At 36.3% G+C, this 72089-nt stretch overlaps 2 protein-coding genes across 4 annotated transcripts; one reads left to right on the top strand and one right to left on the bottom strand.

The window, feature by feature from the left end:
• Positions 1-5032: 5032 nt before the first annotated feature.
• On the top strand, positions 5033-20714 carry TRMT10A (tRNA methyltransferase 10A). 3 transcript variants are annotated; one of them, XM_025385791.1, is made up of 8 exons: positions 5033-5177; positions 9622-9829; positions 10768-10930; positions 11558-11629; positions 12757-12831; positions 14981-15130; positions 17885-17990; positions 19521-20714. In XM_025385791.1, the coding sequence occupies exons 2-8, from the start codon at positions 9645-9647 to the stop codon at positions 19787-19789; spliced, it is 1020 nt and encodes a 339-aa protein (XP_025241576.1). In that variant the 5' UTR covers positions 5033-5177; positions 9622-9644; the 3' UTR covers positions 19790-20714. The 3 variants fall into 3 exon arrangements, with proteins under 3 accessions (XP_025241576.1, XP_025241577.1, XP_025241578.1); XM_025385792.1 differs by having other exon boundaries at positions 5069-5177; positions 9633-9829; XM_025385793.1 differs by lacking the exon at positions 5033-5177 and adding an exon at positions 5366-5532.
• A 5611-nt stretch (positions 20715-26325) lies between these two features.
• Positions 26326-65819, bottom strand: C5H4orf17 (chromosome 5 C4orf17 homolog). The gene is made up of 9 exons (XM_025386153.1): positions 65554-65819; positions 63613-63832; positions 53862-54071; positions 52247-52311; positions 43472-43615; positions 30903-30984; positions 29296-29503; positions 28207-28250; positions 26326-26719 (listed from the first exon to the last, which is right to left on the bottom strand). The coding sequence occupies exons 2-9, from the start codon at positions 63743-63745 to the stop codon at positions 26520-26522; spliced, it is 1086 nt and encodes a 361-aa protein (XP_025241938.1). The 5' UTR covers positions 63746-63832; positions 65554-65819; the 3' UTR covers positions 26326-26519.
• Positions 65820-72089: the final 6270 nt, after the last annotated feature.

Raw genomic sequence — 72089 nt, 5'->3', positions numbered from 1 at the left:
TTTACCTAATTCTTTTTTTCTGTTCCATCCAGGGTACATCACATTTAGTTCTCATGTATCTTTAGGCTCCTCTTGGCTGTAATAGCTCTGAGGAGAACTGGGCAGATATTTTGTAAGATACTCCTCTAGTGAATTTTTGTGATATTTTTCTCATGATTTGACTGAAGTTGTAAGTTTGGAGGAGGAAGACCACAGAGGTAAAGTGCCGTTTTCTTGATACCACATTACATCAGAGGTACATAATATCAACATGATTTATCTCTATTTACATTGACTTTGATCATCTGGCTGAGCAGTGTTGTCAGATTTCTCCATTGTAAAGTTAATTTGTTTTTTCTCCCTTTTTTTCACACTGAGCTCTTTGGAAGGAAGTGCTATGTACATCCCACACTTATGGGGTTGGGAGTTATGTTCCTCCTCCTTGAGGGTGGAGTAGCTACATAAATTATTTGAATTCCTCCGCATGGGAAATTTGTCTTTAATTTCCCATTGATTTATTTAATCACTATATCAATAAGGACTTGTGGATATTTAATTTATATTTTAGGTTATAGTCAAATCCTTCTCTGTTGCTACAATTGTTCTATCTTTAGCCACTGGGAGTTCCTTCAGTTGGCCCCGTGTTCCTTTGACATGCCCATAAATGTGTTTTGTTTGGGTTCTGATTCTGGTTTTGGTTTTTAGCATCTCCTTATTATCTGGCACTGCAAGATGCTCCCAGCTCATCTTGTACATTTTTACTCCAATCTTAGAATCAGTCACTTCTCCAAGAATCCCTGGTTTCCTTTATTGAAGAACTGTACTAGAAACCAAGATCTGGACACCAAGATTGGCTCATTTTTACAGCATCAAGTCTTTCAATCTATGAATACATATCTCTCCATTTATTTAGATCTTCTTTGACTTTTTCATCGGTTTCGCAACTTCTTCATGTAGATTCTGTTCAAATTTTGTTAGATTTATACCTATTTCATTTTGGAGGGGTTGTTGCTTTTTAATTTCAAGTTCCAGTTCTGCCCTGCTGCTGTATAGGAAGGCAATTGATTTCTGCATGTTAACCTTATATCACAAGGCCTTACTATAATTGTTTATTAGTGTAGTGAGGGTCTTTTTTGGTACATTTTTGGGGATTTTCTAGATAGATATTCATGTCATCTATAAATGGTTTTATTTCTTCCTTTTATTTGATTTTTAAATCTTATTGCACTGGTTAGAACTTCCAGTATAATGGTGAATACATGGGTGTGCTTTGTATATTTCTTATTTTCTGAGTTCTGTTATTCATCCTCAAATATTCATTTTTGAATCATTTTCATGTTGTTCTTCAATATTTTCTATTATTTAAAATTTGCTGTTTTGAAATACTGCATTATAGTTTTCATCCACTTTTTTTTTTTTTTGGCTTCATATTCTTTTTTCTATTATAGCAACTTTAAATGAAATTCGACCACGATCCTTTTCTGTGGTGCATTTTTAGGCTAATTAAGTTATGCTGTATTTTTAAGAGGGAGGATTGGGTAGAATAGCTTTTCCAGTTTCATGGCTCTAGAGGTTCCTTTTCTAGTATTTCATAAAATGACACACATGTGTCTTTATATTTTCTGAGATCTGTCTCCTCTCTATTCTCCACTTTTATCTGCATCTGCTTTTTTCTTGGCCGCATTGTCTCTGTTTTGTTCAATTTGGATTCAACTTTCAGCAGTTTCTCCTTAGTGTTGGGCTACGTTCAAGAATGGAGATCCAGTTTGTTGGTTTTGAGACTTCACAGGCCTCACGTCCCTCCAGCAGCTTCAGACCCTCCTGCTCATTCCTTCACACTTAGCTGAGCTTAGAGTCAGATGAACAACCTGCCAGTTTTGCCGCCAACCTCACATTGGTTTCCTCTGTTTTTTAGTGATTATTTGTTTGGCAGTTTTGGGGCCTTCCCATTCTGAGGGTCTTCAGATGATCTGTTGTTTTCCCACCACTCTCTCCTACACAGTTGCCGATATTAAGTTGGGTTTGCTCCTTCCTGTTCACATTGTGAGGTTTGTAGGGATTCCTTTTCACCTAGTTATGTTATAGCAATCTTCTGGGATTGTTATTTTCTACCCTAGATGCTTTACCTGTTTTTATGAGGAGATTCAGGAGGTTCACAGACTACACTGCCTCTCTAATCATCTTCCCAGAGTCTTCAATATTCATGTACTACTTGGGAGGATATGAGTAATATGTATGTATATGTAAATGTACAAATACATTTTAAACTTTTTTTCTGTATTTTTGGAGTCGGTCGAAATGCAGGTTGAAATGATTATAGATGAGTGGTCGATTCTTCCTTTTAGCTACCTTTCAAGTCGTGTTTAAAAATGGATTTCTTTTTGGCTTTCCTAGACTGAAATTAAAGTACTCACAAGTGTTATTCTACTTCCACATCTCCTCACTCACAACTTGCTGAAGAGTATCCTAAGACTTAAAATCAGAATTAAGCTTAAAATAGTGAAATTTGTAATGATTGCCCAATATTTTGAAATCAAAGTTATGGAAGGGTTAATAATCATAGTTATTACTGTATTTTTATATTCTAAAGTTCCAGTTCTATCTGTGGCTCCTTCTTATTCTACCAACTAGGGTCCAATTTAACAAACTGGTTATCAATTGTCTGAATATGGCCCACAGACATATTTTATTTAGTCTGCTCAGTATTTTAAAACAAACTAAATAGCTGCCAACACTTTAAAACCAGATTTCATATTTATGGCTGTTCTTAAAAAAATGATGCCATTAGGCTCATATTCTGGTGTCATTAGGCTCATATTCTCTCTTGGAACTTGCACCCTGATTAAAGAGGAAATGCACTCTCAGTTTTGTAATACTTTGCTTCCAGAGGCTTCTCTCATTTGCTACCTTCCAGTCCCCGTAGATAGTATGCATTTGTAACCCACGGAGTAGTATCTCTTTGAGTTCAACCTCTTATATTGGCTTAAACTACAAGTATGTGCTCATTCTTTTTAAAATCTGTTTCTACTCAGATGTCCTGCAGACTCCCCAGAATCTACATATTTTAAAACAAAACTATTTTTTCAAAACCTATTTTTCTTCCAGTATTCCCTAAATGACCTCGGTAATGTTACTGCATTGCTACAGTTGTCCAAGTCAGAGAAGCCCTTAGGGTTTTTATCTCCTCCTTCTTCCTCATTCTATCCACAGCTTTTCAGTCATGTGCAAAACTATGACACGCTTCTTTGCTTTCACTGTTCCCAAATCTTAAACTTCTTTACTGTTCTGACACCTGTACAACTCCTACTTACTTTCCAAGATGAAACAAAATTATTTAATCTCCAAAACTATGTTTTGCCTCAAGGAGCATTTAGTTGCTTCTTTCAAAGTACAAGCATCTCAAGTACATGTTGTATTTATTTACTGCTGGCTCCCCTATTAGATTAAGGATTCCTTAAGGACATCCTTAAGGATGACAGTCATTTCTGTATCACCAGTACTAACACAAAAAGTATAGAACTCGATACATGTGTCAAATAAATAAACACATAAATTTTACAAATCAATGAAAATATTGTTTCATATGATTTCACCTTCTTAAACTTTCCATGTTTCAATTTTTTGTTAAATTGACTTTTTTGCTGGTGCTTTTTTGGTGCTTACTTTGGATTAATACTAGAATCATTTTAAATTTTGCACCAAGTGACTACAAAGTTAAATGTCCATGTCAAAAGAAAATTTATTGACTTCATTATTAGAATATGAAGTGTTTTTGTTTGTTTTTGGGTTTTTTTGTGTGTTTTTTTGCTTTAAAACTTTGCTTAAAATATCTAAGGATGCCAGGTATTAACTCTGAAAAAAATGTATAATTATTTATAAAACAGATCCCATAGAAGCAACTGAACAGCTGTGGAAAGATTTGGCACATTACTTTGCCAGCCTGAATTTAATGACCTACATGTGAAGGGCTACATATCCAATTACTAATCCTCCCTCAGCTACTCTTTGCCCTGATATGGAGGCAGCTGAAAAAAGATGCCCTACTAACAGATCAGAAGTGGATCCAGACTTTTTGCTAGTGCTTAGTTAACAAAGATCTTTTAGGTTTGAGATGAGGAAGAAACAGAAGAGGGACTCACAACAGTGTTATAGCTGACATAGTGTTTCAAGTAAAATTTAAGGGCTTATGGCAAGACTGTAGTTTTGTAACTAAAGTCAAAGAAATTTCGGCTCTTTTAGAGAACCTCAAATTCTGGATTTAATTTTCTATTCATTGAAGCCTTTAAACATGTTCAAATACCTTCAAGCATCAAGGATAATTTACTTCAAAATTATTTCTATATGAGAAGCCAGTCTTCTATTCAAAGATGCAAACCTCATTTTTATCCTCAAATTCTGCAATAATCAGCTATTAGAAGTAGAGGGAAAAAAACTAAATAGAAAACGACAATCTATGGGATTGTGTTTCATTTCTCTCTCAGTTGACATGGTCTATATATAGCAAAAAGATTATATAAGGTCAAGTATTATAAACAATGAAATGTCATCTGATGTTCTGCAAAACAGCATAGGAAAAATAGCTCAAGGAATGAATAAAGAGTAAAGTTATGGCTGTTTTACTTCAGCCATAAAAAAGCCTTACAGATTCTAAATTTAAATGCATTTTATTGTGAATCTGACTCACTTTTCGAATTTAATTTTCTACTTGAGCTATGTAAAATCATGTGATATGGTAATTTGCTGTATAAATTAAAAATAATATAGGCAAGAGATGCGTTTCATTTTGAACACAGACAAATTACAAGCCTTTCTGAGTTATTTTGCATTTTTAATGGTGGGACTATCTTAATTCCTCCACCCAATACTTACAAGAATATATGAATGAATAAATACACGTCTGCAGGTACACACTTACTTCCTGAACGTGAAAAAACAGACATCACTGTAACTACCTCCCACTCCCAAAACCCTAACTCCACACCCCGCCCCGCATAAACCCCTCCCCTTTCTCCCATTGCGGGTTCTAAATTGGCGCAGTTCGATGACGTAAGACGCAACCGCCGTAGCCTCCACTGTGTAACTACCGCCCCTGCCTCTGGGAATTGAAGTTTCTGTGGAAGGAAGCGTGAGCGGTAACCAGGCCAACCTAGAAAGGCTTTCTTTCTGAGATTTCACTTCCCTATCAACTCCTCATCTCGGTAAGTGTCCTGCACTGGCTGGCGCTCCCCCGCACTATGATATTATTTGGGCACAAAGGGGTGCGTGCCATGCAGCCCCCGACTACCAACAAGGGCTTCCGGGGTAGAGGGGAGCAGTGGTGTGGAAGTGGTTGCCTGCGGCGCTGTTGCCGAAGGAAATGACGTCGTTGATAGGCGCCTCCCGCGGCCTACCCAGCTGCTTCCTGGTTCGCCAGCAGCAGCTTAATCCCGCCTCTGAAATGCGTTCGCTGGCTGGGAGCGTAGAAGGGAGAGTGGGCGAGGCTCCGCCCCTGTGGTTGTGAGCTCTTCGTCGGCGTGTGTTTTGGGGTTGCCATCGGCCCGTAGTATATTAAAAGTGAGTTTGCAAAGAATGAGAGGGAAATCTGTACTCTAAAGGGCCGGAAAGCGTGTTATGACCCTGCCACTTCGTGGCCAGAGACCGTGGGCGTTACCTCTTTAAAGGTGCCTTACCTCATTTTTCCTGCGAAGGGCTGACGTGACTGAACCCTCTGAAATGTAGAAAGCCCGAGGGGAAATTGCTGCAGGTGCTGTGAGCTGAGGACAGTTTTAAAAAGATCGAAGTGTTACTTGATTTCACTGAACTACTTTAAATTTTGGGAATTTTTCTAGCGATATAAAGAGGATGGCGACACCTTACTTGTCACTTTCTGAATCTCCTCTGCCCCTTGCATTCCCAACCCTCTGCTCAAAAGGCTTGACAACTGAAGTGAACAAAGGGCTTTTCGCTGCTCCACGTTTAGCCAGCATGTCTTTAAAAAGGGCATTCCTGACCAGGCGCGGTGACTCACGCCTGTAATCCCCGCACTTTGGGAGGGTAAGGCGTGTTGTAGATCACCTGAGGTCAGGAGTTCGGGACCAGCCTGACCAACATGGTGAAACCCCGTCTCTACTAAAAATACATAATTAGCCGGGCGTGGTGGCGCATGCCAGTAATCCTAGCTAAGGAATCTGAGGCAGGAAAACTGTTTGAACCCGGAAGGCAGAGGTTGCAATGAGCCGAGATTTTGCCACTGCACTCCAGCCTGGGCGACCTAGCGAGACTGGGTCTCAAAAAAAAAAAAAAGAAAAAAAAAAAAAAGACATTCTTTTGCTATTGCTGTCAAGTCATTAATTCTAATCTGCATTATTCCCACATTCGTTGAGATTTTTCTGAAAGGGAGACCGTCATAAATTATGACGAATATTTATTTTATCCCAATCCATAAATTAATGCCGTTTTAAAAAACTTTTTTATTTCTTTTGGTGCTCATTGATTTAGGATGTATCCTCCTTGCCTTAAGCTGTGCTAAGATATGTAAATACAATGTAAGATAGTTTGTAAGCCCACCTGATAACCTATATCTGCAGATGAACCCTACAGATTTTTAAAATTTTATGCAAAAGTAAAATTTCTCTCTCTCACACACACACACACATATAGGAGGCGAAGTCTTGCTCTGTTGCCGTAGCTGGAGTGCAGTGATGCGATCTTGGCTCACTGAAACCTCTGCCTCCCAGGTTCAAGGGATTCTTCTGCCTCAGCCTCCCGAGTAGCTGGGATTACAGGCGTCCACCACCACGCTTGGCTAATTTTTGTATTTTTAGTAGAGACGAGATTTCGCCATGTTGGTTTCGAACTCCTGACCTCAGGTGATCCGCCCACCTCGACCTCCCAAAGTGTTGGGATTACACGCATGAGCCACTGCGCCCGACCTCACACAAATATTTTTATAGTTACTGTAAAATACATTCTTGAACATTTGTTGAACTTGGTTGAATGAATGAAAATGTACGGTGAGCATCACTGCATGTGAAAAAGGAATGAACAACTGCCACAGAATTTTATAAATTATTGCCCAAACTAAAACGATTAGAAAGCAAGTATACCTAATAAAATGCTATGTTTTGCTTAACATTCAATCTGAACACGCTGGTACATAGTGCAGTGTAGATATACATTATACTTATTGTATAGTGTAGACAGTGCGAGTTGGTAGATATCTTTGTAAAGTATACTATAAGGAATAATTTATAAGATATCAAGCTGGCATCATTTTTGTTGCATTCCATTTGTCTCAGTGCACCTGGCTTGTTTAAAGCCTAAAAACTTCACTTAGTACAGTGTGTTTTCTTAATTAGGAATAGTTTTTAAAAAGATGATGGTGATGATGATGGTGATGATGAAGATGAAGATGTTGACCAGCTCATCACCTTTCCTTGTATTTGGGAGACTGAAACATTGCTATACTATGACAGATCAAATTAAATTTAACTGCAGACTTCTTGGATAGGAAAGCAAATGCTCCCCCTGGTGTACATAAACTGTAAAACATTAATTGCTTTTTAAAAAGTCTTCACGTAGGCCGGGCCTGGTGGTTTTTGTCTGTAATCCCAGCACTTCAGGAGGCCGAGGCGGGCGGATCACGAGGTCAGGAGTTGGAGACCAGCCTGACCAACGTGGTTAAACCCCCTTCTCTACTAAAAATACAAAAATTAGCCAGGCATGTTGTCGCGCGCCTGGAATCCCAGCTACTCAGAAGGCTGAGGCAGTGGAATCGCCTGAACCCGGGAGGCGGAAGTTGCAGTGAGCCGAGATCAGGCCACTGCACTCCAGGGTCAGGAGTTCGAGACCAGCCTGACCAACGTGGTGAAACCCCTTCTGTACTAGAAATACAAAAATTAGTCACGCATGGTGGCGCGCCCTTGGAATCCCAGCTAGTCAGAAGGCTGAGGCGGTGGAATCACCTGAACCCGGGAGGCGGAAGTTGCAGTGAGCCGAGATAGGGCCACTGCACTCCAGCCTGGGCCGCAGAGCAAGACTCTGTCTCAAAAAAAAAAAAAAAAAAAAAATCTTCACATAGAAGTAATCAACATGTGCAGTTTTTGAATAAAATAGAGAATTAACTGAAAATAATGCCACTGATAAACAGAAATGTGCTCTCTTGGAATATTATTATTTCGTGAAGAGAGCAGTTTGTTTTCTGTGAATTTTAATTGTGCTTTTAAGTTTCCTCCACCCGGTATTGTTTTGGATGCCTGCATTGCTGAATTTTATTTAATGTATTGTGTATTGAAAGAAAGGAAAATAAAAGTGATCCAGGGAATCAAAATATATATTTAAAAAATTTTTTTCCATGTAGTCTTTTTAGGCTTATTCAGTTTCTCTACCTCCAGTTTCTTAAATTGAGTGCTTACCTTACTTTCTAGCTTAAAAAAAAAAAAAAAAAAAAAAAAAAAGAGTGCTTTCAAGGCTATATGTTTATCTCTAATTACCTTGTTTTCCTTTATCTCTCTCATTCTGTTATCCAAGTCTTTACTGCTCCTCCATATTGTTTTTCTGTTCGATTTTTGTCTGCATCCTGAGTCAGATTGTCAGGATGTCTTCTAAGTCATCAGTTACTTCTTGGGACTCCAGGTAATCTGGAGTTTGTCTCTTCTATTGAAGTTTTTATGTCTTCATTTCCTAGTTTTCAAATTGTTCTTTTTCTCAGATTCTTGTTTTACTTTTTAGTAAAGCCTGCTTTTATATCACAATTTTCTGTTTTGTTCTTATAGTTATTATTCCCTTATGACCTCTCTGAAATGTTTCAGCCAAATTTATTTTAAAGTCATTTTCAGATTGCCCTATTTTTAATTTGTATCAAGTGAATTTATTTCCTGGTTATTGATTTCAGTTTTAAAAATCAGTTCTGTCTTTTCATAGTCTCCCTCATTCTACAGCATTAAAGAAGACTATAGAAAAAATGCTTTTCATCTCTTTTTAAAATTTTTTGTTTTATTAAAAACATTTTCATTACATAACTTTAGAAAATGTAGAAAACCATGGGTAAGAATTAAACTTGTGTGTGTGTATACCTTTTTAAAAAAGTTGGTCGTAACGTATATATTGTTTTATTTGGTTTTATTTAACGTATAACCGTTTCCCCTTACTAAGTAATTTTGGATATATACGTTTTACTGGCTGCTTAGTATTCCTTGCCCATGTTATAGATTAACCATAATTGTTTAGTTTCTTTTCACTGACATTCAGGAAGTTTCTAACTTTTTACTGTTTTTTAACACTGCATTCATTGCATGTACTCTTGTGCACATTTTTGTGTGCATGTCTGATTTATTTACAGAAATTTAAGGAAATAAATTACTGGGTCAAAGGGTGTCTAAATAGAGATTTTAAAGCTCTTAAAACATGTATGTCTTGCCTTCTGGAAAAATTGTACCATGACCACTAATAGTATATGAAACACCCCATTTCTTTAGACCTTTGCTAGCATTGCTGATGAATGATATTTAATTTATATTAAATGGTATTTAAATGATAGTTACCAATAAATGACATTTATTTGTCTAAAGTTTTATTTCTATTTATTGTATGGTTTAACTTTAATCATATTGATTGAGTTTTTTAACTTTTTTGTGCTTGTAAATTATCTGTTCATGTCAAAAGTTGTTTTTCAGAGGCACCAAATAATGTCATCTGAAATGTTGCCAGCATTTATTGAAACGTCTAATGTTGACAAAAAGCAAGGCATAAATGAACATCAAGAGGAAAGCCAGAAGCCAAGATTAGGTGAAGGGTGTGAACCAATATCTAAACGACAAATGAAAAAACTAATAAAACAGAAACAATGGGAAGAGCAACGGGAACTCCGCAAGTATGTGTTTCAAATGTATATGCTCTCTTCCTATTTAGAAATATGGAATGTTAGACCTTGCATAGCCCTTTGGCATATTTTTGTTACTTAAACTTCATTTACTAGTTTTAGACAAAAGCAGAAGGAAAAACGCAAGAGAAAAAAATTGAAGCTAAAAATGTATATTGTTAGCTAACACTGTCAACTGGCTGTTAAGACTATTTTTTAACATTATTATTGGGGTATCTTTTAGCACTGTTGATGATCTTGCACTCAACACTTTTTCTCATGCAGAACCTTATTATGAGTAGCAGCACAATTTTTGAAACAACTGACTTAGATAAGGGATATAATTAGTGTCCACGTGCTAGTTATGGAATAAAAACAGCCAACTCAGAAAGATCAAGTTTTGGCCTAACATTGATTTTGCCACAAGAACCATTGCAGGTTTTGGTGAAAGCAATTAGTCTAAATTTGTTACTATGATAAATGCCAAAGTTTGTGGAGAGAAAATAAACTATAGTTGGTATAAATTAGAGCAAAAGTATGTAATTTTTTTAATGAACAATTTTATTTTGCTTTTTTCCATACCTTATAAATGTGGCTTAAAAATCATCTAGGTGAATTATGAAAGTAAAATTCAATACAACTCAAACTCAGTATTTAGAGGGTTTTCTTAGGGATAATATGATACCAATAACAAATGAAGCTCTTCAGGCGGTATAGTTAGGATTTAGACAGAAAGCTTTAGATCATTTTTGGAAGCTTATTTCCTTCCTATCTGAAGCTTTTAGATGTACTGTATAAAACTGCTAATACTTGACCATTTTTGAATGGTCACAGAAGTGACAATTTCATATGGCTTAACTTGATGGTTTTTAGAAGTAATTGTTTATATAGAAGAGTTGTGAATAACTGAATACACAATAACAGAATGTTATTTCAATTACTAATTTTAGACAAAAGCGGAAAGAAAAACGCAAGAGGAAAAAATTGGAGCGACAATGTCAAATGGAATCAAACTCAGATGGAAATGACAGGAAACGTGTTCGAAGAGATGTTGTTCATAGCACCCTTCGCCTTATTATTGACTGTAGTTTTGATGACTTGATGGTATTAAAGGTATCATGAATCATTGTCAGAAAAATCTTGTATATGAATTAGATCAAATCATTTTTGTTTTAATATGTAATATCCCTTTTATATAAATTTGTGTATTGAAATGAATCTTAAGTTTTTCAAAATTTATTTCCCCTAAGTTAAATTAGCTAGCAAATTGCATTGATATAATAAATATGTATATTTATATGTGTGTGTGTCAGTATGTGTGCAGACAGGAAAGAGAGACAAACACACACACTTCACAATCTAGATGACAGAACTAAATTAACCACTTATTAATCATAAAGATCTGCGGGGTTTTACCAGTGTTGTTGGTAAAACATGAAAATAGTAATATGACTCTGAAAGTCTTTTGTTGTTGTTGTCTCTTAAGAGAGTAACTGTTTTCATGAACTAGCATTTTAAATAAATACAAAATATGTAATAATGGGTCACTTACAGAGCATTAACTTACAGTAATTTTGTTAATGTAAGGAAATCAAATAACATTTATCAGAATGCATTTGTATTTAAGAAGAAAAATTGTATGTATATAGTCATCCCTTCTGCCTATTCCATTCCTTTAAGATTGTGGAATGGCCATAGACAATTTTAATAACTTTGCTTTAAAAATTGACTCTGTAATAGGACATTAAGAAACTTCATAAGCAGATTCAACGATGTTACGCAGAAAACCGACGGGCACTGCATCCTGTGCAGGTATGTGTGAAGATTTTAAAGCAGACTCTAGTTTTCTTTTATATCTTTTGTGGCAAAAGACATAGATAATTCCTATAGTCTTTGCAGGAGTCTTACAGATAATCTTTTTTAATGCCTATTTGAAAAATGTTTTCTTTTTTGACAAAAATAAAGCAAAATATTTTAAACATCTTTTAATATGTTATCTTAGACACACTGTTTCCAGTAATCATCAGTCTTACACAAATTGGACTTTTCATTGCCTGTAGTTGAATATCTTCTTTATGGGACGTACATATATTTTTATACCAGTTTCTCAGTTTACAATTACTTCCAGTGTGGGAGAGAGATTGGATGGAGAGGCAGAAGCTGTGGCTGCCACCGCTTGATACATGCTGTGGTATCTGTTGTATAGGTTTTGTCTACTTAAAGGTTTTTAGTTTTCTTTTGAGTCACTGAGAGTTTTGTCAAGTCTTTTTTAAGCTGAGATGAGGGAGTGATTTGGGAGACTATTTGGCTACTGTTAAGAATAACATCTTTCTGTTGGAATTCTAGGTGACCTAAAAATTAATACTGGCTCACTGATGTTAAGAACCAGGAACTGTTAATATATTTTGGTTAGATATTTTGTTTTTACCAAGTAATAGTAATTTTAAATTTTTGTATTTTGTACTTTTTGTTTTATAGTTTCATATCACACTTCTGTGATAGTCCTTTTATCCCCATTTTTATCTGTAGTAGACCCCTTCTCACCTATGATTCAAACTTAAATAGGTATCGGGGTTTAGAATCAAAGAAAAATTATGAAGACTTTGTATTGTTTAAAAAAAAAAGAGGACTGGGAACTTGACATGGAAGCAGGGAATTTGCAGACAAGTGATGATTAAGGTATAGCCATGTTATAACTACTTGGAATGAAAATGTAAATGGGATACTGCAGCTACTGGGTTATGAAGCATGCACACGAAACATACTATTTCTGCCCCAGTTTATTGTATGTTCAAAGCATGTCACAAATTTTTTTTTCTGGATAAATGAGAATAAATATATTTTGTGTTTCATTGATCATCAGATGAGTAGATGAGAGAAATAAAACATTAGACTTAAATGGTCATATGTTCTCTCTATACCTACAAATCTCTTATCAGATTTACTTGACAAGCCATGGAGGCCAGCTGAAAAAGAACATGGATGAAAATGACAAAGGATGGGTCAACTGGAAGGTAATTAAAACAGATAAACTCTCACATAATTCCAAGTATTTTTATGTTTCTAAAGGTCTACATTTTGTACCTAAACTCTATATAATGCTACTTAATGCAACAATCTCCAGATGCAATCTCTGAACCTAAGTCTAAGATTACAAATCAGAGATGCTGAAGAAGGGAGTGAGATATCTGGTAGCTTGTATTTGTTCTCATTAAATCTTACCTATTTTATGGTCAACTTTTAAAACATATTTTTAAAAAGAAATAATTTTAAGGGCCTTTATATAATTTCTCCCTGGCATACTAGCTATACATTATATATTACCTATAAAAATGAAGTCTCTCTAAATTTTGGAAGTGTGCCTGCATTCTGTTTCTTCTTACCCTGTGCTGGCCACTAACTGCATGTGGCTATTGAACTTGAAATATGACAGTCTGAATTGTGAATTGAGATGTGCTATGAATGTGAAATACATACAGGATTTCAAAGACTCAGTACCACAGAAGAGAGAGGAAGAATGTGAATATCTCCTAGATAATTTTTGAAATATTTATTATATGTTCAAATGATAAAATTTTGGGTATACTGTGTTAATAAAATAAATTGTTAAAATTAATTTCACCTATTTTCATTTTTAAAAATGCGGATACTAGAATATTTAAAATTGCGTATGTGGCCTCACAATTTTTTCTATTGGACCAAATTGTTCTCAGTCATTGGTAAAGGTGACTAAATAGATTGGCTTTGGTACCAGTCCCTGAGGAACTTGATCCTATTTAGAGAAGTACTGGGTTATCCCTATACCTTTTTTCTTTCTCAAAGTCAGTTCTCTCAGTGACACATTTTCCCTTTCACACTCACTAATTCCATAACGAAGGCATTTATTTTATTAATAGCCTATGATATGAAACATTTTCAAAGGCTTTTAAGTACAATATATTTATCAAATCCTACATTTGTACCTGGTTTTCCAAGAAGTGGTGTAATAAATTAAAAGACGCATGTTTTTAGTTATTTTGCAACTTATTAAATTTATCATTTATACCATCAGCTTTCCAGAGAGACTTGAGATTAATTGGTCTGTAATTAATCAGGTTCTTCTTGGGGCCTTTATTAAATTTATAATATAACATTTTCCAGAAAAGTGGCTATTTATTAATTATACATTTTAGGAGAGAGTTCTTTTGCTTCATTCTTGGTTTCATTAAAAATTATGGATAAATGTCATCTGAGCCTGGTAATACATCTTTTATGCAATCAATGTGGCTTACAAAATTATGACTGCCAGCTGTTGTACAATTTTGTACCTGTGACCTGACAATTTTGGTGAAGAAGTTTTCAAATGTGTGTCTCTTTGTAGAAACAGATACATGGATTTTGAGACGTAGTCTCTTGTACTGTCACCCAGGCTGGAGTGCAATGGCACGATCTCGGCTCACTGCAACCTCTGCCTCCCGGATTCAAACAATTCCCCATCCTCAGCCTCCTGAGTAGCTGGGATTACAGGCACCTGTCACCATGCCCAGCTAATTTTTATATTTTTAGTAGAGACGGAGTTTCACCATGTTGACCAGGCTGGTCTCGAACTCCTGACCTTGTGATCCACCTACCTCTGCCTTCCAAAGTGCTGGGATTACAGGCATGAGCCACCGCTCCTGGCCAGCTATTTCCCTTTCATGATTCATATAGATGGACAGGAAGTAATTGGAGAAGGCATTCTTTGGTCGTAGAACAATGTAAGCAAATATGTGGCAGTAAAAATGCATTTGTTTTGTTGGAACCGGAAATAAAGCTGGCAAAGTAGATTAGTGCTATATTCAGGAAAGAGTTTCTAAATTAAGGAGTTTAGATTTTATCCCACAGAAAAAGATAAAACGTTAAAAGTAGTGTTTTTAGAGCCTGCTATCAGTGTGTGGAAGTAGGTTGGAGGGGTTTAAGGCCAACAACGAGGAAACAAAATTAAGAGGCTATTTAAATGATCAAAATGTGAGATTATAAGAAATTGATGTAGTAAATTCAAAATAATGCATTGTAATTATATTCTTTCAAACTTTGTTTCATATGTTTTTGACTGGATTTGTTTTGGGAAAATAGAATAATCATTTTTAGCCAACTTTCATAAGGTCCTATTAATTAGTAATCTCTTTCCCCATTGTCTTAAAGGATATCCATATCAAACCAGAGCACTATAGTGAACTCATAAAAAAAGAAGACCTGATTTATCTTACATCAGATTCACCTAATATACTGAAGGAATTAGATGAATCAAAGGCCTATGTGATTGGAGGATTAGTAGATCACAACCATCACAAGGTACTATTAAATTTTTATTTTTGCTTTTGCTTGTACTTAAAATTGATACATCACCATTTCCTGAAAGTAACAATAATACTAACAATAGCTGATGTTTATTGAGTGCCTACTATACGTCAGTCACTTTTTGAGCTAAACAAAGTATTTCACATATATTAGCTTGCTTAATCTTCACTACAACCCAGTGAGATTAGTGCTATTATTATCTCCATTCCACAGGTAAGGAATTCACAGCACAGAGAAATTAAGTCTAAAATCAACAGTAGTAGATGACAGCAGCTATTTGAAACCAGGCCGATTGCTCTGGAGTCCATCCACATGCTTAAATGCTGTGCTTTATTGATAGAAGAATCTGCTGCTAATCAGTTGCTAAGCCGTTAGAACTTAACTAGTTTTTAAATATGTTATTTTCATGGGATGTTTTTTCTATTCTCTTTCATTTGTACTTTTCTCTCTTCCCATCCATACCTTTATTTGGATGAAAAATTACAGAAAAGCACTTTCTAAAAGAAAATGTCATTTTGTACTTCGCCAGTTACATTGCAGCATGCAAAATTCTTCATATCTGCTTGTCCAGTATGTTAGCTCTGTGGCTGTTGAGCACTTGAAATGTGTGCAGTATGACTGAAGAACTGAATTTTTAAAATTGTAATTAATTTAAATTTAAGTAGTCACACATGGCTACCAATTGGACAGTTGCAGCTCTATTGCATCATAGGGAATTTTATCAGAATGATCTTTAGCCTTTTTATTTTTTTCTTTGTGGAAAAATTCTATTTTGTTATTTATATAGAACCACATTCTTTCTCATGTTTATGTTTCTCTGAACTAAAACAATTTTGTTTTCAAAAGCACCTGCTTCAATCTATTATTATTTGCGCCCCCCAAGTATACAAACCATCAGTTGAGAAATTGAGCTTTTCTTTCTTCTGTACTCTGTTTTTTGACCATTTCAGTTCTGGTTAGACATAAGCTTCAAAGATTTTAATTTTGAGAAGAGATGAAATTCATATTCTGTATTTTTTTAATTGACAGGGAAAAATAAAACTTATAGTCAGTTATTTAAAATTTCTCAATTCAAGTTTTCATTTAACTTGTCTTTGCCATTTGTGCAAAGTAGTGTTATTGGAAATTTTATTTTATTTTTTTACATTTATGGGAATAATGATGGTGATTCTATAGGAATTCAGTTTAAGTATAGTCGTATGTTGCTTAACAATGGGAATATGTTCTGAGAATTACATCATTAAGCGATATCAATATTATAGAGTGTACTTACAGACGGTACTTACTAGACGGTATAGCCTACTACACATAGGCTGTATGGCATAGCCTATTGCTCCTAGACTACAAATCTATACAGAATGTTACTGTACTGAATAGTGTAGACAACTGTAACATAATGGTCTTTGTGTTTCTAAACATATTTAAACATAGATGATATAAAAGATTTTAAAAATACAGGTTATACGTGGTATACATGTGTAGAGCACTTACCATGAGCGCTGCTTACACAACTACACGTTGCTCTAGGTGAGTCAGTAAGTGAGTGGCAAATAAATGTGAAGACCTGGATATTACTGTACACTACTGTAGACTTTATAAATACTGTACACTTACCCTACACTAAATTTATTTAAAAATTTTTCTTCAATAATGAATTAACCTTAGCTTACTGTAACATTTTTACTTTATAAACTTAATTTTTTAAACTTTTGGACTCTTTTGTAATAACATTTAGCTTAAAGCATAAACACATTATACAGCTGTACAAAAATATTTTCTTCATATATCCGTATTCCATAGGCCTTATTCTATTCTTAATTTTTTAACTTTTTAAAATTAAAAAAAAAAATCCTCTATTTTTTAACTTTCTAAACTTTTTTGTTAAAAACTAAGACACAAACACACACATTAGCCTAGGCCTACATAGAGTCAGGATCATCAAAATCACTGTCTTCTACTTCTACATCTTGGTCCACTGGAAAGTCTTTAGGGGTAATGACATGCATGGAGCTGTGATAACAGTGCCTTCTTCTGGAATGCCTCCTGAAGGACCTGCCTGAGGCTGTTTTATATGTAATTATTTTTTTTTTAGGAGTAGGAGGAGTACACTCTAACGATAAAAAGTATAGTAAATACGTAACAGGTAACAATTATTTATTATCATTGTCAGGTATTATGTACTGTACATAATTGTATGTGCTGTACTTTTATGTGACTAGCAGAAGGTTTGTTTCTGCCAGCATGAGCACAAACACTTGAGTCATGCGTTACAGTGTGATGTTCCAACAGCTCCAAAGTCACTAGGTGACAGGAATGTTTTAGCTCCATTATAATCTCATGCCACTACCACTGTAAATGAAATCTGTCGTTGCCTGAGACTTTGTTATGCAGTGCAGGACTGTATTTTAAACTGAGATAAAGGCAGGGTAGAATGGGGAAAAGTTATTTGAGTCAGGAGATATGTGAGCCAGATTTTTCTTGTGGTTCTGCTGCTGAGGAGCTTTTTAACTGGGCAGGAAGCATGTCTTTGGTTTCCTCATTTGTAACTTGAGGAGCTTAAAACAAATGCTCTGCACATTGACTATACTTATTTTCAAGAGAATGTTTCCAAATGAGCAGTAAAACACACACATACCCCCCATTCAGGTAGTCTCTGAACTATAAATCTTACCTAAAAATTATTTATACTATTACAGAAACTTTAAATAATTTAATGTTCTTGTCGAAGTCATCGTGTCTTTGTTTTAGGGACTCACATATAAACAAGCATCAGATTATGGAATCAATCATGCACAGCTCCCGCTTGGAAATTTTGTGAAGATGAATAGTCGAAAAGTTTTGGCAGTTAATCATGGTAAGCTATAAGGGATAAACTGAAAATACACCTGAGCGAACATTGTGAGAAAGAATATTGCATTTAGTATTTGAACAGGTAGAAAGTATTACACTTTCCTGGAGACAAAATTGTAAAACGTAATCATTTATAATTTGCTTAAGTAACAGAATGCATATTAGAAAATTTTGAAAATGTACGAAAGTGTTAAAAAATTAGCTATGTCTTACTGCACAGAAATACTTGGTATTAACCTTTTGGTGTTGACTTCTAGTTCTTTTCCTATGTATATATATTATTATTTATTACACAATTGGATTTTTAGTATATTATGTACAATGTTATAAATCTGGGATATTTTCTCTCCTTTATGACTTTATTTTTTCATGTCATTGAATTATTGTTAATGGTAGCCAGGCACAGTGGCTCACGCCTGTAATCCTAATCCTAGCACTTTGGGAGACCGAGGCAGGCAGATCGCTTAAGCCCAGGAGTTCGAAAACAGCCTGGGCAACGTGAGGAAACTTCATCTCTACAAAAAATACAAAAATTAGCTGGGCGTGATGGTGGGTACTTGTAGTCCTAGCTATTCAGGAGGACAACATGGGAGGATCACCTGAGCTCAGGAGGTGGAGGCTGCAGTGAGCCATGGTTGTGCCACTGCACTCCAATTTGGGTGACAGAGTGAGACCTTGTCTCAAATAAATTAATTAATTTAAAAACTTGTTGTTAATAGCTATGTAATAGTCCATCATTTGAATATACAATAATTTAACCATTCTGCTATGGTTGAATTGTGTTTTTTTCTTTTTGCTGTTGCAAATAACATGTCCATTCTTGTACCTGTCTTTGCCTTGACTTTGCTTTAAAAAAAATTTTAAGCCGAGTTTTTAGTCAATACACAACTACTTATTAAACTTCTTATACACTAAATACTTTCTATGTAGCAGGTTCTAGGGAGTTATAAAAATGAAATTATTGATTCAACAAATGAATTGCCTCTAAAACCTTTGATATATAGTGGAAATTACTTTTTCCACAAAGTAATTCAGGTTTGCCCTTCAGCAGTATGCTGATGTGAGTAGCCTGGAGACAATATTGATACTGTTTACTACAACCAATGGGAAAAGAAAAACAAAATAAAAAAAGCAGGCAAGGAGCTCCTAGCATGAGTGGCTCTTTACAGGAAACATGAAGAAAGTTAAATGAATGCTAACTAGGTTGTTAGCATGTAAAGGATAAAGACGTGAAGGGGCTAAAAAAGAGTAGGAGATAAACTGAAAAGGTCTTTATTGATTATAATTGACATGGGATACTGGTAAATTTCTGAGTGCTTAAGAACTGAACTGAGAAAAAGCTAGATAAGAGGTAACAGGCTTGAGTACCTTGGGGCAAATTGGGCTTGACAGACAATAGAAAGAAGAGATAAGAAAAAAGTAGTTATTAGGAAAAACTAGCACTCTTAACACAAAGACAATGTATTTTAAAAGACATTGTGCAGCATTGTGATGAACTTGGCTAAGAAATGTATGGAGTTTGTCTTTATTGCAGTGTTTGAGATTATTCTGGAATACCTGGAAACAAGAGACTGGCAAGAAGCATTTTTTACTATCTTGCCCCAGCGGAAAGGAGCTGTTCCCACAGACAAAACCTGTGAAAGTGCTTCTCATGACAGTCAGTCTGTCAGGATGGAGAAGTGTGGATCGGACAGTGATTCCAGTGAGGAGGAAGATAGCAGAAATGAACTAGATTCACCACGTGAAGAAAAGCAGGATAAGGAAAATCACACTGAATCTACAGGGAACTCTCTACCACACTAATGTTACCTGGTTTCCTTTTAGTTTAAGGAAAAATTAGGAGAAAGCGAGGTGCTGTATAGAATATTGAAATTGGAAGAACATTTTATTTTCTGTTATTTCTGTTGTGAATTTTAAAAACTTTTTTCTGGACCTAAATAATAATTAAAAAGCCCTTTAAACTTTGTAAGAAAATATTTTTGATTTAGAATAAGAAGATTTAAATGTGTATTTTTTTTGTTTCTTTTTAAAGCCTCAAATAGTGGTTTCTAGATAATTTTACTTTATTAATATATTTTCATATTCTTTAGAATGTGCCTTCTGACCTTTCAGTTTTTTAATTTTATAGTCACATCAACATCTTTATGATCTATTGCCTACGTATCTGTGAGGGCACATATTCATAAATATACTGTCAATCTATCAGAATGTTGTATATGGTAGGTTACCCTCTCTTTGTAGCTTTTATGTTTAACTTAGTTACTTGAAAGAAATTTAGTAATTTTAGGAAGAAGTATTAGTTTGATAGACTTAGTTCATTTCTTTTGGACTATGGAGCACATATCTGTTCCTTCTTTGTGATGCCTTTTTATGGTTCTGAAGTAATTACTGAAGAGTTGAGAATCTCTTTAATGCATTTTCTTAATTCTTACAATGGTGATAAGTTACTTCAATTATAAAATTGAATTTTGCAGACTAAATTATTTTGTAAGGCTGTTGCTGTTGAAAGATCAAGTTTGTCTTTACCTGCATTTAAAATGGAACAGTTTTTAGCAGCTGTGGGTTTTTTTTCCATTTTTTTAAATTTGTTGGCTCTTAAAATGAATAAAGTTTATATGTGCTTCTGCCTCCTCTCCTATAAGAATATGCATACTAATGTATGTTTCTATAAATCAAATACACATGTGAAAATATGCATGTAAATATATATTTACATCTGTCCTCATCATGTATGGTTCTCAGTTATTAGTTGTTGATAACATGATTGATTTGCCATATATCTGTATTACTTGAATAATACTGAAATACTTTATTATTCTGTAATACTGAATACTTATTTTATTACTTGAATGGTTGTGTTGAACACCCTAAGAACAATTTGAATTTTATTAAGTACAAAAATCCTTAACTAAACATTTTTATGGGAATGTTGGCAAGAAATAATAGTGTAAAAGGGAGCTGTTTTAGTTTCCTATCAGTAATTGTATATGCAGTTAAATGTTTAAGGTAAAATGGTCTCTGTCACAGCTAAAAGATTTCAGTAGCCTTCATTGAGTTTGGGTAAAATGAGTTGCTGTTCTTTTGTCTTCTTTTTAATATATAAAAGTTGTATTTTAAAAATGTGTAATATACTGTATATGTTACTAACATATATACACAGAAAGTTTATTGGATTTAGTACTGATATTTACTGTCTATTTTTGTTACTTTGTTCTTAGTAATCTATTATAGTTACTATTTTAAGGTGAGGTCTATAGGCAAGATATGTAAGTAAAGACAAGCCCTACAATTTTAAAATAACAAAGCTTATGTCTTAAGTTGTATTTTTTCAAAGGTTCATGTTTTTCTGAGTAAAAAAAATGTGGTTTATTAGCATGAAATATTATACCTTTTACTTAAATTATGTAATGTAAAATAGGGCACTGTTTAATTATGAAAGGTGGGGGAAAATCATTCCAAATAAAAGTTTAATTTTTATTAATTACAAAAAACCCTGTATTAGTTTCCTAGATGTGCTATAACAAATTACCACAAAGTGGGTGGCTTTAAACAACAGAAATTTATTGTCTTAACAGTTCCAGAAACTAAATGTCTAGACTCACAATGTCCCAGTGCCATGCTTCCTCCGTAGGCCCTAGGAAAGAATACTTCCTAACCTCTTCCTGGCTTTTGGTGGTTGTCACAGCAACCCCTGCTGCTCCTTAGCCTACAGTGGCTTGACTCCAATCTCAGTTTTTGTTGTCAAGTGGTCTTCTACCCTGTCTTCTATGTTTGTATCCGTGTCCTAACTCTTTTTCTAGGGAGACCAGCATTGGATTAGAGTTCACCATGATCCAATATGACCTCATCTTGACTACATCTGCAAAGATACTGTCTCCAAATAAGGTCACATGTACAGGGTGCCATGTGTTAGGATTTGACATATCTTTTGGGGGACACAATTCTACCCACTACAGGCCCATATCTTATCTAGGATGTTGGTGGCAAGAAGGCGAAAAGAAGGCAAAGATTACTACCTCTTTTGATATAACTAGTTTCTGAAGTATTTAAAATTTTGGTTTTAAAAATATTAAGCTTTTTGCTCATTTTAATGTATCCTTTTCTCTCAACATTGTTTTGGTTTATTTAGGTTATTTGTTAAAACTTAAGTAAATATTAAAGTTACTTGTGTTAGAACATAATAAAGGGAGAGAATTAAACTACCTAAATAAATGCATCAAAAAATATGTCTGTGGAAATACAGAATTTCCTCACATTTAATTTCTTTAATGACCTACAGTCATCATAAAGCAAGCTCATTCTTAAGAGAAGAACCATGCTTCATTCTGATTCTCCAGAGATTGGTGCTGTTGACATTATAGCATTTGAAAATGCTCAGAATGGAAAAACCAAAAATGAGAAAAGAAAGTAATTCTACTGAATAAACATCTTTTGGGAGGTGAATGAACAATGATGAAATCCACCAGTGACTGGCAATTATAAAGCAAAGGGACATACTATTTCACTTTATAGACAGAAAAGGTCACAGAAATGATGTAGATAAAAGACAAGAATTGTCTGTAGAGCCCTGAGAAAGTATACAGACAACAGGTGTAAAATGAGATAAAGAAAAGAGAATGGCAGGGATTCAAATTAAGGGCAGTAAAGGCATATAGTAGTCATTAAACTTTGATTTCAGTTAGCATGCAGGTATTTATCTCTGTTTCCCTGTCTCATTACCAGACAAATACAGTAGTCATCTAATAAATGTGAAGAAGAGAAGCAGTGACAGAATCAAAAGGTGGTACATGGACAGAATCAGTGGAAACAGTAGGGAATTGGACTAAGCATAAATCTTGCCACTGCCACTGTTGTGAGACTTTGGATGAGTTATTCAACCTTTGCTAGGTCTCAGTGTTTTTATATGTAAAATGGAAATATTACTCCATTTACTCTCTCTCTTAGGGCTTGAGCAAACAATTGTCAAGCAGTAGCTAACAATTCTATTGGCTTTCTCATTTCTTGCCTCATTTCCCTTGTTTCTCAGTCTTTTTGACATTGCCTGCCCTAAAATGGTAATAACATATAGGCTTTTGTTTCAGGCTACACTTTCTGAGGAACCCAGGCTTAGATAAGATTTTTAAAGTGTAAACTTTCTAAGTTACCAAATGAACACTCACTAAACAAAACAAGGAAATTACAGATCATTTAGTGAAACATTTATAAAAGCAACAAAAACAATGCTAACATAAAACACAATCACACGACAAAATCTATATGTCCTATCAGCAAATTTAAATGATCCAAAAATCTCCCAGATTGGATTTAAAAAAGAAATACATGCTGTATTTAAAGCTACTCAGCAATATTGAAAATAAAAAATAGAAAAAGACATACCAGGCTATAAAATGAAGTCAGAAGTCACAATCTTAACATTGGATAAGGTCCAACACATTACAAATAAAGAAAAGGAGAAGGGCATGTTACAATTGTCAAGAATGCAGTCCTTAATAAAGATCTAACCATTATGAATATCTGTGTATCAGGTAACAGTATTTGAAGTCATTGAGAGCCTTTGGGAATTAAATGAAACAATACATCAGTATAAGGAGTTTTTAACTCATATTTCTCAACCTATGACAATGTAAGTAGACAAAAGATCAATATGTGGAAAATGTACATGCTATAATTAATACAGATAGTAATATCAAATTTTGTAGGCTGAAAAAACAATAATACAACTCATATTCATAAAAGTAACTATATTAGACCACAAGGAAAATTTTCCAAAAGTAACAATATAGACAACTTCTCTGATAACAATACATTAAACTGGAAAATAAACTTGGTAAGATGGGATGAAAGCCTCACTTTTAAAATTTTTTTCTCAAGAACTTATTATATAAAAGAGGAAACTAAATCTGAAATTATGTAATATTTTGAAAATAGAGATAATAAAAACACTACATATCAGATCTATAGATCTAGCTAAAGTTGTGATTAGAGGAAAATTCATCACTTTAAAATTGTATGCTAATAAATGAGAATGACTGAATATAAACATATTAAGAAGATTTGACTTAAGGCATTAGAACAATAATGAACCTAAAGAAATAAAAAGAAAAAATGGAACTTAATAAAAACTGAAAAGAGATACAAAATAGAAATAGGAAAATTATTGGACATATGAATAAATCCAAGATCCGTTGTGTTTTGAAAACTAGCAAAATGTGAAAGTAATTAGCTAACTGGATCAAGAAAAAAATTACAGATACATAAAAATGAGATTGTAGAATAAACAAATTTAGATGAATTATGAGGTAAAACTCAATTCTATGAAAATAAACAAGGAAACCTGGATGAAATGGATAATTTTCTGGGAAAACATGAAGTTCCCAAATTGATCCTCCTCTCCAAAAATACAGAAAATATAAATAGACCAGTTACCACAGAAGAAATAAAATTGTCAAAAAGCTACGACCCCCCAAAACACAAAACCTATGTGGTCTGATAGATGAATGTTAGCAAATTTTTAAGGAAAAAGAATTGGCAATGCCATTGTAACATCTTCATAACAGAAAAGTGAGAAAGAGTGCACTTCATTAATTTTATGAGTTGAGCATAATCTTGTTATGTGTCAGTAGCACCTAGTGCTTAAGCACATAGATTCTAGCCATACCTTGAGCCAGCCATGAAATTTTTGTGTCGGAGAAAGTTGATTGTCCAAAGTTGATTGTCCACCAAAAGCTAATTTTTGTTAACATAGAACATAGCTGTAATTGGAATACGATTCCCACTCAAGAGTTTTTAATCAGTTTCCCTTTCAGTTATACTAATTCTCAACCATGTAATGTAACTATAAGTGATATTTACCATTTCAAGGCCAAGACTTTAAGCAGATATATCCTCCTTGTGGAAGGCATAATAATGTCCCTTTCAAAGATCCTAATTTCCAGAACCTTTGAATGTGTTCAGTTACATGGTAAGGGGGAATTTAAGGTTGAAGATAGAATTAAATTGCTAATCAGCTGACCTTAAATGAAGGAGATTATCTTGGATAAGCTGGATAACAGACCCGATGCAATCGCAAAGGTCCAAAAGTGGAAGATGGAGGCAGAATCAGCATCAGAGTGATTTGTTATGAGAACAACTTGACTGACCATTGCTGACCTTGAAGATGAAAGAGAGCCATGAAGCAAGGAGTGTAGATAGCCTCCAGAAAATGGAACAGGTAAGGAAACAAATAGTTCCCTAGAGCCTAGGAAAGGCATGCAGTCCTGCCACACCTTGGTTTTAGGCCAGTAAGACCCGTTTCAGACCTCTGCCTACAGAATTGTGACAGAATACATTTATGTTGCATTAAGTCACAAAGTTTGTGGTAATTTGTTACATCAGCAATAGGAAACTAATACTTTACTCTGATTTTTTCTTTTCTAGCATGGTACAGTTGACAATGGAGCTTTAGGTGATGGTTGAGCCACAAGGTGGAAGGATTCTGGGCCTCTAAATCACCAGGTAAAGCAAAATCATCTTTGAAACATAAACTTTAGACTCTCATGTGGGAAATAATTGTATTTGAATGATAGCATTTGTTACAACTTATCCCATCACAATGAGTTCAAATCTGTGCCTCAGCTTTCTTATTTTAAATAATGAGAAAAGTAAGAGTAGTTACCTCAAATAGTTTTTGTGAAAATTAAGTTATTATATCTAAAGTGTTTAGAATGATTCCTGACACATAGTATGTTATCATTAAAATTTAATGTATACATAGACATGCATGCACATACACATACCACACACTGAATTTATAGTATCTCTGATGAACATCAGTGTGAACATTCTAAATAAAGGATTGACTTATTGGTAGATAGACTGCAGCAACATGCTCAAAGAATCATATCTGTGGCCCAAGAGTGGTTTCTTTTAAAAATACAAAAAATTCAATATGAAATGTTAATATCCACCATTAGTACTCACTGAAAACTAGTTTCTTTCTAGCTCATGAGTTAGAAACAATTTGTGTATGTGTTCTTTTTGGAGGAGAGGGGAGCATTTTTTCATAATAGTTCAACAACAATGAGACACCAGATGATAAAAATCATCTCACATGTTAAAATTCTGTTGTTGGGTTTTTGTTTGTTTTTTTTGTTTGTTTGTTTTTGTGGTGATGGTGGTGTTTTGTTTTTTGTTTTTTGTGTTTTGTTCCCCCTAACAGAGTTTGGGGTAGATGTCAAACTGTAACTGCCTAATTCTGATTATGGATGATTTTTCTAGTATCAGGGCTGTATGCTCATGTACTAATAGTGCAAGACTGGAAACATAGTATATAAATAAACATATTTCTTTTACACATAGGATTAACTACAAATGGAAATATCATTTCCAGTAATATTTATTTGTAGCATTACATACAGGTATTTTTAGATTTACATGTGCTACCATAAAGAGGACCACTTGATTCCTCAATACCAAAAATATACATTTGAAAAATAATTCGATGATGTAAATGGTAAGCTCGTATTCATGAAAGAATTCACCCAGTCTAGAACTTCTACCTTCGGTATGTTGAAGGATAACATGCTCTTTGGGGACAGAGGTTGTATACTTGTATACTCCTTGCTGACACTGGTTTTACTGATCCACTTTCCTGAGTGTTAGGCCTGGGAGGAGACTTTGGTTTGCTGAAATATTCTGCAACAGGTATTTTCATGTTATTTCTTCTTATAAATGATGGAGGCTTGTGCTCAGCCTCTGAAATAGAGAAAAAATCTAAATAAGACCACAATCAAGACACTGAATACAGCTTCTCCATGTTTTAGTAGTATATTATCTACAAAAAACTATGTGAAGTTTAGGTGAATCAGATACACCCAAAACTCATAAAATAACATATTCCTTTTCTTTCTTTTTTTTTTTTTTAACCACTTGCTCATCTTTAATGAGTTATTTGTTTTGTAACATGCAGGATATGTTCCTTCACTCTCAAAAGTAAACATGATTTTGATTGCAATGATATAGAGTTGGTTATGGGTAAGAGTGATGGGTGAGAATGGGACAATGAGAGAAAGAAGGAAGATCTATGGTCCTGATAGATGCAACAAAAGAAGAGAAAAGCAGGCTAAAACAAGTTAATTGTGCTTATAAGACCTACATAGTTGCACCCAAGCAGGAACAGGGATGTAAGGAGATGCTGAATATCAACAATGGAGAGAAAGGGGCATGACTGGGGAATTCTTATACAAAAAAGTTCCAAATATCTAAATGATAAAATATGTGTGGGCCTTACAGGTAAGACATCAAGTTGAATAATAGAAACCATCACTGTCATGATGTTATAGTCCCAGGATGAGGAGTTTGGTAGGAGAGGCCAGAAACAATAGGCTGTTCTTGGGGTCTAAGTAGGGGAGTACTTTGTAATTTTTAAACTATACTTACTATTGGCTGTTAGCAGATAGTGCCTCTTTTGGGTTTGGTTAATCACAGTGGAACTTGCTGGGGTCTAGGGTGACCCCAGTGAGCTCTAATTGACTGTATATCATTCCTGGTGTAAAGGGAACTTGTAGAAATGACAAGACAGATTTTTGTATAAAGCTTGTAGATACGCTTCATAGTTGTTGCTCTGTAGTCATGAGTGCTCTGCTTGTTTTAAACCTAGAAACTGCCAAACCTACAAGGATACTTTGTTTGGGCTATTTTGGACCAAGGTAGGACTTTCCACAATTCTTGATTCTCCCTGGTGCCCCTATAGACTGGAGGTGGGCTTCTGGTGGGACACAAAACTGCTCTTTTCTATTGTGTTTTTGCTGTCTCATAGGTCACCTGCTTGTGGCTGATTGCCATTTTGCCCTTCTCTCTGGTTGATTTTGTTTCCAGTGAAATTATTTAGCTCCATTAAGCTCTGAAGAACCAAAACTCTGAGATCATTATCCTTTTGTTAGGTCAATGCAGGGTTTGCCTTTTCACTGCCTTGCTATAACCAAACCTATAGTTCCTACTGTCCTGCTAACTTGCTTCTCCAAGAATGTCTGTCCCTGATCAGGCACTTTGCCTTTCAAAACAAAGGTAAATTTATCTTTATGAGAAAGTCAGCAGATACTCTCGCAAGAGTTGATCTGGAAACTACTATTGTATTTTTCTGTTTTTTTAAAAGCACTGATCCTTAAAATCTGTTCCCTAGGTCATTAGTACTTACTGGTTTCTTTATACCAACTCAGTAGCTACCAAAAACTGTACTTAACCTTTTGGTACTTCCTTGTTTTCTGCAGATCCTTGACTTGACACTCTAGATCAGTTGGAGAAAGAAAAAAGTGAGTTTCACAGATACGAAAAAGTATTTTCTATAGACTACACTGTCGTCAATAAGTTCAGTGTGTATGTATCTTAAATATGCTACCCCAATTCTTTGTGTTTTTTTTTAAACGCAGACAGTGCTAAATTTACTTCCCAATGAAAACTTCTTCTTACTTTGAGTAAATATCTAACTATTGTATCATATATTAGTCATTAAGGTAGAGATTAACTCTTACTATCTTCCAGTTTCAGATTTTATGGAAACTTTAAGACAGCGACAATTAGTAATACAATTTTTTTGTCTTAATGCTTTTTAAATTGACATATTTATATTTTCAAAAATGTGTTTTTCCTCTAACTTTAAGCTTCACTCAACTTTTAATTGTAAAGCAACAAGATTTTCTCTCCAAGCTTAAATAATATCCTACCACACATTCTTTCACCATGATTCTACATAAATATATATTTTTCTTCTGTTATTGAAGTTACAGCATTTAAGAAAAATTCCTCCTGCCGTAATTTCAATTATTTTAGTAGTTATTTTTCTTTCTAGGAGGCCCCAGGAGTAAATCAGAGAAAATTAAGTGAAGCAATTTATTTTAATCTTGCATTGTTCTACACAAAAAAGTGAAACCTGTGTGATACACATTTAACAAAATATACACTAACTGTAACAATACAATTTTGATTTCCTCAATTGCATCTATTTTTAGTTAAACTATAAAAACCTTTATTATCTTAGATTTCTAGGTAGCCATTCTTGCTTTTCCCTTAGTGGAAAAATAATTTTTCTTAAAAAGAAAGGTTACCAGATAAGAAAGACATAGTTTCTGCCAAAATGTTCTAAACAATAGAATTGAGAATAATTCTTATATTACATATATGAAAATGAAAGCAAATATATATTGCAGTCATTTACTAAATAAAGCGGAGCTTTAGAACCTCCTGTTTAACATTTTGAAAGGTAAATAACAAGATAATTCAAAGTCTTCATATACCATAGGCCCTCCTTCTAGGAGGCCATTACATCTAATTACCTGGTTGGTTGATGCCCTTCTGTATCTCTGGTCAGCACTTTTGATTTTGCAAGTGCATTTTGGGGCAATTTAACTGTGGGTGGTGATTTAACTGTGGGTGGTTTCCCAGTCTCTGGTGCTGGTTCCATTGAGGTGTTTCTTCTGTGATGAGTCAACAGGTTTATCTCAGCAAGCTCAGAATGAATCAAAGCTGAGACCCACTCTTTTTCTGTTTTAAGAGATAAAAAAGGATGGGAGGAGTGAAGGTTGCAATTGTCATTTTGGCTAGAAACACAGGATTATCCAGCTCCTGAGTATGAAAGACTGGTCATCTATTTTCTGGATAGTTACCTATGTGGGAGTAAAGACTTCTGCAGAAAAGTTGGTTCATTTTAACATAGTTTCTGTTGACCTGTGATACTGTAGAGTGCCCAGAGTAGTTAACTCACTGAGGCACTTGTCCCTGAATAGCGGTGGAATAGTTTTAAAATATTGAGTACAGTAGCCAGTCTTACAGGCTGCCACCAAAGATATTAGGATACCTATACAAAAATAAGAAGTACAATATGATTCCGTTAAAATATAGACTAATAGGTAATAAATAGTTACAAGCATATCTAGGAAGATATACACCAAAGTATTCACTTAAATGATGTCTGTGGTAATTTTATTCATTATTTCTGTTCTGTCTCATCTCTTTTTTTCTTTCTGGTTCATCTGTTCTTTCTCCCAACAATAAGGATTTATTACTTGTATAGTTTATTAAATGTTACATTCTTAAAAAGAAAAAATAATTGGAAGATAACTAAAGACCCATTGCCTCTAAGCACTTTTCAATTGCCTAAAAAGTAGTATTGAATTCCTGGGGCAAGGTAATATTTCCAAAATGCTTCCTACTTTTAAACATTAGACTGTTCCTCACACATTGGTACTTCCTAGCATTGATCAGTGCAGTAATTCTCAAAGAGTAGTCCTGAGAACAGCATTATCAGCAACACCTGGGAACTTGTCAGAAATGCAAATTCTCAAGTCCCACCGCAGAGATTTTGCCTCAGTCAGTAGGATGACCAGCTACATTTGAAGATAGCTGCTCTCTGCCACTTATCAGTGTCTCGATTGGGAATGGCATGTGTTTTCATGAAACAGGACAGGAAGGGCCCAAAAGAGGTTAGGAGATGACTGAGTTGATGGTTTTGTTGGGCAACTGTAAGAGCTGTTGCAGGTTGGGTAGCTGTTCTACTGTTCTGCTTACCAAAGGAAAGAAATAAGCTTTGTGTTCGGAGTTAACAACAGGTCAGAAGATGTGCTCAGGAAGGCCCCTGGGTGTGTGGACTCTAGAGGAGCACAAACCAACTCTAGCTGAGAATAATACCTCCCTTGGACACAAGTGTTTCATGTCACCCAAATGAGTTCAATTTAAGGCATACTGAATTTTGGGTTCATTGAATGACCCACATGCATGCAGCTGGATATGCAGAACAGCAATTACCTTATACTGAAACATTGCAGAAATAGTACTGCAACATTATCTTTGCAAACTCAATGTACAAAACTTCAGATATTGGCATATTTCCAGTTTCTGACAATAAATTGAGCTCACTGTTTTAAAATGTATATTTTAATCGCACCTTTTGAACTTGCATGAAGTAGCCACTGTAAAACTTCTGCCAGAGAATCAGTATGCAAAATGTCACAGAGCTTTGCCAGGATCTAACAGAGAACATTAGAGTTACATATGAGCAAATAAATAGTACAAGGTTTATCAGTTTTCCTTTACCTTCTCCAAATCCCATCTTCCCAAATATCACTCTGTATATGATGTGCAATTGAGTCAATTGAGATTTTTAACTCAGGAGCTCAATTTCAAATAGCACACAGTAGAATCTTAGTGAAAACAACATTTCCAGTACAATTAACACTTTAGGTTAGGCTATGGAGTGTGTTTGTCTGAGGTATTGCTCCTCATAAGAGGGCATTAGCTGTGGGGGTCTGCCTGCAGACCCTGACCTAAACGACGGATGAATAAAACGTACGTTGACACACAGATATTCTGTTTTGCCAGTACAGCCGAGTGTCCGACTGCCTGCACACCAAGAGAGGTTTGTCACTGTGGCTGGCCCTGAGCAGCTCACACTCCAGGCATTTATTTGATAAACAATTCACAACAGAAGCTTTGAGTAAACACACTTGCGGATAATTTACATGGTTAAGAGAGTTCTAGGAATGATTAAAGCTCAGGTACCGAGGTCTAAGGTAAATACCATTAGGGGGCAATATCCCTAGTCGACCTCTCCCAAGAAGGCCATCGAGGTCAAAGGTTAGTTAATGGAGGTAGGGTAAACAGACAACTGGGGAAGCTTCTATTGTCCCTAGTATTTACCCGATGACCTAATGTTCCAAGGTAAGAACCAGCTGCCTTCAGCCTGTTCAATTATTACAAGCTATGTAACCTTCTGGCCTTCCAAAAGGTTTGTGACTATTCCCTATAACTTTCCCTAATATTTCCCTTTAATATTTCCACCACCAAAAAAAAAAAAAAAAAAAAAAATATTTCCACCACCATCTTGAGTGAATCCCAACATTTGTCTTGCTTTGTCTATTCAATACCAACGTCTTCTAGTAGGAATATACTTTTGGTGAATTTATCCTTCCCACTGTACCATAGGGTTCTAATGAGAATCCATCAGTCACAGAACTGGCCCCATCTGCCCTGCTCCTCTCCATAGTCTGAGAGAGAGGGATGTGATCTGGGCTCGAGTCATCATTGTACCTCAGTTTCTTGAACACAGCAATTGGCCCAGTGGGAATATAATTCCCTTTATTTATTCAGAATGCTTACTTGAGTTTTTTTTTAAAACTCTGGAGCTACAGGCTTAAATGTAGGTGACAGTAGAGATAGAAATATGGAATAATTACTTCTCATGAAAATGGACTATCATAAGCATTAAAATAAAATACAATGTGTTAAGCACAGGTAATGAAGTTTCCTGACTGAGTCTTAATTGTGTCTGCTGTTAGAATTTAGACATATCTGATATTCATATCTATTTACTGAACTTCAGTCCTGTATATCTATCTGCCTACTAGATGTATTCAGTTAGCTATATTATAGATATTTTGGACACAAAATATATAAAACAAAATCCACATTTCTTTTCCTAAAACCTGCTCCAAACTTACTTTTCCTCCTGGTTCCCCTGTCTCAATGAACAGCACCAACATACATTAAACTGTCCAAACCAGATGCTGAGATTCATCCTGGACAACTCCCTTGCCCTTTTCTAAAACATAATGTCAGACAAATTCAGTAAAGTCTACCTTCTAAATACTTCTTAAATCACTCCTTTTGTCTTCATCCTCATTGTCTTGACCCAGCCTAAAGCAACATCAAATCTGGTTTGAGCTACTGCAACATTCATTCTCTTAGTATTTCTGCTTGAAGTCTTAAATTATTATTAATTTAACAAATATTTGTATTAGTCACTGATCTAGATGCTGAAGATAGAGAAGCAAAATTAAATGGCTGGAAAATCAACTGCCCTGTATTGAACTTTGTTATTATGTTAAGATTTCTGTCTTTGATAATAACATATTCTAAAGAGAGAAAGTTAGATTTGCTCCTAATTTCACAACAAATCAACAACTGTGGCAAAAATGGAAAAAAAAGCCTCATGGTATTTTCTAAACCACTCTGCCTCTATGGATTTTTCATCAATATAGTGATTGCACATCACTCTTAGCTGCTTCTGTCATAGATCACTAATTGATCAACAACATCCTAGATAATATAATTATCCTTTCAGCGAGAGGATGTAGAATATGTCTTCCTGGGAAACCTCCTGCATTCTCTGTTACAGAAACCTACGCAGATACACAATGAACACAGTAGCTTCCAATCTCTTCAGAAAAACATTTGTTTCTGCAGCTTGGGGCAGGGATGATGACTACACCTGTAAATCAGGCTTCTTGAGTGTCAGAGATATTATAGCTTTTCCAAAGGGTCACAAATCAAGTCTTGATCAGATCTGGAGAAACGGAAAAGTATCCAATGAGTAGATTCTCTCTGTTATTCCACCTGTGGAAGTTTATTGAACTCACTCTTTGGAATCCCTCAAAAAACTTTTCGTCAATGATCTCATGATTTCTAGGGCAAAGAAACCTTAATTCCTCAAGGCAACCCCATGTTTCTTTTGCCATAGTGGTAACTGAAAACCTATATGTAGGGTTCTCTGTATCATCTTGGTAGGCAAAAACTCAGAGCGGACTACCAGAAAGGCTTCTGGAATTGAAAACTTCTCTTCCAACTCCAGAGGATAGGTGCTCAGCATCAGAGATATCCACCATTGTCCAGCAAAGATTCTGGGGATTCCAGCCTTGGTACCTACCATAAAAGTTGTCCTGACATCCTGTCTTTGCAGGACTTTCCAATTCTCATTCCAACAATCATATTTTCCAAAATGGTTCATGACCTTGAGTTCTGAGTGCCTGTCCTGAACATATTTCATGAAGTGGCATAATGTATATGATTCATATCTTCCCATCTTTATTGGCATTATTCTGTACTCACAAGTCTACGTGCTGTAAGGATGAGTACAAATTTTAACACATGTGGAAATTCCTTAAACTTTAAATGGAACTTTTTCAATTACTCCCAATAGAGGGAAGCTCCCTGGTCATTAAACCTATTCAATTAGAAATCAAAGTCAAAGTTTTTGTGTGTTGTGGCTTGAAAGGGAGTATGCAAAAAACATGGTTCAGCACCTCTTTAACAATATATTTGCCCTCCCAAGTCATAAAAGGTCAGGTCTGACAGGATTTAGTGACTTCAAATCTCTGTAAAGAGTGGTCACAGGGGAAAAAATTGGTGGTATTAATGCACATTACCAGAAGAAACTACCCAAACCAGTCCTGGGATTAGAGATTTGAGTGGCAATGAACTGGATTTCTAAGAAACTGTCTTCTCTGGTCAAAGAAAACTGATTTTGCCAGGTTCTGGAATAGGAGACTTCTATCCTTATGTTTGTCCAAACTTTTTTATTTTTTTAGGTGAAAACCTAGGTGTGAACTATCTGACATTGTTTATGCATATTTATCCCTTAAAAGACATGTTAAATTATTTGTTTGCTGATTATTTAACATTTGAAATGAAGGAGTTACCATTTACTCTGCACATCAGTATTAAAATAAATAATTCCAAATATATTCACTATCAACTCCAAACACTTAAAGAAGGTGAAACAATGGCCCTTGTTAAAAATTATTATCAAACCTATCAATCCTTGTCTTTTTCTTGGAGTTTTTAGTCTACTTGTCCTTTTGCATAGTTTTGAGTGTACCGTCTTGCTATTTGTTTTTTATTTTTTCCTTCTGTTACTGTTCCCCTTATTCTTTTCTCTGTCTCCTTTTGGATTAATCAAGCATATTTTAATATTCCACTTTATCCTCTCCATTGGCTTTTTAGCTATACTTTTTTTGTTGTTCAAGGGATTAAAATATGCATCCTTAACCTAATATAGTGTTCCTTGAATTAATATTATACCACTTAATGTATAATGTAAGAACCTTGTGAGTTATACTTCCATTTATCTCTCACCTGAATGTTGTGTTATTGTTGTTTTACATTTTACTACTCTGTTTTCTTTATAACCACATTTATCTCCCTCTCACCTCTTCCTTTACTTCCAAATGACAGAACTATAAAATGTCAGCTTATCTTTAAATTTTAAGAGCTTTAAAGTGTCATTTCATTGTCTTATGGCTTGCATATTTCTAGTGAGAAGTCACTAGTGAGAAGTCAGCTGTCATTTTCATCATTACAGTCATGCACCATATAACAATGTTTTAGTCAACAGTGGACCACATATACAATGGTGGTCCAATAAGATTATCATACTGTATTTTTACTGTATCTTTTCCTGTTTAGATACACAAATACTTACCATTGTGCTACAATTTCTACAGTATTCAGTATAGTAAAATGTTATATAGGTTTATAGCTCAGGAGCAATCGGCTATACCATATGGCCTAGGTGTGTAGTAGCTGTAACATCTAGGTTCATGTAAGTACACTCTGTGATGTTTATACAACAATGAAACTCTCTGACACATTTCTCAGAATGTATTCCTGTCATTAAGTGATGCATGACTGTATATGTAATATGTCTTTTTTCTCTTGCTGATTTCAAGATATTCTCTTCAGTTTTCTGCAGCTTTATTATGATGTGCCCAGATGTAACTTCTGTGTTTATCTTTCTTGGGTTTTGTAAAGTTTCATTAAATTTAGAAAAATATTAGCTATTAGCTCTTCGAATAATTTTTATGCTCTAATCTCTCTTTCCTCTTCCTCTGAGACTCCAAGTGCACATGTGTTAGACCACCCAATATATTCTCACAGGTCAGTAAGGTTTTGTTTACATTTTTTGAAGTCTTTTTACTTTAATTTGGATTTTTTTTTTATTGCCCTCTCTTTAACTCCACTTACATATTTTTTTCTGCAGTGCCACGTGTGCTGCTAATCACATCCAGTGAAATTTTGGTTTCAAATATTGTACAGTCATGCATTACTTAATGACAAGAACACGTTTTGAGAAATGCATCATTAATGATCCAGTCATTGTGTGGACATCATAGAGTGTGCTTACATAAACCTAGATAATACAACCTACTACACGCTTAGGCTATATGGTATAGCCTATTGTTCCTGGGCTACAAACCTATACAGCATGTTACTGTACTAAATACTGTAGGCAATTGTAACACATTGGTATTTGTGTATATAACCACATCTAAACATAGAAAAGGTACAGTAAAGATACCATATTATATACTTATGGTACCACTGTCATATTTATGATCTGTTATTGGTGGAAACATTGTTATGCAGTACATAGCTGTATTTCTCAATTCTAAGGTTTCCTTTTGGTCTCTTTTTAACTTCCATTTCTCTTGAGAGATGCCTCATCTATTCACTCATTATGTCTTTTCTTTCCTAGAAATCCTTGAAAATCTTTAAAAATAATCTCTTTTACAGCCTTTTCTACCAATTTCCACATCTGTGCCATTTCTGTGTCTGTTATTATCAATTCTTTTTTCCTTCTGCTTATGGGTTGTAGTTTGCTGCTCTTTGCATGTCTAATAACTATTATTTGAGGGACTTTGTATATGCTACATTGTGGAGAGTCTACATTTTGCAACCTGTGGATCAGGAAGTGCCCTCATGAGCCCATGCCACAAGGCTCTGGGCCTGAAACACAGAGCTGTGTGGAGTCTCAGCAGAATAGCCACTCAGGTACACACAGAAACATACTCCAGCTCAGAAATCCTGGCAAGACAGGAAAACTATCTGTGCATATCCCTAGGAAGGGGACTGAATCCAGGGAGCTAAGCAGCATCATTCCGTTTGCCCCACTTACAGGGCTCTCACAAGTTAGGACCCACTGGCTTGGAATTCCAGCCAGCCAATGGCAACAGGCTGGAGACTGCCTGTGATGGGACCAAGTTCCCAGGGGAAGGGGCAGACAGCATCTCTGTGTTTTGGTCAACTCAGCTCTTCTAGCCTGCTGGCTCCAGGGAGTGCAGGCCATCCGGATAGGGAGGAGTCCCCACTAACAAGGCACAGCTGCTGTGCCAGATCATGGCCAGACTGCTTCTTTAAGTGGGATCCCAATCCATTCCTTCTCACTGGGTGGGGCCTCCCTGTGGGAATTTCAGCAACTCCAGCCAGGGTCATACGCACAGAACTCTGATCTCCCCGGGGACAGAGCCCCCCAGGGGGAGGGGCAGTTGTTGTCTCAGCATTTCCGTTGACTCAGCCATTCCAGCCTGCCAGCTCTGGAAAGTCCAAGTGGTCTGGACGAGGAAGAGATCCCCCCAATCCAGCATACTTGCTCTTCCCAAAAGCAACCAGACTGCTTCTTTAAGTAGGTCCCTGATTCCATTCCTCCTGACCCGGTAATGCCTCCCAATAGAAGCCTCCACACATCTCCTATAGGAGCATTTGAGCCAGCAACAGGTCAGTAGCCCCCTAGGATGGAGATCCCAGAGGAAGGAGCAGGCAGACATCTTTGCTGTCTTGCAGCCTTCACTGGTGATACCTCCAGGTATGGGAAAACTCAAGGCCACCAGGGTCTGGAGCAGACCCCCAACAAACTGCAGCAGCCCTACAGAAGAGTGGCCTGACTGTTAGAAGAAAAACAAACAGAAAACAACAACAACAAAAAAAAAAGGATGCCACAAAAATCCCATTTAAAGGTCAGTAACCTCAAAGATTGAAGGTAGATAAGCCCACACAGATGAAAATGAATCAATGCAAAAATGCTGAAAACTCAAGAAGCCAGGGTTGTTCTTCTCCTCCAAATGACTGCAACACATCTCAAGCAAGGACACAGAACTGGGCTGAGGCTGAGATGGCTGAATGAGAGAAGTAGGCTTCAGAAGGTGGGTAATAACAAACTTTGCTAAGCTAAAGGAGCATGTTGTAACTTAGTGTAAAGAAGCTAAGAATCATGATAAAACAATACATAAGCCGATAACAAGAATAGCCAGTTTAGAGAGGAACATAACTGACCTGATGGAGCTGAAAAACAAAGACAAGAACTTCACAATGTAATGTAATTATAAGTATTAATAGCAGAAAAGACCAAGTAGAGGAAAGAATCTCAGAGCTTGAAGAGCATCTTTCTGAAATAAGACAAGCAGACAAAAATAGAGAAAAAAGAATGAAAAAGAATGAACAAAACCTCTGATAAATGTGGGATTATGTAAGAAGACTGAACTTAAGACTGATTGAAATACCCGAAAGAGATGAGGAGAATGGAACCAGGTTGGAAAACATACTTCAGGATGTCATCTAGGAGAACTTCCCCAAACTAGCAAGACAGGCCAACATTCAAATTCAGGAAATCTGGAGAACCCTAGTAAGATACTCCATGAGAAGATCCACCCTCAGGCACATCATCATCAGATTCTCCAAGGTCAAAATGAAAGAAAAAACATTAAGGGCAGCCAGAGAGAAAGGTCAGGTCACCTACAAAGGGAAGTCCATCAGACTAATACCAGATCTCTCAGTGGAAACCCCACAAGCTAGAAGAAATTGGGAGCCAATATTCAACATTCTTAAAGAAAAGAGTTTCCAACCCAGAATTTCACATCTGGCCAAACTGAGCTCCATTAGCGAAGGAGAAATAAGATGCTTTTTAGACAAGCAAATGCTGAGGGAATTTGTCACCACCAGGCCTGCCTTGCTCCTGAAGGAAGCACTAAATATGGAAAGGAAAACTTTTACCAACCACCACAAAAACACAGTTAAGTACACAGACCAGTGACACTATGAACCAACCACATAAACAAGTCTGCAAAATAACCAGCTAGCATCATGGTGACAAGATCAAATTCACACATAGCAATACTAACCTTAAATGTAAATGGGCTAAATGCATTAGAGAAATGCAAATCAAAACCACAATGAGATACCATCTCACACCAGTCAGAATGGCGATTATTAAAAAGTCAAAAAACAGCAGATGCTGGCGAGGTTGTAGAGAAAAAGGAACAATTTTACACTGTTGGTGGGAGTATAAATTACTCCCACCATTGTGGAAGGCAGTGTGGTGATTCCTTAATGATCTTGAGGCAGAAATACCATTTAATCCAGCAATCCCATTACTGGGTATATACCCAAAGGAATATAAATTATTTTGTTATATATGCATGCATATGTTCACTGCAGCACTACTCACAATAGCAAAGACATGGAATCAACCTAAATGCCCATCAATGATAGACTGGATAAAGAAAATGTGATACATGTACACCATGGAATACTACACAGCCATAAAAAGGAACAAGATCGTGTCCTTTGCAAGGACATAGATGGAGGCAGAAGCTGTTATCCTCAGCAACTAATGAAGGAACAGAAAACCAAACACCACATGTTCTCACTTATAAGTGGGAGCTGAACAGTGAGAACATATGGATATATGATGGGGGACAACACACACTGGCACCTGTCAGGGAGTGTTAGGGGAGAAGGAGAGCATCAGGAAGACTAGCCAATGGATGCTGGGCATAATACCTAGGTGATGGGATGATCTGTGCAGCAAACCACCAGGGCATAGGTTTACCTATGTAACAAACCTGCATATCCTGCACATGTACCCCAGAACTTAAAATAAAAGTTGAGGGAAAAAATAGTGTTTTGTTCTTGAACATTATTAATATATTGGCAGGTGAACTTGATGTCCTGAAATTTTATTTTAGGATTTGAGAATCTAGCCTAGAGTAGCCTCTATTGCAGGGCTATTTTTAAGGCGTAACTTTTCTGGGGTCTGAATTGAAGTCCTGGTATGTTCCGCAAGGTATCTTCACTCCGGCGAGGTCTTTTCAGGGTTTTTTAGAACTCCAGCAACTCTAAGCTCTGTAATACCTCCCATTAGCTCTCCTTGCCGGGTCTCAGAATCATCCTGTACATGTGAGGCTTCATATTGGACTGAACACTTAATGGTACCCCTAAATTTCTGGAGCTCATTCTCTGCACAGATTTATCTTCTTCAGATCTTACTTTGCAAATTCCAGCCACCTCAGCATCCCCAAATACTAAACTCTGTTTTCTGTACCTAGTGAACTTGCTGCTGTCTGTTCAGGCTCCACTTCTCTGTGCCATGATTAGGCATGTGCCCCAGGTAGAAGTCTGGGTTGAATATGGAAATAACCCCAATTGTTTCTCTTCTCTCAATGATCCAATCTGTAGTGTCTGTTGCCCGGTACCTGCAAATCATTTCTGTATATATTTTGCTGAATTATATAGTTTTTTAAAGCAGGAGGTTAAGCGTTGAATCTAATCTATCATTTTCGAATCAGAGTCCCTTGCTTGCAACTTTGTCACCCCTTATGTTCCCAAATTAATCTGCATATTGTATCCAGAGTGATTTTTCTAAAGTACAGTTCTAACTATGTAATTCTTATACTTACAAAGTAATTCAATGTCATTTAGTGCTTAAAATTCTTTATTGGCTTCCCACACCCCTTGGGATGAAATCTGGACACCTTGATAGGGCTTATAGAGTACTACATTATCCAGTCTGTTCTTAAGTCTCCAGCCCCATCTCTTGCCACTTTCTCCATGCACCGTCTGCATCAACCATATTAATTGTTGTTCGTTGTTTTAATTAAGCAATGCTGTCACACCTTAGTCTTAAGATATGAAGGTCACTTGACTGGGAAAGATCTCTTCCATACTTCTCTTTATCTTCTGATTACATCCTAAACATTCTTTAGGTCCCTTTCTCCTTGAAGGCTCTCTGAGCTACAAAGTCTCCTGGTACGTGTTCTTATAACAGTTGCACTATTACTTCATAAGCTCTATGAATGAAGAAATTGATTATATCCTCATACTCTAGTATTTTGTAGTTTGACATTAAATATTTACAGAATAAATGGATGTGTTTGGTCAACTTTTCTTTTTAAATTTGAGACGCAGTGGGTACATGTGCATGTTTGTTACATGGATATATTGAATAATGCTGAGCTTTGGGCTTCAGTTAATCCACCACGCAAATAGTGAACAGAGTTCCTGATAGTTTTTCCTTCTTTGCTTTCCTTCCTTCCTCCTACCTTTTGGAGTTTCCAGTGTCTATTGTTCCCATCTTTATGTCTACATGTACGCAGTGATTAGCTCCCATTTGCTGGTGAGACTATGCAGTATTTGGTTTTCTGTTTCTGTATTCATTGACTTAGAATAATGACCTGTAGCTGCATCCAGGTTGCTGCAAAATGTATTATTCTATATTTTATGGCTGTGTAGTATTCTATGGTGTATATGTACCACATTTTCTTCATCCAATTCATCACTGATGGGCACTGAGGTTGATTCCATGTCTTTGCTATTGTGAATATTGCTGTGATTAACATGCCAGTGCAGGTGTCTTTTTATCTTTTAGAACTATTTATTTTCCTTTGGGTATATACCCAGTAATGGGATTGTTGGTATGCATGGCAATTCTGTTTGTAGTTCCTTGAGAACTCTCCAAACTGCTTTCAGAGGCTGAACTAATTTATAGTCCCACCAACTGTTTATAAGAGTTTGGCAGGCATTTTGGTGTTATGTCTATAAATTCCAGATCTTTGGAAGGAAGGCTTAAAACAAAGTGCTAATAGACATGGAATTATGTTTCTCTTTCCTTTTAAAGTAATAATCATGCAACTGCATACCCTTTCACACATACCCCTGCAAAAGCATTTCCTGATTTCACAGCCCATTTAGAGTTACTCAGTGGATAGTAGGAAATTAGAAAATATTCCAGATTTTTTTTTCGTAGGAAACATGGAAGAATAGAATACCTCCGAGATGAGCAATATTTCTGGGGCTCTTTTATATAAGCCAAAAAATCTTGATAAAACCTATTTTATCACTTTGCTCCCTCTCTGTTCATTTATTTAGCAAATAGTCAACAACTATTTGGCAAAATGCCATTGTCTGTGTGCCAGTTAATATTTTTCAAGTGAAGTGATGAGTGCTAAGAAATCAGTTGTGAACAAGGCAGACAAGATCCCTGCCTTCAAAGAGTTTATACTTTAGTGAGTTTTATATCACTAAATCACTAATCAGCTAAGTTGATTTTTGTAAAATAGAAGATGCGTTTGAGAGGAGGGCTCTTTCATAGATGCCCAGAAACCCAGCTCTATAGGATCATGCTGGTCTATTGATACGCCCAAGGAAGAATGACAGTCTTACTAAAACTGCATTCAGATTATGGATTGAGTTGAAAACTATGTATTTAGCTGATTTTCTACAGTTATCCTTTTGATCTTGAGTTGACTTTTCCTTTTAATTTATTTATTCAATATCCAACAAATACTCATCTAACAATTCCTAGGTATCTAGCACTCACCTAGGCACTGAAGATTAAGCAGTAGCAAAGGCAGACAAGTGTGAGATCTTATATGATTTAAATTTTAGTGGGAGTGGGGCGAGGAGAGAGAGAAAATATCGAACCAAATAAATAAGTCTGAACATACATATATAACATATTTATGCAAAAAATAACAAAGGGTGATGGGATATAGAGTGACTGGTTAGCTACTGTAGATTAGGCTATTAGAGAAAGTATTTCTGAGTAAGCGATACTTAAACTTAATGAGAAGCTGCTCACTGAGCCAATAAAGGGAAAGATAATTCTTAGAGCAAAGTTCTTAAGGTGAGAATGAGAAAATTATAGAAAGATCAAAGTGCCAGGGTGTAGCAGGTGAAACAGTGATTCTGAAGACTGTGTATAATATAAAGTCTTTAGCTAGAATCATCAGGAAATAATGTATAAACATAAGTCAAATATGTAGATACTCTCCCTTCTATACATTTCCTTCTATTCTCCTTCTCAAGTTTAATCATCAGCATGAATTATTACATCAATATCACTATCATACTCTGGGCTCTACTTTTAAAATACTTCCTTGTTAGGCTTATTCAATAACCATCTCAACAATGTGCTCTGTTATTTGTAATTACAACTACAGATACTGATTACTTAAACTTCCAATTAGAGTCATCATTACAATCTTTTAACCCTTAGTTCATTGTAGTGGGACTTACGGTGGTTCAATATAGAGGTTATCAAAGAGATTAAAAGAAGGAAAAATGGCAGATGACAAATATCAGCTGACTGATGTATTCTTGATTTTATATCATTCTCAGAAATAACTGTGGCTGGGGAGGGACTTTCAGGAAGCTGATATGACATATTACTATTAATATAACTAAGTTTATAACCCCAGGCAGAGAAAGTTTGAAGACATAGTTTTGCAAAGAAAAGAGGAAGAGATGAATGTTGATTAGAGGAATTTATGCTTTAAAATATGAGAAGTAAATGTATAGATTGCAGCAAGACATTAAGAATAGTGCCTCTCAAGTATTAAGATGATAATGAAAGATGGAAAGAATAGGACTGGGTTTGTTTGATAAACACCAGGCTTTTCATTATGTCTGAACCAAAGATTGTGTTAATCTAAGAGTGTCAAGATTCCAAGGAAAAGTAAGACTGGAAATGAAAATAGGAGTATGCCTTGGATTTTAGGCTAAGCAGTCTTAAATCAATTCAGTTATCAGTAAGGAATCACTTAAGAGTTTTAAGGATGCTAGTGGTATAAATTTTTTTGTATATTCATGCTTTTTCCAAGTTATGGATTTGATAAACCTGATACTTACTTTTATTTCCTGATCCAGATAGTTTGGTATGCAAATGGTGTTTGCTTTCACATCATTCTTGATACTCATCATCCCTGAAGAACAGGAGCCAGGAGTAGAGCATGCCTTTGGAGGTGATGGTGGACTTTTGGCCTTAATTTCTTCCTAAATCAAAGGTATAATATAACCAATATACATTTGCACCTATCTATATTTTCTATGAAAATTCATTGTAAAATGAATAAGAAATATTGTGGTTAATGAGAGACACATGAAAGTAAAAAAGGTTAGTGTTATCTTAAACTATCAAATATTTATATTTGGAGACAAAACAAATAGTGATATCTTATTAACTTTTGATGAAATCACTTTAAACTCTTGGTCAAATAACAAGATAACAAATTTGTAGTATGCAATGTATAACCTTTTACATCGCAATTCCAAATAACAACCAACTCATGACATATGAGATTTGCTGTTAAGTTGGGAAGATTTCTCTTTTGTGGCCAGGAAAAGACAGCTGAGAGGTTTTATGCTTTGTCTGTGAAGCAACTACATGACGCAAGTTGCTACCTCCTTGCTCTAAGTAACAGCTAACAGCTGGAGAGTTAGAAAGGCAAACTAAATTTCTTCCCTTGATCAGTTGGAAGGGAAATACAAAGGTTATTTTCTTGTTCTAGGAGGTAAATATACTGTTTGCAATTTTTAAAAATTAAAAGGTTGTGGGAGCTTTAAGTCCATGAAGAGTTACAGAAGCCTTAGATCCATGTGCCTGTTCTAGGAAAGGCTTTCTATCCTTCGAAGTGACTGATTTGTAACAACACATAGAACCTAGTACATAAATGAGTCAACAACCTGGGATTTTGATGATTGGAATTGATAGAACAATATTAAACTTTATGTTTAGTAAAAATAAAGCTATATTGTATTTGAGGTTTTTTAAAATTATACTTTAAGTTCTAGGGTACGTGTGCACAACGTGCAGGTTTGTTACATATGTATACATGTGCCATGTTGGTGTGCTGCACCCATTAACTCGTCATTTACATTAGGTATATCTCCTAATGCTATCCCTCCCCACTCCCCCAACCCCATGACAGGCCCCGGTGTGTGATGTTCCCCTTCCTGTGTCCAAGTATTCTCATTGTTCAATTCCCACCTATGAGTGAGAACATGTGGTGTTTGGTTTTTTGTCCCTGCGATAGTTTGCTGAGAATGATGGTTTCCAGCTTCATCCATGTCCCTACAAAGGACATGAACTCATCCTTTTTTATGGCTGCATAGTATTCCATGGTGTATATGTGCCACATTTTCTTAATTCAGTCTGTCAGTGATGGACATTTGGGTTGGTTCCAAGTCTTTGCTATTGTGAATAGTGCCACAATAAACATATGTGTGCATGTGTCTTTATAGCAGCATGATTTATAATCCTTTGGGTATATACCCAGTAATGGGATGGCTGGGTCAAATGGTATTTCTAGTTCTAGATCCTGGAGGAATCACCACACTGTTTTCCACAATGGTTGAACCGGTTTACAGTCCCACAGTTACACCAACAGTGCAAAAGTGTTCTTATTTATCCACATCCTCTCCAGGACCTGTTGTTGTCTGACTTTTTAATGATTGCCATTCTAACTGGTGTGAGATGGTATCTCGTTGTGGTTTTGATTTGCATTTCTCTAATGGCCAGTGATGATGAGGATATTTTCCTGTGTCTGTTGGCTGCATAAATGTCTTCTTTTGAGAAATGTCTGTTCATATCCTTTGCCCACTTTTTGATGCTTTTTTTTTTTTTTTTGTAAATTTGTTTGAGTTCTTTGTAGGTTCTGGATATTAGCCTTTTGTCAGATGGATAGATTGCAAAAATTTTCTCCCATTCTGTAGGTCACCTATCCACTCTGATGGTAGTTTCTTTTGCTGTGCAGAAACTCTTTAGTTTCATTAGATCCCATTTGTCAATTTTGGCTTTTTTGCTATTGCTTTTAGTGTTTTAGACATGAAATCCTTGCCCATGCCTATGTGCTGAATGGTATTGCCTAAGTTTTCTTCTAGGATTTTTATGGTTTAAGTCTTTAATCCATATTGAATTAATTTTTGTATAAGGTGTAAGGAAGGTATCCAGTTTCAGCTTTCTACATATGGCTAGCCAGTTTTCCCAGCATCATTTATTAAGTAGGGAGTCCTTTCCCCATTTCTTGTTTTTGTCATTTTGTCACAGATCAGATGGCTGTAGATGTGTGGTATTATTTCTGAGGCCTCTATTCTGTTCTATTGGTCTGTATCTCTGTTTTGGTACCAGTACCATGCTGTTTTGGTTACTGTGGCCTTTTAGTATAGTTTGAAGTCAGGTAGCATGATGCCTCCAGCGTTGTTCTTTTGACTTAAGATTGTCTTGGCAATGCGGGCTTTTTTTTGGTTCCATTTGAACTTTAAAGTAGTTTTTTCCAATTCTGTGAAGAAAGTCATTGGTAGCTTGATGGGGATGGCATTTAATCTATAAATTACCTTGGGCAGTATGGCCATTTTCATGATATTGATTCTTCCTATCCATGAGCATGGAATGTTCTTCCATTTGTTTGTGTCCTCTTTTATTTCATTGAACAATGGTTTGTAGTTCTCCTTGAAGAGGTCCTTCACAACCCTTGTAAGTTGGATTCCTAGGTGTTTTATTCTCTGTGAAGCAATTGTAAATGGGAGTTCACTCATGATTTGGCTCTCTGTTTGTCTGTTGTTGGTGTATACAAATGCTTGTGATTTTTGCACATTGATTTTGTATCCTAAGACTTTGCTGAAATTGCTTTTCAGGTTAAGAAGATTTGGGGCTGAGACAATGGGGTTTTCTAAATACACAGTCATGTCATCTGCAAACAGGGACAATTTGATTTCTTCTTTTCCTAATTGAATACCCTTTATTTCTTTCTCCTGCCTGATTGCACTGGCCTGAATTTCCAACACTATGTTGAATAGGAGTGGTGAGAGAGGGCATCCCTATCTTGTGCCAGTTTTCAAAGGGAATGCTTCCAGTTTTTGCCTATTCAGTATGATATTGGCTGTGTGTTTGTCATAAATAGCTCTTATTATTTTGAGATACTTTCCATCGACATCTAATTTATTGAGCGTTTTTAGCATGAAGGGCTGTTGAATTTTATCAAAGATCTTTTCTGCATCTATTGACATAATCATGTGGTTTTTGTCTTTGGTTCTGTTTATATGCTGGATTACGTTTATTGATTTGCGTATGTGGAACCAGCCTTGCATCCCAGGGATGAAGCCCACTTAATCATGGTGGATAAGCTTTTTGATATGCTGCTGGATTCGGTTTGCCAGTATTTTATTGAGGATTTTTGCATCAATGTTCATGAGGGATATTGGTCTAAAATTCTCTTTTTTTGTTGTGTCTCTGCCAGGCTTTGGTATCAGGATGATGTTGGCCTCATAAAATGAGTTAGAGAGGATTTTCTCTTTTTCTATTGATTGGAATAGTTTCAGAAGGAATGGTACCAGCTCCTCCTTGTACCTCTGATAGAATTTGGCTGTGAATCCGTCTGGTCCTGGACTATTTTTGGTTGGTAGGCTATTAATTATTGCCTCAATTTTAGAGCCTGTTATTGGTCTATTCAGGGATTCAACTTCTTCCTGGTTTAGTCTTGGGAGGGTGTATGTGTCCAGGAATTTATCCGTTTCTTCTAGATTTTCTAGTTTATTTGCATATAGGTGTTTATAGTATTCTCTGATGGTAGTTTGTATTTCTGTGGGATCAGTGGTGATATCCCCTTTATCATTTTTTATTGAGTCTATTTGATTTTTCTTTCTTTTCTTCTTTATTAGTCTTGCCAGCTGTCTACCAATTTCGTTAATCTTTTCAAAAACCAGCTCCCAGATTCTTTGATTTTTTGGAGGGTTTTTTGTGTCTCTATCTCCTTCAGTTCTGCTCTGTTCTTATTGTTTCTTGCCTTCTGCTAGCTTTTGAATGTGTTTGTTCTTGCTTCTCTAGTTCTTTTAATTGTGATGTTAGAGTGTTAATTTCCTGCTTTCTCTTGTGGGCATTTAGTGCTATAAATTTCCCTCTACACACTGCTTTAAATGTGTCCCAGAGATTCTGGTATGTTGTGTCTTTATTCTCATTGGTTTCAAAGAATATCTTCATGTCTGCCTTCATTTCATTATGTACCCAGTAGTTATTCAGGAGCAAGTTGTTCAGTTTCCATGTAGTTGAGTAGTTTTGGATGAGTTTCTTAATCCTGAGTTCTAGTTTGATTGCACTGTGGTCTGAGAGAGAGTTTGTTATAATTTCTGTTAAGTTTATTATACAGACTTATTTTTGGAAATATAGTAACACATTAAGTCCTTAATGTTGTTAATAGTTCTTAGAAACTGACTTTACATGAGATGATGTATAACAAATCCATTTTTTTTTTTTCTCATCAACTATGGTATGGTTGGCTCCGTGTTCCCTCCCAAATCTCACCTTGAATTGTGATAACCCCCACATGCCACTGATGGGACCTGGTGGAATTAATTGAATCATGAGGTCAGGTTCCCCCATACTGTTTTCGTGAAAGTGGGTTCTTGTGAAATCTGATGGCTTTTATAAGTGGCCTCCCCCTTTCCTTGGCTCTCACTTCTCTTGCCTGCTGCCATGTAAGACATGCCAGTTTCGCTTTCTGCTATGATTTAAGTTTCCTGATGCCTCCCTAGCCATGCAGAACTGTGAGTCAATTAAACCTCTTTTCCTTATAAATTACCTAGTCTTGAATATGTCACACAAATAAAGTCCAGCAATTGAGTCATGAGTCAAAGAAGAAATAATAATGAGAATTAGACTGAATTCAGTCTAATTCTCATTTTCACTGAGTTTGAACTCAGTGAAAATGGTATATACAAAAATTGTGAGAGTGGCTAAAGCAATTTTAAGAGGGGAATTTATAGCTTTAAAATACATGTATTAGAAAGATAAAATGACTTGGAAAACGAGCAATAAAATAAAGTATGTAATAGAAAGAGAAAACTAATAACAGCAGATATTAATAAAATAGAAAATATACAACACAGATAATCAAAAATCATGAAAATCAACTCTTCGATATACTAATAAAATCAATAAACTTATTGAATAAACTTTTGTTGAAAATCATAAACTTCTTTTAATTGAGAAAAACAAAGACACAAATCAACACAACTAATATGTAAAAGGGTACTTCTTACAGAACCAGCAGATATTTTTAAAAGAATATAAGGATATTATGCATAACTTAGTCAATAAATCTGAACATTTAGATTGAATAAACAGTTTTTAGAAAAGAATATATTACCAAAAATTGAATCAAGGAGAAATAGAAAATCTGAACAGTTTTATAACAAAATATATTTTAAAGCAAAGAATAGTGTCCGGAACGAAGAGAGTAACTTTATAATGATAAAAAGATCATTTTATCAAGAAGATATAGCAAACCTAAACAGTTTTATGCCTAATAAGAGAGCTTTAAAATACGTGATTAAAAACTGGTAGAAATGAAAAGAGAAATTTAGAAATCCACAATTATAATCAGAGATTTCAGCACCTCTCCCTCAATAATTGGCAGAAAAAGCAGCAAATCGGTAAGGCTACAGAACGAGGGTCCCCAAATCCCTGGACCACAACCTGCTGCACAGCAGAATGTGAGCGGTGGGAGGGCAAGTCGGCATTACCGCCTGAGTTCTGCCTCCTGTCAGATCAGCATCGGCATTAGATTCTCATGGGAGTGCAAACCCTATTGTGAACTGCGTATGCAAGGGATGTAGGTTGTGTGCTCCTTATGAGAATGGAATGCCTGATGATCTGAGGTAGAACAATTTCATCCTGAAACCATTCCCCCCATCCCACCATAGGTCTGTAGAAAAATAGTCTTCCAAAAAAGGTTGGGAGCTGCTGCTACAGAAGACTTGAACAACAGTATCATCTAACTTGACCTAATTGATATTTATATTGCATTTTACCAAACAACAGCAGAGTGAACATTTGTTTCATGGGTACATGAAAAATTTATTAAGGTCAACAATACTCTAGGCCATATAACAAGTCTCAATAAATTTAAAACATTGCAAAGTATACAAAGTGTGTTCTCTGACTACAGTGGGATTAAATTGGAATTAATAACATAAAGATATCTGGAAAATCCCCCAAATATTTAGAAAGTAAATAACATGATTTTAAGTAATGAATAGGTGAAAGAAGAAATCAAAAAGGATATCAGGAAGTATTTTGAACATAATGAAAATGAAAATTCAACATAGTAAATTTTGGGGGATGCAGGCAAAGTAATGCTTATAGGAAAAATGTAATAATAAATGCTTATATTGGAAAAAAAAGTCTCAAATAAATGACCTAAGATTTTACCTTCTATAAAGATAGGAGCCAAAGTCAGTGAAATGGAAACAAAAGCAAAATGATAGAAATACTCAATGAAATGAAATATTGATTCTTTAAAATGGTCAATAAAACTCACAAACCTCTAGCTAGACACATCAGGAAAAAAAGAAGACACAAATTGCCAAAATCAGGGATGAGGAAACAAACATTAAACATTATAAAATAATAAAAGGAAATTTTATGAAAAACTTTACATCAATAAGTCAACAGCTTAGATGAAATGGACATATTCTTTGCAAAATACAAACTACCAATGCTGGCTAAAGAAGAAATAGACAACCCAAATAGCCTATATCTATATATATATAAAAAAAAAGAAATTGAATTTGTAGTTAAAAACCTTGACTCAAAGGAAATATCAAGCCTAATATCTTACTGAAGATTTCTACTAAACTTTTAAGGAAGAAATAATATTCGTTCTACATAAAATCTTCCAGAATATTAAAGAGGAATTCCAAACTTATTCTATAAAGCTAGCATTATGCTGATATTTAAACCAGAAAAAGACTTTATAAGAAAACTATAAACAAATATTCCTCATAAACATAGACACAAGATTGCTAACAATATGTTATGAAATTTTAGTATATAACAAGGATAATACATCACGACCAAGGGAGGTTTTTACCAGATGTCTGAGGTTGGTTCAAATTTGAAACGTAGCCAGTGTAATTCACTATATTAACAGGCTAAAAAGCAAAATCATTTGATCATCTCAGCTAGATACTGAAACAGCATTTGGCAAAGTACATCTCTCCCCATTTCCGTTACAACTCTCAGCACACTAGGAACGGAAGGGAACTTTCTCAGTCATATAAAGGACATCCATGAATAAAGTACATTAACATAATACTTAATGTTGAAAGTCTGAATGCTTTCCTCCTACAATCAGGTACAAGGCAAGGATGTCTGCTCTCGTCACTTCTATTCAACATTGTACTAGAGATTCTAGCCATTGCAATAAAGCACAATACAGAGATAAACAGCAAGCAGATGTGAAGCTCTAATGGAAAAAATTATAAATTTTTGAAAGACACATCAAAGAAAGAGCAATCCTCAGACGGGAAGGAAATATTTGCAAAAACATGCATGTAACAAAAGATTTAATCTAGAATATATGAAGAACTTTTACAATGTCATAATAAAAAAGTCAACAACCCAATTTTTTTTTCTTTTAGACGGAGTCTTGCTCTGTCACCAGGCTGCAGCGCAGTGGCACGATCTCAGCTCACTGCAATCTCCACCTCCTGGGTTCAAGCAATTCCCCCTCTCAACCTCCCAATAGCTGGAAATACAGGTATGCACCACCATGCCCGGCTAATTTTTGTTTTTGTATTTTAGTACAGACGGGGTTTCACTATATTGGCCAGGATGGTCTCGATCTCCTGACCTCATGATCCGCCCACCTGAGCCTCCCAAAGTGCTGGGATTACAGGCGTGAGCCACTGCACTCGGCCAACAACCCAATTTAAGAAGTGGGCAAAATATCTAACATATATTTCCTGTGAAAAGATATATACATGACAAGTAAGAATTGGAAAAGATGTCAACCTCATGAGGAAAATGCAAATTAAAACCACATTAAGATACTACTACATACCCACTAGGTTGACTAAAAATAAAAAGACTAACCATTCTAAGTTTGGGGAAGATGTGGAGAAAAGAAAACTCATATGCTGCTGGTGGGAATGTAAAATGGGACAATCATTTTGGAAAACAATTTGGCTATTTCTTAGAAATTTAAACATACAACTACTATAAAACACAGTTATTTCACTCATAGGAATTATCCAAGAGAAAAGAAAGTATATATCCAAACAAAGACTTGTAGACAAATGTTTATATTAGCTTTGCTAGAAATTGGGAGTGACCTAAATGTCCCTTAACAGGTAAATAGATCAACACATTGTAGGATAACTATACAATTGAATACTACTCAGCAATAAAAAGGAATGAACTACTGATGCACTTAAAAACATGGATGAATCTTAAAATAATCATGCTGAGTTAAAGAAACGAGATTTTAGAAAGAGAACTCACCATATGACTTTATTTTTATAAAATCCAAAAAAGCCCATGCTAATCTTTAGTGACAGAAAGCAGACAAACATTTGCCTGTGGGATGGCCAGAATCATGAGAAAACTTTTGGGAGTGATGAGGATGTGCATTCTCTTGACTGAAGTGGTAGTTTCCCAGGTTTGTATTTGTCAAAGCTCATTAAACTGTGCACTTTGAATATGTGTATCTTATATTATGTTAATTAGACTTTACTAAAGCTGTAAAAATATTGTGAAACATGGTGGCTTTTCAGAAAGATATGTAAAGAAAAGGAGAGGAACTGACAGAAGTCAAACTAAATAGATAGTGGTACATAGCTGTTCCTTACCTTTTTAATTACTAAGGGATTCTCATTGGAAGTTTTGAAGCACTCTTTAATTTTTCTACTGGGCTCTGAAATAAAATTGAGGAAAAATGTATTTAGATTAAACTGAAAAAGAATCTATATCACATGATATATGTGTCAATTGCTGAAATTGATGAGAGTATTTCTGACTTTAAGGTCAATTCAGGAATCTGTTTATAAATGTTAGGAAATTTGCAGGTAAATGGCATTATAACAACATAAAGTATTTGCATTTAAAAACTAGTTCTATGCCCAAGATGATAATATAAGAACACACAGAAAATGCTTTCTTGATCTGGTTAAACTGATTTAAAAAGTATATATTTTAGTATAAGACATATTTTTCTCTGTTTACTGTCCATATAAATGTCACTTTATCTAATTAAAGAGAATTTTTTTTGTTGTTATTTGACCTTTAGACAGAAAGATGATTTGTGCTGAGTTACAATTACATTCTTCATTTTCTTTCTTCTTTTACCAGCCTCTCAACCCTACCCATTTCATACTCAGTCATATAACTAAATCCCCCTAAGTTACCCTAAAACCACTTAAAGTTTTACTTAATTTCCCTTTACATTAATTTATAGATAAAAGAAAAAGATGACCTTTTCCCATATCTGCTATAGAAATCTTATTAGGTGGTGACACCTGATTCCCATCAAAGGCCTCTTTCTTGCAAATGTAGTTTTTAAGTTTCTAGGTTCTATGGTATAAAAAGAGACATGAGAAATAAGGGAAAATAAGTAGGTTTTGACTCTTCATTGCTAGCGGAAGGGAGGGAAGAGAAATTCTTGAAAGGATGAAACGAGTTAAGTATGAAGACTTTAGAATGGTATATGTCCACATAGTGAGTACTCTATAATTGACCAGTCCTATTGCTATCTTTAGAGATATAGTTTACTACATTATGCCGTAATAATTTTCTTGTATCCTGACAGTTTTAGTAACCGTATGTAAATTGTATAGGGCAAGAGAAAGGAAGAACTGGATATAATTTCTACCATGCAGAATTCCTTTCTTCTATTTTACCTTGCTCTTTGGATTTTTCCACACTTTACTTTTGATCAATGCCTTTTTCCTTCAATTCAGTACAAATTAATTCAATTGTTTACTAAGGACCAGGCACTGAGCTGGACCTGGGGAGAAAGGAAGGATGGCAAAAACACGGAAAGCAAAAACACAGGGCCTGACCTTAAGGAGATGACAGTCTCATGAGGACAGTGTAAACATGCAATTTCATTCTTACTGCGTTTCCTGGACTCGATTTTCATCTGACATAGTTTCCCTATCAGTGTTGGATCAACATTCGTTTCTGGCATCTTTTAGCTAGTTTTGTAGGGATTAGAGAATAGGACCACACCAAATATGTCTTAGGTACTATTAATAATAATGGTAATAACATTTTTGACATCATCGTGCTACTGAGATGAGATTAGAAGAGTGAAAAAAATTATAATATATAACAAAATTTATGCTCCTCACAGTGAGGAAACTTTATGTAAAAACCACTGCAGCTATTTTAGCATCATATAGACTCCCCACACCCTTGTTTGCAGGAGGCATAAGGAAACATTTCATCAATTCTAACTCAACTCACCAGAATGAGGCCATGGAGGCACTTTGGCACTGTTTGGGGCTGGTGACACTCCTCTTACAGGGCTGTCCTGGACTGCAGTGCTGGGTGGGTAACTGCACTTGGCAAATGGTATTCTGTTCTTCTCTAAGTGGTTAGACTGGCCAGCTCCCCACAATGTTCCAAATGCATTCTCATCATCATTCACAGTACAGATTGGAATGTTATTCAAGCCTAGTTGAGTAAAGATTATAAAAAGAGAAAGATCAAACAACCAGATTAGATGTTTGGAAGGTTTTCTTTGAACGATCAACAACTCCCCAACCAAATATCGTTAAATGTGTGTAAAACATTGGACTTCAAATTGTATGAACCAAAAAAAAAAAAAAAAAGTGTATTATGAACCAGTGCAAGGTAGACATTCTTTGAAAGTCAGTGTAGCCAATTACATGCTTCCTTAAATCTCCTGCCATTTTGTCAGTATTGAGAGCCAGACCACATCTTTGATCTTGGTCTGGGATTCCAGTGGAGTAGACCTTCTTTTTATCCCAAATCTCTCATTTCCCAAAGCTTGATAATGACTAAGAGGGTTTGTGCTGGCTCTTTTCAAGAATGTCAGATTTAAATTTTTTAAAGCATCCAGAATGCCTCAATGTAAATAGGTCTTCTAGAAGAGATACCCTGGCTCCTCCTTTGTCCTGGCAGAAGGTAAAAAGCTGTAGGAGCTGGGAATAGGAGCCAGGATAAGGTAAATTGTGACAGAAGGAGGAAGGAGAAGTTGGTATAAAAGGAACTCCTTCCTCATACGAGAGATTTCTGGGTTCAATCACTCTCCTAAAAATAACTATTCACTTTTGGCTCAAATATAGGATTTGGTTCAAATATTAAGTTATAGAGAGGTTCTCTTTTCAATATCAATGCTATGTCATGTGAAACTGGACAGCTTAGGAAATGAGGGTGTGCTGGGTATTGCTTTCTGTTAATCAGCGAGTTATGAGAAGTAGTAAAAGATGACTGCTTTGTCTTCCCAGAAATTGCCAGGCAAGCTTCTCGATACTGTTTTCTACAATTGCTCATTTTTCCAAATCTCCCTCCAGTACCACTGTTTCACCTCATTCTGAATTGTCTTCTCCAATAACATCAAAATCATCTTTGCTGGCAACTCTGTCTGAAACGTGCCCCATCACTCTCTGTCCCTTTATGTGCTTTTATTTTTTCCACAGCATTTGTCACATGTCATAATACATCTGTTTGCACATTGCTTATCTGAGCGGCATTAGAATGTAAGATTAAATTATTTAAGATATCGATCTTAAATACACGATATACAATGGTCACAAATTTAAGATCTGCATCTTTTTTTTTTTTTTTTTTTTTTTTTTTTTTTTTTGAGATGGAGTCTCGCCCTGTCCCACAGGCTGGAGTGTAATGGCATAATATTGGCTCACTGCCACCTCCGCCTCCTGGGTTCAAGCAATTCTCCTGCCTCAGCCTCTTGAGTAGCTGGGATTACAGATGTGCACCACCAAGCCCATCTAATTTTTTGTATCTTTAGTAGAGACGGGTTTTTACCATGTTCGACAGGCTGGTCTCAAACTCCTGACCTGTGATCCACCCCACCAAAGTGCTGGGATTACAGGTGTGAGCCACCATGCCTGGACCGATCTATATCTTAAATACACATTTAAGCTAATGCTTATTAGCTAATTTGGAATATTAGAATATCTAACAAATTAGTTTTGGAATTACAGTTTAAAATGTTAAAATGATTTTACATTTCTGATTTTAAGTAGAACACTATGAAAATATTATTAAGTTGGTAAACAGTAAAGAAATGGCTTAAATTATCTATATTTATAAGTATAATTTATTTAACTTACAGGAGTTATTTACAACTTAGTGAGAATTTGATAAGTATGTAAAATATTTTTTAAAATCAAGTATATTTAATGAATAAGTGTCATTTAAAGCTTTTAAAGGTATTTAATTAACAAAGTTTGTAAATGGGACCAAGTGTTAATCAAAGATTTCCCCCCACCCCAGAAGTGAGTGTTAAAATTAGCTAGATTTCTAAGGCAGACAAATAATGTTGGAATTGAAAATTTTCTTTCAATTGAACATATATTACTATGAGCATGGCTTTGTGGCAGGCATTAGAGGAGAGTTGAAGACATAAAAATTAGTCCCTTGCCTGCCAATAGTTTTGTAGTCTATGATAAGAAAATTTGAAGCAGAATGTGAAAGAAAATATAGAAGAGGTATATATCAAGTGCTTTGAAGTATATAAAACCAGAAAAAAATTATTCAATTTAATACTATTTGTTCTTCATAGAGAAAAAAAAAACAGTTTCAAATAAAAATTAAATGTGGGTTTTGGGGTTTTTTCCCACATGTAGGTTGTGAAAAACCGTACCCTCAGGTTTGGTCAAGACAATGTATTCCAAGGCCATCTATGACTTCTTTATAGTGACATCTGTTTGCTTCCCCTTGGCCTTCATTTTCCTAATCTCCTTTAGGAATATGACTTTGCTAGTCACCTAGCCATTTTCCTTGAATTTGTTTCCCTCTGCTGGTTCTCTCTGTGCTACTTAGCTGAAATTTCCTCACTCTACCCCAAGTTCGACCTTCTCTGCTCCTCTCTCTGCCCTGGCCTGTCACTCATTCCTTCCCACTTTGACGACTGAGTCCGTCTTCTAACCGATCTCCCAATGTCTAGTAAGGTCCTGCTCATCTTCCACTTTCTACAATACAGCTAGAATGATTTTTTGAATGAAATCAATTCCTCAGGGACATAGAACTATGAGACTGCTGGTGTAGAATATAAATCCTGTTTAAAATCTGTCAGTAACTCTACAATTTTATCTGGATGCAATTTAAACTCCCTTCCTCCCACAATAATTTATCTAGCACCTCACTTGTGGTAACCACTCCTTAGGAAGTTGAGGTAAATCATGAACAAAACAGACACACCTTCATGGAGATCACAGCTTAGTGGAGGATTTCTGAAACTATTCAACTAATGATGAAAATAACTATTATCACAACATATGGTGTGGTAATTGCTATAGTACCCCCACCACCTACCTAGATCATGCCTTCAGCACCTAGGCTTTCAGCTCCCCAGCTCCACATATGTCAGTTACTTATGGCTCATTCTGAGTCCCTCTCTGGGAATTGCTCTCGCTCTCATACACAGCGAGAGCTCTTGTGCACAGTGACTGGTTGGTAGGAATTACAAAGGCCTGGCCCCCTTACCTGGAATTGAGACACCTCTGAAGGGATATCCCAGCTCCACTGCTCCTCCTGCAATTGGCTGAGGTCCCTATTGTTTCCGCAGTTCCACTTCCCCTTCTACCCAGTTCTTCTTCCTTTACTTACTGCTTTCTTATCAGTGTTGTTCCCAAAAGCACTTCCTAATAAAGCTCCTTCACACAAATCTCCACCTCAGAGTCTATCTAAGACAATTGCTCTAAAGAAAAATATGGAGTACTATGAAAAAATACCGTAAGAAAATCTAATTTAGATTGAGGATGTGGAGCCTGAAAAGTCTCTCTGAAATGGTATTTAAACCAAAATGAGGAACCACAAATAATGAGGGGAGGTTTATAATTAGAGGGAAGAGTATGTGTGGAAATCCAGACAGAGGTGGGAAAGAGCTTGTGACATGTTCAAGCAACTTAGACAAGTCCACTGTGGCATATGCATAATGGGGGAGGGGGTTGATAGGAGATGAGGCCACATAATAGGGAACATTTTAGCCTATGTCAAAATGAACTGCTTTATCCTAAATGCATGGGAAGCCTCTGAAGGATTTTGCGTAGGATAAACAGTCTATATATGTATGTTTTTGTTTGTTTGTTTGTTTGTTTGTTTGTTTGTTTAAGAGACAGGGTCTTGCTTGTCACCCAAGCTGGAGTGCAGTGGCACAATCATGGCTCACTGCAGCCTTGAACTCAGGGGCTCAAGTGATCCTCCTGTCTCAGCTTGAGTAGCTAGAACTACAGGTGCACCACCAACTCCTTACCTCAAGCAATCCTCTCACCTTGGCTTCCCAAAGTGATGGGATTGCAGGTGTGAGCTACTGAGGCTGGCCTAAATAGGCAAATATATTTTAATATGATCTTTCTGGTTGCTCTATGGAGAATTGACTGGAGAGAGGGCAAAAGTGGAAGTAAAGCTGCTATGAGGGCTGCAAATTGCAAAGTAGTAGTCAAAGCAGGAGATAATAGTGGCCTAGAATGGAGCTGTGACAGTAGCCATGGAGAGAAGTCACTTAATTTATAAAATATTTAGAAGGAAAATGACAAGATCAAGTGAAGTATTGGAAGGGGAAGAGAATGAGGGAGACGAGTTAAAGAAGAACTTCGATTTTACAATACTATTTATTTGTTAGGATACATTGGTTGGGGGACCTTGCTTTTGAAGGAAGATCAAGAGTTCAATTTTGAAGAGCAAAGTTCAAGGTGCCCACGAGGCATCCCGTGCCTTGCAAGTAGACAGTTGAATATATAGGTCTACACTTTTGAAAAGGTGTCTGAGTCTGAGATACATATTTGAAAAATATTTGGCCTATAGAGGGTATTTGAAACTTGTGAATGAACATATTTGTCTAGCATCCCATTACAGATTAAAAAGAGGAAACAGCCACGGACTGAGCTGTGAGGGACTCCAGCATTTACTGAAGAACAAAAATAAAGCTAGGAAGGAGAAGCCACAGAGGTAGAGGAAAAACAACTAAAGCATATGTTGTTACAGAAGCTACATTTTTTAAAAGGTTAAGAAAGAGAGAGAAAGGGAAAGAGAAAGAGGAAGGGAGGAGTGGTTAACTGTGTCAAATGCTGCTAAGGGGTCAAGAAGAGAATTGCAGTGTAGTGGATATCTGTCAGTTCTGCCCAGGACCTGTTTCTGTCTTTCCTTAACAACACTACCCGGGTTATTTTGCTTCATTTTCCTCCCCTTATCTACCACTCTGCAGCCCCTGCAGCCATATGTTCTGGGGAAGATTGAACCAATTCCCCTTGCTGTAGTGATTGGTTATCTGAACCATGGCCTACTAATCTGTGCATGCCACTTCCCTGTCCATGGGGATTCATTCAAGGATAGCATGCGACCTGGTGTGTGCTGGTAAAATGAAAACATAAAGAGAATTTTGCTGAAATCTGCTGGGGAAGAAGTCAGAGTGGCATGCAGATGTGAAACTAAGAACTGATTTAGCTATGTTGCCACTAGGAGAGGAGCAAGCCAGCTCTAGGATGAGTCTGGAATTGTGGAAGGCAGAGAGAAGAGCTTTTAAAAAACAGGTTGTGGCCGGGCGCGGTGGCTCAAGCCTGTAATCCCAGCACTTTGGGAGGCCGAGACGGGCGGATCACGAGGTCAGGAGATCGAGACCATCCTGGCTAACACGGTGAAACCCCGTCTCTACTAAAAAATACAAAAAACTAGCCGGGCGAGGTGGCAGGCGCCTGTAGTCCCAGCTACTCGGGAGCCTGAGGCAGGAGAATGGCGGGAACCCGGGAGGCGGAGCTTGCAGTGAGCTGAGATCCGGCCACAGCACTCCAGCCTGGGCGACAGAGCGAGACTCCGTCTCAAAAAAAAAAAAAAACAAAAAAACAAAAACAAAAAAAAAAACAGGTTGTTTAAGTGGGCCATCAACTCAAACCTAAAGCCCACCTCCCTTATGGACTTTCCAGTTACTTGAGCCAGCAGATCCTCTTTGCATTGGATTTGTCAAACTGAAGAATAGTGGTAAACTTAGCAAGCCCAGCCTATGCAGAATGGTGGGTGAAAAGGCCAGGCTTCAGTGGGCTGAAGAGTGGCTCCGAGGAGAGGAAGTAAAAACATGAATGTAGACATTTCTTTTGGTTGTGAAGAAATATAAATTCCCTAGCATGATATCCAGAGCCTGCCTAAATCTGGCCTCTTATCCACTTCTCCACCCCAACTTTCCATTATCCCTTCCCTCCTCCCCACATGCTCCATAACAGGCATATGGAGCTTCTTCTACAAAGTTTCCTAATATTCCTTTGCTCTTGCCTTTGCCTTCCTTGTTTGTATACTTAACCCTGATGTAGGTATTATTGTTACTAATGTCATTTCACAGAGTGACTTGACCAGCCAGAGAGTCCAGCTCCTGAGGGCAGGCTCTTGCCTATATTTTCATTCTAAATAAATGTTTGTTGAACGAATGAATAAACGTATAGATGGCTGAATGAATAAAGAGATGAGCAATATTCATGCCTTTAAATATCACTTCTATGCTGATGACTCCCGATGTGCATCTTTACTCCTAAGTTCCCATTTGAGACTCAGACATAGATTTCTATTCTAGGTTTGGGATTGTAGGCAGCCCATTTCCATTTGGATGCCTGGTGTTACTACACATACAGTATGTATACCACTGAATTGATTTTATTGTCTGATGAGAATGTGAGCTCTATGAGGGTAGGGACATTTTTTTCCTCCCTCAGAAACTTTGCGCTATCTCCCACATCTAGAACAAAGCTTCTTATGTATCACAAACTGAATAAATATCTGCTGAATGAAATGACTTCACCTTCTCCCTTTCAGCTTCCCTGTTTCATCATTTTTTAGTTATAATAACTAAGGGTGGGGAAAAGTGCAAAGGGTGTGTGATTTGTTCCTCTTCACCTTCTATACTAATCAGTAACCAGCACCTTTTCATTTCTTCCCTACAAACTCTCTCTAGCCTCATATTCTGCCATTGCTTGGTCCTGCTGCCAGGAGCATAGCAGGGATGCTTGTCCTCGTGTATCTGCACAGGTGCAGCAGCCTCCTAATTCTCTTCTCTATCTCCGGGCTCTGCCCTTTTTTCAAAAAAGCTTGGTTTATTTCTATCATGGCATTGTTTTTTTATATTTAAATTTAATAATTAATTTTTATTTTTATTTCAATGTTTTTGGGGGCACAGGTGATTTTTGGTTACATGGATAAGTTCTTTTTTTAACTTTTATTTTAAGTTCAGGAGTGCAACTGCAGGCTTGTTACATAGATAGGTACACTTGTGTCATTGGGGCTTGTTGTACAGATTATTTCATCATCCTGGTGGTAAGCCTAGTACCCATGAGTTATTTTTCCTGACACTCTCCCTCCTCCCAGTCTCCACCCTCTGAATGGCTCCAGTGTGTGTTGTTCCCTTCTATGTGTCCCTGTGTTCTCATCATTTAGCTCCCACTTACAAGTGAGAACGTGTGATATTTGGTTTCCTGTTCCTGCATTAGTTTGCTGAGAATAATGGCTTCCAGCTCCATCCGTATCCCTACAAAGGACATGATCTCATTCTTTTTATGGCTGCAGAGTATTCCATGGTGTATATGTATACAGTTTCTTTATCCAGCCTATCATTGATGGGCGTTTAGTTTGATTCTACGTCTTTGCTGCCATGAATAGTGCTGCAGTGAACATACAGGTGCAGGTGTCTTTATAACAGAATGATTTGTTACTGATAAGTTCTTTAGTGGTGATTTCTGAAATTTTGGTGCACCCATCACCCAAACAGTGTACACTGAACCCAGTATGTAGTCTTTTATCCCTCACCCCCTTTTCAACCTTCCCACTGAATCCCTAAGTTCATTATATCATTCTTGTGCCTTTGCATCCTCTAGCTTGTGTTTAAAAACTGTATACTTTACAAGCGCCCGCTTGTGAGAATATGTAATCTTTGGTTTTCCATTCATGAGTTACTTCACTTAGAATAATGGCCTCCAGTTCGATCCAAGTTGCTGCAAAAGACATTATTTCATTCCTTTTTATGTCTGAGTAGTGTTCCATGGTGTATGTATACCACATTTTTTTAATCCACTTGGTTAATGAGCACTTAGGTTGGTTCCTTATCTTTGTAATTGTGAAATGTTCTGGTATAAACATGCATGCACATGTGCCTTTTTCATATAACGACTTATTTTCCTTTTAGTAGATACCCAGTAGGGGGATTGCTGGATTGAATGGCAGTTCTGCCTTTAGTTCTTTAAGGAATCTACATACTGTTTTTCCTAGTGGTTGTATACTAGTTTACATTTCCACCGTAAGTGTAAAAGTGTTCCCTTTTCACCATATCCATGCCAACATCTATTGTTTTATGACTTAATTATGGCCATTCTTATAGGAGTAAGGTGATATCTCTTTGTTGTTTTAATTTGCATCTCCCTGATAATTAGTGATGTTGAGCATGTTTTCATATGTTTGTTGGCTGTTTGTATATCTTCTTTTGAGAATTTTGTATTCTTGTTACTTGTCCACTTTTTCATCAGATTATTTGTTTTTTCTTGCTGATTTCTTTGAGTTCCTTATAGATTCTGGATATTAGTCCCTTGTCGGATGCATAGTTTGCAAATATTTTCTCCCACTCTGCAAGTTTTCTGTTTGCTGATTATTTATTTTGCTGTGGAGAAGCTTTTTAGTTTAATTAGGTCCAATTTGGCCGGGCGCGGTGGCTCAAGCCTGTAATCCCAGCACTTTGGGAGGCCGAGACGGGCGGATCACGAGGTCAGCAGATCGAGACCATCCTGGCTAACACGGTGAAACCCCGTCTCTACTAAAAATACAAGAAAATTAGCCGGGCGAGGTGGCGGGCGCCTGTAGTCCCAGCTACTCGGGAGGCTGAGGCAGGAGAATGGCGTAAACCCGGGAGGTGGAGCTTGCAGTGAGTCGAGATTGTGCCACTGCACTCCAGCCTGGGGCACAGAGCAAGACTCCGTCTCAAAGAAAAAAAAAAAAAATTAGGTCCAATTTATTTGTTTATTTTTGTTTTTGTTGCATTTGCTTTTGTGGTGTTAGTCATGAATTATTTGCCTAAGCCAAATGACATTGGTTTTTAATGTCACTTTTTCTGTCACCTCAGGAATATGACACATTTCCATCTGCTGGGGCTCACTATGGCAGCATTTCTCTTGGGGATAAGAATCTCAGGGATAAGTGTAAGGGTCTATTTAGATTATACCCAATAGCCAATATTGATATGCTACTTTGTTGGGAGTGGTATCACACAGTCACCGCATCCTAGGTGAATTGGCTGGTTCACCCTGTGAAGTCCAAACAATTCTGCTTATTTTCCATATATTTAATAACCTTGAGAAATGTACCCCTCAAAACATCAGAACCTTTTCTCTTCGTACCTCTCAAAACATCTCAGAATGCAAGATGTGTTTAAAAACTGTATACTTTTAAAATTCTTCAATCCAAGCTCAATTTAACTGCCTCCCTCAAAAGGGAAATGCTGTTATTAATGTCTAATTTTGAGTAATTCTATTGTATAAAGTTAAAGTAAAAGGTAGGAAAGAAGAGAGGAAGGAAAGAGAAGAAAGGGAGGAGGGGAGAGAGGGAATGAGGTCAGGAGGCAAGGAGGGAGGGAGAAAAGACAAGACAGAAGGGAAGGAAGCAGGAGTAAAACATATGCTTCCTTAGGAATGATATTTATCATGTAGATGTTAGCATGGATGTGTGGATTGTTAAAATACTGAAATATTTTTATATCAATGGGTCAAGGCTGCCCTGAGCTCCCTGAGTGGTCCTCCACTTTGGCCCCTCTCCACGTCCCTATCCTAACAATCAAGCAATTTAAGTGTTACTGTATGACACAGAGAGGGACTCCAGGCCCCTGCTGTCACTCCAGTGCTGGCACCTAGTCCCAACAGTCAATGCCCATACCTCTCCAGTGGTTAAATATTTTGAATAGCAGCCTTGTGTTTACCTGCCAGAATTAGCAAATAGCCCAAGTGTAGAGGATAGAGACACATACTAGGACCTTAAGTCACCTTACCTTTGATGTGGCAGACTCTTCTGGGATGAGGGGTGTGTCTGACTAGAAAGCAGCTTACATTTCTAGCCATAATATGGCTGCCTTTGCCTTCGATCTGAAGAGCAGATGTTGGGGGATTGAGGTTCATGTTCATGGTGTGTTTATTTTCCCCTCCCCACTGTTGTCACAAAAGTTTTTGGGGTCTAACTTGATTGACCTCACTTCCAGATGTGCTCAGACCCTGAAATCACAAAATGACAAATATTCTGACAAGAGTTTCTTGTCATTTTCTTATATATCAAACATTTCTTCATCTTCTTTGCTTGAACTAAATTGTTTCTAATGTTACAGCAATGTGAGGCTATTTTGTTTTCAGACCAAATTTTTGTAAACGTTGAAAAGCATAGGCATGGGTGGATCATAAAAAATTTACCTAAAGGAAAATCAAAGTGTTTGATTTTGAAATATTTATATTATATTTATAAAAAGCATAGGTATATTCTGTTTTAAATTTCATTTGAGCTCACTTTGTTGGCTTACCAACAAAAAATGTATTACATGATTATCAATTTTGATACAGTAAATTTAAATGATGACTTTTAAATACAATACTCACAAATGCACTTTACATTGAATTAATTTTAAGTAAAGACTCTTCATATTGTACTTATAAAACCCAGCATCTTAAAATGTGTATCATCTTCTCAGAGAATGGTAAAACCTAAAGGAGGAAAAAAGTCCAAAAGAGTGATATATCTAGAGATGATAAACCAGAGAACCTTTGCCATATTGTTGTTTGCAATACTGAGTAACAGTTAACATTTTTAGACACCTACGGTGTCATAGACCTGGGAGATTAAAGATAATGTTATGTATCTTGGTGAATTCACAACCATGTGAGAAAAAACTTTTCTGGATTAAGAACATAGAAAGTCATTATTTAAACTTTCTTGAAAATAGTATACGATTTTGAAATCTAAGAAGGATGATTTTCTGGTGCCTGTTGCATTTTTTCTATCTTACATGGAAATCTTATTCATTGTAGCAGAATTGGGAAATACATGTTTTATTTATAACCATGGCAGAGATTTTTTGGGTTAGAGTAATTTGCAGAGTTTAAAACATGTTCATGTTCTAGAAATTGATCTCAGGATTTTGTTGGGATGGATGCTTTTAGATCATTGACTGTCTTTTTAGACCAAAGCAATCTATGTTTAAGCGCTTCATGCTATATACTTAGAGTGTATGGTGTATAAATTCCCAGCCTTGTTGCCACAGAACAACTGGTTTTCAGGAACTTCAGTTTGATATACATAAATACTAAAATTATCCTAGGTTGGGTAAAATATATGTAGATATTAAATCCAGAAAATATCTATCTAGCAATAAAAAGTGTATTTTCATGTTGCTCTTTGTGAATATCATAGTGAGGAGCTAGTTCTGACCTCTTTGTTTAAATCACACTTTAGACTTACTCATTCTTTTGGTGTGGGGCCTTTTGTACAATTGAGCCAGTAAATTTGCTTTTTACTTGTATTGAGGGGAAAGGAGTACAGCAGGCAATTTGGAGAGTGAAAAAGACATTAAACCAGAAATTTAAAGATAGGATTCATGGTCCCAGATTCGCCACTAACCAGCAAAGTGACCACAGATTAATTGTTTTATTGCCTAGATTTCAGTCTGTTTATCTATAACCTGATGAAATTGACTTAAATGTTAGCTGATATTATTCAGTTAATCTATATATCTCTGTCCCACATCAATTCTCTTAGATTAAAGGGTGGTGATCCACTTTAAATTTTGAAAAAAAAGTCAACAAGAAAACAATGTGTATTTCATTTTCTTAAAAGAGACTTATTTGGCTTTTACATACTCTTGAAAAAAGAATGAACTTGAAGACTATTAACTAAATCATACCTAAAATTTTAGAACATTATTCTAATGATGATTTTAAAATTATACCTGAGGACAGTATTAAAAGCAGGTGACTTGCTTACAGGAACTCAAGTCTGTTGATACCCTCCCAGCCTTGTAATATGTCTAGACTGAGTTTTTGTTAATCTCCTTAAATCTCTGCACTTAAGCTAGAAGTTTTTAGTTGGTAGAGACAGACCAATCTCGAACGCTTCCAAAATAATACAGCTGTCTTCATCCAGTTTCTCACACTCTTTCTCCAAGGAGCCTATGTGGCTCCCTGGTTGTCAAGATATGTTACATAGCTTAGTAACATGGTAACATTCCTTAGAAAAATCTGAGTTCTAGAACCTCTCACCTACTATTCTCAGACCTCCAGTTACTCACTTGACAAAACCATGTGGCCACAAATGGCTTTGCTCAATTTTGAACATATAATAGAGTTAAATCCAATGCAAGATAAAGAAAAAGAAGAAAAATAAAACAAAGAGCAATATAAATCAAATTTATAATTTTTCCCACAATTCTGCTTAAAGAACAGTTATGATATAACCAAACTTAGCTTAATCCAAAACCAACGGGGAGAAGGTATACATGCTTTTAAGGAGTTTCTAATAATTGTGAATGGAATACACTGCTCTGGTAGTCAGGATGTCTGTGCTAATGACCTGTTCAACAGCCATGAAAAAATATTGAAATGTTAATGAGAAGTCATAGAGAAACATACACGCATGTACATGTGGTGCTTCACAAGACTTTTCAGAATACACATGATTTTGAATTTCTGAATTACAATCTCTGAAAGCAATATAGACAATTTCTGAAAGGCAAATACTAGCTTAAAACAATGCAAGGATAGAGCCTAATTGGTCTGTTTTCTTGACTGGCTCAAGAATTAAAGGCTTAACTGCCTTTACCTATAACCCATTCTTATGCCCTATGCCTCCCTGTTTTACTGTAGCTTATGGGGGATTTTATGGGAGATCTAATTGACTTTCTAAGGTAATTTTTATATTTTGAGATTTTTAGTTTTCACTTTGTATCAGTTGAGAAACTTTTTTACACAGCTAATAACAGAGAGCAGAAATCGTGTTTTAAGTAAGATAGAAAACATGTATTTCTTCCTCACATGAAAGAGTTCAACCGTCTAGGGTTGCTATGGAAGCTTTATGAAGCATCATTATGGACCTCGGCTTCATCTGTGTTTTAGGTCCATCTTTCTTAATATTTGGCTTCCATTTTTGAAATTATCCCTTATTCAAGATGGTTCCTGAAGTTCCAGTCATCCAAGATGGATGCTATATTTGCACATATCAAATCTGTGCTCCAAGCAGGAAACAAGAGGAAGGTTGGAGAGGTAAGGGCTGAGAAGGGCACATGCTAGCTATCTGCTCTCTTTGTAAGAGCCTTCTCATGAGTCTCAGACAATAATCTAGGTTGCATTGACCACTTATAGCCACAAGGAAGGATAGAAAATGTAATTTCTTAACAAGGCACACTGACATCCCATTCTAAAACAGGGGCTCTAACAAGAGAGGGAGAAAGTGTATATTAGGTTATAAAAAGCAATCTCAACCACAGATCCTTACATTAATACCTAATTCTGTGTAGGAGAAGTCTACACTCTGTGTGCTGTGCTTTCCCTTAGAGAGGGCCACTAGAGATCAACATGTACTTGGCTATGTAACTATGTTATTTTCTGTTTATGAAGCCCCATGGGGAATTTTCTTGTCTCATTACTAGGAAAAAAAAATGATTCAACTGGGTTGTTTGCATTAATTCTGTCAGAATAAAAAAGACAGGGGTTGCTCTGCTACACTTCTCACGGTAGCACAGGTGTCCTTGTTGCCTTGGATACTCTATTATTTTAGCAATTAAAATAGATGGAGAGGTTTTTTTTGGAATATGTGCATATATTTATGAATGGTAATTAGTGATTTTTAAACATTATCTGGGGGTCATGATAAGCAGGAAATCCACAGGTTGTTCATTGCCCACAGATATTTTGAAAATTGTTATGGACTGAGTTGTGTCCCCCAACAAATTCATATCTTAATCTCTAACTCCCAATGTGACTGTATTTACAGATGGGGCCCTCAAGGAGATGATTAAGGTTAAATAAGGTTATAATGGTTGGACCCTAAGCTTATAGGACTGGTGTCCTTATATGAAAAGAAAGAGACACCAGAGCCCTCTCTGTCTCCTTGCATGAGCTGGCCATGTTAGGACAAAGCAAGAAGGGGACATCTATCACCAGAAAGTGGCCCCTCACCAGACATTCAATCTGCCAGTGCCTTGATCTTAGCTTACCAGCTTCCATAACTGTAAGAAATAAGTTTCTATTGTTTCTAAGCCACCCAGTCTAGGGTATTTTGTTATAGCAGCCCAAATTGACTAAGACAAGGCTTCACCAAAAACTAAGCCTGCCAGTACCTTGATCTTGGATTTTCAGCCTCCAGAACTTTGAACGTATAAATTTCTGTTGTTGAAGCCACTCAGTCTATTGTACTCTGTAATGGCAGCACAAGCTGACTGATACAAGTGTAAATATGCAGGATACTCTGTAAGGTCTGTTCTTTCCATGAATATTCAGTGTGGCCACATCTCAGAGCTGTGAACTAGTTAGGCCTATTCACTTTGATCACCTAAAATCTTTCTCACTTTGCATTTACTACAAAAATGTCACAGGTGTCTGATTAACATATGAGAAAGCAATGTAAGTGATTTCTGAAAGGAAAAGATGCTAATTTAACATAATGGAAGAATAAAATTTAATTTCATCTGGTACCTTGACCACCTATATTCTGTTCTATCAATTTTGAAAGCATATGATTCAGTTTTGAATTTGTAACAAATATCTACAATCACAGAAAACAGTACTTTTCACTCTGTGATCTGCAGAGCACAACAAAAATGCTGACATAAGTGTCATAGAAAGAATTCTACAATGGCCACCAAGACCTCCCCCGCATGGTGTACATACTCTGTGTTATTGCCTTCTCTTGAGTGTGGGTAGACCTATTAATATGATGAATATCACTCCTGCAATTAGGTTGCATTTTCTGGCAAGGATGAAGAGATTTTACAGGTATGAAGTCCCTAATCAGAATTACTTTGAGTTTATTAATCTCTGTAAATCAAAAGAAAATTATTTTGGCCTGTCCCAACCTAATCAGATAAGCCCTTTAAAATAAGATTTAGGCCTTCCCCACTATCAGAGATGCTCCCTTGCTGACCTTAAAGAAGCAAGGTATTACGAGTTCTAAAGCTGGGAGGAAATGAACCTGCAAACAACCATGAGAGTTTGGGAGAAGACCTCAAAAGAAGACCCAAGCCACAGCACATACCTTAATTGCGGCCTTTTGACAGTTCTCACCCAGCCTTTTCCAAAGACTTCCTGTTAGTCATGCCTTCCTCTAAGAATATGAGTAACTGAAAACTTCAAAAGAATTAAAAAGAAGCTCTTCAAAAAAGGTGAATACACCCTTAGAGTTCTCTTCATGGGTTAAAATCTGGGTTCACATTGGATAGGTAGAAAATATAAAGCTTCAGACCAGGCATGGTGACTTATACCTGTAATCTCAGTGTTTTGGAAAAGTGAGGTGGGAGGATTGTTTGAAGCCAGGAGTTCAAGACTAACCTGAGCAACATAGCAAGACCCTGTCACTACATAAAATTTTTAAAAAAGAAAATATAGTTTCTTGTTAGAAGAGCACTGTAGCAAAACTCCTAAGCCCAGTTACTTACCTTGTTATTGTCCAGTCATAGCCAACCCCATATGATCATCTTAGAGCCTCCTTTGGCAGGCATAGGCGTCCCTGTGGCTTATAACATTCTCTGGCTGATAACATTGACTTTTCTGTTCTTCTCAGGAATTATGTAATTAGATGGATTAAGATTATCTCTAGAGTCTCTTCTGTCACTATGATTTGATTTTGTTTTCTTCTGTGAGGTAGAAGAATATTATTTTCAGACACAAAAAAATAAAAATACAACAAAACTGCCTTTGAAATTTGTAATTCCTTGATATCAAAAGATGATGGAACAGGAAGTTCTAAGCCCTTATCTCCCTACAGAAACAACGAAATACTTAACAATGATAAGTTAACAATGATATGCAGAGCAAAATACCTTTATACATATTTCAGATTGCAGTTAAGAAGTACCCCCTGATGAGCAAAAATACTGATATCGGCCACACTCTGTTACCCAGAAGAGCATGAAATGAGTTGGAAGAGCAATTTACTTTACCATCAGCCCCTCCCCCAATTTGGCACAGCTCTACGCTGGGAGAAATTGCCTCAGCTTGTGGATGCTCCATTTAGGAGTAAAAAGAGAGTGCAGCATATATTCATCATTCCTGGCATTTTGGCCCAGTGCCCAAGGGACTTCTTTCTGCCCTGCCTCGCTCAGAACACTTAGAGAATCAGAATAGTTTAAATTCCTAGGGGAAGTCAAGAATAAAGAAAAGAGGTGAGTAGTTCACCGCAGCTGGCACAATTCTGCAAGATTGGGAAAAGATACATAACCCTTAAACCTCTTCCCCAGGAGGGAAGGAGGGAAGTGAAGTATACATATCCCTAGAAAAAAAATGAGAGGCTCCCAAAATCTCTAGCTAGGCTGATTGGTGAAGGGCTTTCCATGTTGAACTCAGGCCTAACGAATGGGAGAGGTGGACATTGTTTCAAATATACAGACACAAAGCTACAAGAAATACAATGAGTGGGACAACTATGACACAAACAAAGAAGAAAGAAAAGCACTAGCAACTGGTCTTAAGAAAAGAGAGATGTGTGAATTGCCTGACAATTCAAAATTCTCATTTCATAAAAACTCAATGAGTTATATATGGCAATGCAGATAAACAACTAAATGAAATCATAAAAATAAAACATAAACAAAATGAGAATATCAAAAACTATAAAAAAGAGCCAAACAGAAATTCTAAAGATAAAGAATATAAAAATTGAACTGAAAATTTTACTAGAGGGACTAAACAGCAGACTAGATCAAGCTCAGTAATTTTTGAATTAAATTTTGAATACATGTCATTTAAAATTATCCAGTCAGGCTGAGCATGGTGGCTCATACCTGTAACCCCAGCACTTTGGAAGGTTGAGGCAGGTGGATCTCCTGAGTTCAGGAGTTTGAGATCATCCTCGGCAACATGGTGAAATCCTGTCTCTACCAAAAATACAAAAAATTAGCCAGGCATGGTGGTGCCTCTGTGATCCCAGCTCCTGGGTGGGAAGGAGGTGGGAGAATTGCTTAAACCTGAGAGGTAGAGGCTGCAGTGAGCCAAGATTGTGTCACTGTACTCCAGCCTGGGTAACAGAGTAAGACCCCTTTTCAAAAAAATAAAAAATTGTAAAAAGTATCCAGTCATAGGAACAAAGGTAAAAAGAATGAAAAAGAGTGAAGAAAGACAAAGGGATTTATGGAACACCATCAAGCAAATTAATATATGAATTATGAATGTCCCAGAAGGAGAAGTGAAAAAGAAAGAGACAGAAAGCTTATTTAAAGAAATAATGATTGAGCCAGGTGTGGCAGTGGATGCCTCTAGTCCCAGCTACAAAGGAGGTTGAGACAGGAGAATGGCTAGAGCCATTGTAGTGTGCTATGATTATGTCTGTGAAGAGCCACTGCACTCCAGTCTAGTTAACATAGCAAGATCTCATCAAGAAAGAAGGAAGAAAAGGAAAGAAGGAAGGAAGGAAGGAAGGAAGGAAGGAAGGAAGGAAGGAAGGAAAGAAAGGAGGGAGGGAGGGAGGGAAGGAAGAAGAGAAGGGAAGGGAGAGAAAGAGAAAGAAAGAAAAAGAAAAAGATAGAGAAAGAAAGAAAGAGAGAGAAAGAGAAAAAAGAAAGAAAGAAAGAAAAAAGAGGAAGGGAGGGAGGGAGGGAAAGAGAAAGAGAGAAAAAAGAGAGAGAAAGAAAGAAGAAAGGAAAGAAAGAAAGAAAGAAAAAGAGAAAAAGAAAGAAAGAAAAGAGAAAGAAGGAAGGAAAGAAGGAAGGAAGGAAGGAAGGAAGGAAGGAAGGAAGGAAGGAAGGAAACGGAATGGAGAAAGAAAGTAGAAAAACAAAGAAGGAAGGTTGGTTGAAAACTTCTAAATCTGGAGAGGGAAATTGTCACCCAGACTAATGAAGTTCAAAAGATCCCAAACAGTATAAACCTAAGCAAATCCACACCAAGACACAATATAATCAAATTTTCAAACGTGAAAGAGAATACTGAAGGCAGCAAAAGAAAAGTGACTCATGATGTACAATGCAGCCTCCATAAGCCCATCAGCAGATTTTCCAGGAGAAACTTGCAGACTAGGAAGGAGTGGAATGATATATTCCAAGTGCTAGGGGAGTTTGTTATTTTTCCCCAAGATATCAGATTGGAGGCATTGTTAGCTTGCCTCTCCCACTTGGAAAGACAAAATAGTGTGTAGAGATTCACACATGAACTTTCTTCCAAGAAGCAAACACGAGAACGTCATAAGAAAATTGAAAGTCACAGACTATTGAAAGCATTGGGCTGTAGCTTACACTGTGAGCCAACTAGAAAACTGTAAGTCCCCAGAATGTGAGAAGGG

The sequence above is a fragment of the Theropithecus gelada genome, chromosome 5 (genome assembly GCF_003255815.1).
Source record: "Theropithecus gelada isolate Dixy chromosome 5, Tgel_1.0, whole genome shotgun sequence".
Taxonomy (NCBI): Eukaryota; Metazoa; Chordata; class Mammalia; order Primates; family Cercopithecidae; genus Theropithecus; species Theropithecus gelada.
This window is presented reverse-complemented; position numbering and strand designations above follow the sequence as displayed.

Bases quoted from the DNA above. Each gene is read 5' to 3' on its own strand.
- TRMT10A (XM_025385791.1), top strand. From the start codon at position 9,645: ATGTCATCTGAAATGTTGCCAGCATTTATTGAAACGTCTAATGTTGAC. The intron at 12,832-14,980 runs GTAATTAAAACA...ATTGTCTTAAAG, and splicing joins AAGGATGGGTCAACTGGAAG to GATATCCATATCAAACCAGA. The intron at 15,131-17,884 runs GTACTATTAAAT...TCTTTGTTTTAG, and splicing joins TAGATCACAACCATCACAAG to GGACTCACATATAAACAAGC.
- C5H4orf17 (XM_025386153.1), bottom strand. From the start codon at position 63,745: ATGAACATGAACCTCAATCCCCCAACATCTGCTCTTCAGATCGAAGGC. The intron at 54,072-63,612 runs GTAAGGTGACTT...TTACTCAACTAG, and splicing joins AAGAGTCTGCCACATCAAAG to GCTTGAATAACATTCCAATC. The intron at 30,985-43,471 runs GTAAGTATCAGG...GTTCTCTGTTAG, and splicing joins ATCTGGATCAGGAAATAAAA to ATCCTGGCAAAGCTCTGTGA.